General features: G+C 33.6%; 1 long non-coding RNA gene across 1 annotated transcript; it reads right to left on the bottom strand.

Annotated features, from left to right (window-relative positions):
- Nucleotides 1–51,344: 51,344 nt before the first annotated feature.
- On the bottom strand, nucleotides 51,345–63,980 carry LOC127703641 (uncharacterized). The gene is made up of 3 exons (XR_007983009.1): nucleotides 62,894–63,980; nucleotides 56,178–57,119; nucleotides 51,345–53,363 (listed from the first exon to the last, which is right to left on the bottom strand). It is a non-coding gene; the product is annotated as an uncharacterized LOC127703641 (long non-coding RNA).
- Nucleotides 63,981–72,089: the final 8,109 nt, after the last annotated feature.

Genomic DNA, 72,089 nt, shown 5'->3' with positions numbered 1-72,089 from the left:
AGGCCAAGTGCAGTTTGTCTGTAATGTCAGACCCCGATATTGGACATTCCTGGATTGTCCAAACTAGGCCTATGTATGGTGTAGACCTTTTCCGTGAGTTGTTTGGGCATTTTGAATCAGGAAATAAAAGTTCACTGCCTTTGATTGGAATCTAGTGCATATCAAATAATTTCAGAGGTTTTTTCCAAATTAAATTTAGGGCGAGTGACGGGGGTCAGTAATGTAAGACCCCGATATTGGGCATGTGGTGAAGACCTTCGGTGAGTTTTCTTACCTGGGCCTTTGTCCAGGAAACCTTAGGCCTCTCGTTTGCATTTATACCTTGTGGAGATCAAATAAAAGTATGGTCATAAGGATTTGTTTATGAGTTAGATTTAGGTTGGATAAGTCATACCTTGATATTGGACCCATGGTATAGACCTTCTGTGAATTGTCACCCTTGAGCCTTTTGGTCCAGGAAATATAGGGCTATTGGATTGTATTTGAACATTATAGTGCAGATAAAAGCATTGTCGTATTGATTCTTCTTTTACGAATGAAAATATGGTTGATAGGGTCAGTTATGTAATTCCGATATCCTATGTTCTATATATTATATATGGTTAAGGTTTAGACATTCCGTGAAGTATCCTATCTGGGCATCTTGATTAAATAATCAATAAACCACTGCCTTTCATTTGCATCTAAGGTGTAAAAGGTATCCCACTAGAAAATTTGATCTAGAAAACTATAGGCCACTAGCTTTTATTTGTACCTTTTGTGAATAAAAAGCCTTATAGGATCGATTTTTTTAGGGGGGGGGGGGGGTAAAAATTAGGGTAGGTATGGGGTCAGGTATTTCATACCACGGTTTGGAACCAATGCTGTAGACCTTCCTTGAGTTGTCTCGCCTGGGCCTTTTAGTCCAATAAATATTTGGCCTCTGTCTTTCATATGCGCCTAGTGCAAATAAAATTATCGACATAGGAATCTTTTCACAGATTAAATTCAGTCTGTGAAAAAAACTTATCATAGATACCATGATTAGAATTTTGTACGCCAGACCCGCGTTTCGTCTACAAAAGACTCGTTAGTGACGCTCAAAATCAAAAAGTTTAAAATGGTAAATTAAAGTACAAAGTTGAAGAGCTTTGAGGACCAAACAATTCCGAAAGGTTTTGCAAATCCAGCTAATTTATAAGGTAGCCTATTCCTGAGGTAGAAAATCCTTTTTTATAAAAGTTTAAAGTTTGTTAATTTATAATTATGACCATAATTGTCAATGATAATTCATATCAACCTACAGAGGTCAGTAACGTCAGAACTCGATAATAGAAATGTGTTGTTGACCTTCCAAGAGTTGTGTCAAAATGTGCAATTTGACTCAAGAAACCGTAGGTCACTGGTTTGATTTTGTTACTAGTGTGGATAAAAGCATTGGCGTATGGAGTTAGATTTAGAGTAGCTAAGGGGTCTGTTATATCAGACCCCCATATTCAACATATAAGGTAATCCTTGCGTGAGTCCTCATACCGGGACATTTTAGTCTAGGAAACCTGAAGTCATTGCCTTTAGGTGTCAGACCTAAAATTCACTCACTCCAATCTAGAACGTAAAAGTAGCCCATTTCTTGACTAAAAATAGTGCTTTTGATGTCATTGTTTACTTAAACTGACCAAAAAATTTGCAGAAATAATACTGTTGATGAAAGAAAAAAAATATATTGAGCCAAAATTTACTTGTCCATAAGCTTGCATTAAAAATTGGGGATTAATGCGGTCCATAGTACACTTATTCAAGATGTCCTGAAAACCAGGGGTTATTGACAGTAGTAGTTACCTTCGGAACGTTGGTATTTTACTACAAGACTTTAAAGAGAGGCGAAAGGGACATTCAAACTCATAAGTCAAAATAAACTGACAACGCCATGGCTAAAAAAGAAAAAGACAAACAGAAGCAACAGTACACAAAACACAACATAGAAAACTAAAGACTAACCAACAAAACCCCACCAAAAACTGGGGGTGATCTCAGGAGCTCCGGAAGGGTAAGCAGATACTGCTCCATATGTGGCACCCGTCGTGTTGCTCATGTTGGTACCCAGTAATAAGTCTAATTCGGTAGATCATATTCGGGAAAAGGGAGGACGGGATTGTAGTTACGACAATCGGAACATATCCGTTATCGGTTATGATCTGTGAATCGGATATTCCATAACGGTCAACCAACACGTGATGGCGTCTGTAAAATTTACGAAGGAATGACTTCAACTTCACCACTTGGAACTCTTGGTTTAGAAGTTTCCTTATGAGCAGCAACCCTCTATCAAGGAAATCATGACAGGAAATACAAGCCCTGGAATATCGTATCAACTTTTAGATATATACGCCGTATGCAGGCGCTGCTGGATGAGTTGAACATGGGTTGAAAATTAGCATGTAGAAAGGTGATACATGTACAATTCAAGATATAACTGGTTTCCATGAAGTTAATCTTGAGGTAAAATATTGCGAAAGCTGTGAAAATGGAAAAAATTGGTTGAATAGATGGGATTTTGAATTGGCGGTTTGACATTTTTAATTTGCATCATGTGCGGATCAAAATATTGTCGTAAGAATCTTTTTAATTAAGTGATGGTAAGGGGTCAGTAATCTCAGACCCCGATTTGTAGCCTATGATGTGGATCTTCTGTTAGTAAACATATCTTGGCCTTATGGTCGGTAAAACCTTAAGTCTATCTTTCATAGGGTATAGTCAGGATAAAAGCACTGCAGTTGGGATCTTTTTCGAATTAGATTTAGACCATAGGAAGGAGGTAAGTATTATCAGACCTCGATATTGGATCTGTGGTGAGATCTATCGAGGGTTTTTCCCCCTGGGTATTTTGTTCCAGAAAACATTAGGTCAGTATTATATAATTGACAGTGTTGCTGCACAAAAACATAGCACTGGGTTTTAAAATATAAACCCGAAACATTAACCCTTAACCGTTACAAATAATAGTCTAGTTCGAAAGAACAATTGACCTGGCATGAGATTGATAAAAATGAGAAATACAATAAAGACATGGCATTAAAAAATAAAATGGAAAGTGAGGGAGATTGTATTTACACTGATGATCTAAATGAAAACGAATCATTAAGCTATAAAAAGGGAAAAAAAATACCAGAAAATGTGATATTTAAAATCACAGGAATTACAGAATTGGATGTAAAAAGTTTTTTATTCTTAGGAATAGAAGAACTGAAAATTAATACAATCTGGGCTTTCACTAGACTAGAAAAAAAAGAAAATGAATTGATGGGAACCTATGTTAAAAGTAACGGTTTACAAATAAACCCTAAATCATAATAGGCTTATTTTCCCTCCTTGTTGATAAGTAACTAGTATCGGGGTAGGGTATAAACAAATTATTAAATAAACTTTGAAATGATAAAAACAATTGTTTAGAAGGATGATAAAAAGATATACAATAGCGAAATGGCATTAAAAAAAGGAGGATGTTGGATGTTGAAATAGTAAAACAGTTATTGCAAGGAATCAACTGCTTGAAAAAATTAAAAGATTAGAAAAAGCTCATATAATTAAACTGATTCAAACAAAACGGACAAAAAGGAAAGGTAAGGAAAAGACATACAGGGAACTTTAAAGGTGGACCCGGAAACAGAGAATGAAGGGTGTTAGTGGAATGAAAAAGACTGCTTTGTTAAAAAGTGTTGTGGAGAAACCAGTAGAAACAAGGAACAATCGTAAGAGAAGTAGGAAACCCTAGGAAAAAACCTTGGATGGGTTATTTGCCTCAAGGATAATTAAACTCACAGTCTAGATGGATTATGTGATTTTACATTGTATGATTGAAAAGATGGTTGGTGATAAGAAGGAAGAAGAAGAAGCTTAGTAATTATGCATTGCTGGACAAAGTATTCACAAAGGCTACCAACTTTGAAGATATGTTGAAAACGATGTATAAAAACTTTGGAGAGAAATTTGCCAGTTGGACATATGATATAAATGATGAGGCACTGAAAGAGGTGATTAGTATAAAATTTGATATCGGCAAATATAGATTCATTGCCGGATCTCAATACTAGGTCTTACATAATTGGCTGGCAGACAATAAAGCGATCATGGATGGGAAGAACCAGGACGAGCAATGTTTTGGCATCAATACACCACGAATGGTAGACCTTAAAAGAGGGACGAAAGATACCAGAGGGACAGTCAAACTCATAGATCGAAAACAAACTGACAACGCCATGGCCAAAAATAAAACAAACAAACAGACAAATAATAGTACAGATGACACAACATAGAAAACTAAAGACTAAGCAACACGAACCCCACCAAAAACTGGGGTGATCTCAGGTGCTCCGGAAGGGTAAGCAGATCCTGCTCCACATGTGGCACCCGTCGTGTTGCTTATGTTATTACAAATCCGGTAAGTAGTCTAATTCAGTAGGTCACATTCGTGAAAAGGGAAGGGTATTGTAGTTACGACATAAGGAACATATCCGATATCATCTGTGAGACGGTTATTCCATAACGGTCAACCAACTCGTGTTGGCGTCCGTAAAATTTACGAAGGGAACTTCACCATTTGGAACTCTTGGTTTAATAGCTCCCTTGTGAGCAGCAATCCTCTATCAAGGAAATCATGATAGGAAATACAAGCCCGGGAATATCGTATCAATTGGGAGATATATACTCCGTATGCAGGCGCTGCTGGAATGCTGCTACATAGAAATGGAAAGTTCACAATTAGGAAGCTGAAATCATCTCTTTTGTCGTAAAGTTTTGTTTCAACCAACCCTCATTGTCAATTTCTAGATGTAAGTCAAGATATGAGGCAGACTTAACTGTATCTGTAGTATCCTTTATCTCTAGTTCGATGAGATAAATTCGTTCAACAAAGTCACCACATTTTGTATTATTTAGTGAGAGAACATCATCTATATAGCGGAACGTAAAGTTAAAGGATATTGCTAACTTTTTATCTTTCTTCCTAAGAAGTTCCTGTATGAAGTCAGCCTCATAATAATAAAGAAACAAGTCGGCAAGAAGAGGGACACAATTGGTTTCCATTGGAATTCCGACAGTCTGTTGGAAAACACGTCCTTCAAACGTAACAAATATGTTGTCAATCAAGAAATCAAGCATCTTGATAATGTCAGTTTCAGAGAATATTTTGTTTGAATCAGAGTGATTCTATACAAAGTAGGATTTATCCCTCCCCAAGACAAGATACTTGTATCTACGTTCGCCATTCTTTTTAATGAAACTTAGTAATACCAACTCTTTCAATTTGTCTTTTAGTTTAGAATGGGGAATACTTGTGTAAAGTGTAGAAAAGTCAAATGTTTTAATACTATTGCAAGATGAGAAAGTCTTAGATTGTATGTACTCTAAACGATCTTTGGAATTTTTTAGTATCCACATCTGATTCACGCCACCTCTAGAATAGGCAGTTTCACAATAACTTTGGAGTCCAGCTTTGATTGCTGATAAAATAGATGTTAATAATTTAGAAGACCCATCAATATACCGTTGTTTGTAAGGACACTTATGTAGTTTAGGTATCCAATAAAGTGATGGAAGATCCAGTTCTTCATCTTTGGTTGAAATTCCAAAAGAACATAGAACAGACCTATGATTATCCAGGAATTCCTCTTTGGTATGTGTCGTGAGGGTATATGTTGAGTTTCCAAATGAATTGTCAATACCTAATTCATTTATCAAGCAGTTTATGTAATGATATTTACACACAAAAACGATGTTGTTTGGGGCTTTATCTGCGGGGACAACAACATATTTGTCATGGAGGTAGGACATGTGTTTTGCAAGATTTGGTCTTTAAAAATTGACGTAGCGTGGGTATTGATAGACCCATTTAGTTTCTTAAATCGGATTTGTTTCAACGACCTCACAGCCTTAATCCATTCGGAAAGAGTATCTACGTCTTCTTTCTCGCGTTTAGCCCATTGCCTGGCATAATCCTCGACTGAATCCATCAGTATTTTGAAGTTGTATTTCCAATTGATAGATTTAGGCTCACGATATTTCGGACCTTTGGTTAACAAATTTCGCAGGGAAGTGTTATTGACAATGTTGAGGTCTCCGGTAATAACGTGGCCAGCAGGATTATATGTGAATTGGGAACTAGCACAGGTGCAATCAGGAGGTTTAGACTTGGAGTCACGGCCGGGCGAACAAGTACCAGCGATGGGAGATGAGTTAACGTTGAAAGGATTGATTTCCCAGTGAATCTCAAGAACATTACCAAGTTTGAGAAAAACAATCCAAATATATTCATCAACTTGAAGTGTTTAGAAAAGAAAAGGATCTACCCACTGATGATATCGGACACTGCGAAAAGAGAACTGAATGTGGACTTGTTGACGATTGAGAAAGACGGATTGACACATTGCTTTGTGTACTTGTTTTTTTTTTTCGTCGTGCTTTGTTTTTTGCCATGGCATTGACAGTTTGTTTTCGACTTGTGAGTTTAAATGTCTCTTTGGTATCTTTCGCCTCTCTTTTAATCACTTCCAAAGTGACCCTATCCCAGCAAAAAGAGTAAGATAATAACAAGATAACTGTGAATGTAAAGATGCCGGATCAAAGGGCTTAAGAAGATTTTAAAAACCACATAAGAACAATGAAGGTTCCATTATTTCGTAGTGTACGCAGAATTTGACTGCTTTCCTGAGTGTCAATAGCGCAAACTACGTTCCTCTTTTATTGTACTTTCGTTTGTCGACGTCGGTACGTCAATGATGTCGGCTTGGGCAGAAGTCGAAATAAGATGTTATCAAATGGTAAACTTGAACGACTGTATATTTTACATGTCTCCTACCGCCACTGCATTTTGGTGCCGTGACTGTTGGAAATAATGGATTCGAAGTTGAAAGCAGTACGGGCAGGACACAGAGGACAAGTGACACGGTAACTAAAGAAATTCGAGGACATTGAAAGAATTCGGACTTAGACAAAATTCGAAAAAAACTGTCACACACTGATTCCCTGTCTCAAAATGTAAGAGTCGCATCAACGTCTTTAGATCCAAATGCAAACAGTTTTACGCCAACTTACCCGACGAATTCATCGCTTATCAATGACAATGTCATACACAGCAATGGAAATGGAATAAATGTACAACAAACACATTTTGATGATTTCCGCTCCATGCTAAATACCCATCGTGACTTGCAGTCTACAAGTAATTTGTACAACCAAGGCTTTTCTTCGGTATCAAATAGCAGTCAAAACCACAGATTATCGAAACTAGATTTACCGCACTTTGATGGGGACATTTTACAATGGCAAACCTTTTAGGATTCGTATGAATCAACTATCCATTTAAACAGTAATTTGACCGAGATACAGAAATTTAGTTACCAGAAGGCCCGACTCCATGGTCACGTCGCCCAAACAATTGAAGGTTTCGCACTGACAAATGCAAATTACACCACAGCAATCAATTTACTCAAAGAGAGTTTTGGACAGCCCCATAAGATAATTCATACCTACATGATAGCGTTAATGGAAATGCCGATTCCTAACAACAGTTCACAATGCCTGACAAGTTATGGAGACAATCTTGAAGCGTATGTTCGGGGGCTAGAATCAAAAGGCCAGGAACAAGAGATTTACGGAGCCCTGTACATGGAAAACTTCCACCTGAAATTCGCAAAAATATCGCACGAGAACATGGCAGCGACAATATTTCTTTGATTGAATTCCGCAAATCGATTGTAAAAAAAATCAGCATTCTAGAAGTAGGCCAGACTACAGATTACAGAGTTAATAGCATGACAGCTACTTGTTTTTCTGGAGCGAAGTCGAGACAACAATCTCATTATGACCATAAACAGACAAAAATGACAAAAGAGACACATGTTTGCGTATTTTGTGACGGAACACACCATTCTAATGATTCTAATGATTGTATAAAGGTAAAAGACCCCAGCGCCAGAGTTGCCGTAGTAAAACGTAAGAAGCTATGTTTTTATTGCCTTGGATCGCTTCTCGCCAAAGAATGTAATTCACAGAATAAATGCCGAAAATGCAACAAGAAGCATACAATCCTGTGTGAAGGTCGATTTGTAACTGGACAGAAGTCACAGTCAGTAAAGACGGAAGGTCAAAACGGAGAGAAAGCCGTATCAGTTGTAATGCACACGTCATCTAAAGTTAAACTACACTCGAATGTTTTGTTGAAAACCGCAATAGCACCAGTACATTTTGAACACATTTACGCAGAAACAAACATTTTATTTCACGAGGGTGCTCATCGTTCCTTCATAACTGAGAGTTTAGCCAGGAAAGTGAATGTTAACGCCACAGGAAAAGAAACAGTTCAACTTACTGCATTTCGAGATGTGAGTAACAATGTACGTCAACTTGAATCTGCAACCATTGATATACAGACCGATTCTGGAGAGAATATACCAATTCACGCACTGATTGTTCCAACCATATACGTTCCTATGCAGACCAACATGACACGTAACGTGAGAAATCTGCCGTATTTGAGAAGTCTTAAATTTGCGTATCCACTGACTTCACATGAACAGTTTGAAATTTCGTTGCTGATAGGAGCAGACTTTTACTGTAAGATAGTATAGATTAAGGTGATAAGAGGTGATTGACTCACAGCAATTAGCTCCAAAATTGGTTTTTTATTGTAAGGACCAGTTAGCGATAACAGGACTTCATCAATTTTTCCCGTCCTTTTGAACATCATCAAGTCATCATATGGAGGAGAAAAGAATTGAAAACAGTCTTAAATGATTTGAAAACGAACAGTACCAGGCCAAATTGCCATGGAAACATGAACACCTTGACTTTCCATCAAACTTTTATATCGTTAAATCGGGAACAGAGAGCCCAATCAGAAGACTTTGTCGGGAACTAGAGTTACTACACAGATATGGGGATATTATTAAAGAGCAGGAGAAAAGAGGATTCATCGAAAAGGTAAATTAAGACACAATTCCAGTCAAAACTCATCACATTCCACACCATGCTGTAAGAAAGGAATCAGCTACCACACCCATTAGAATAGTATACGATTGAAGCTGCAAACAATCGCAAAACCATGCCAGCTTAAACGACTTACTTAATGATCTAACAAAAATTCTGATGAGATTTCGACTCAACAAAATTGGAGTGAGCACAGATATTGAGAACGCCTTTCTACATGTTGGCCTAGACAACAGTGACAGAGATGTAACACGCTTCATATGGATCTGAATAATCAAACTAGCCAGCTGACTACTTACAGGTTTAAATCTGTATTATATGGCACCAAATGCTCTCCATTTATCTTAAATGCAGCATTACTGAAGCACTTAGATGAATACAAAACGGAAACTGTGTTTACCATGAAGAAGGATTTGTTTGTTGATAACATTTTGTCAAGCCTTAAAAATGAGATGAAAGCTCTTAAATACTTCCGTGAAGCAAGATCGTTAATGTCAGAAGCTGGGTTTAATCTTCGCTCATGGACATCAAGTAGTAACCATCTCCCGAAAACTTGCACAAGCTGAAAATGTACTGGACAAAGACACCAAAACGAAAATACTTGGACTACGTTGGGATACAACAACAGACAAACTAGTCCGGAAGTAAAATTGAACCAGGAAATAGGGAATATCACAAAGCGGGAGATTCTTAGCCAGTCTTCAGGGATTTACGATCCGTTAAGTCCTATTACTGTGTGAGCCAAACTACTAATGCAAGATTTATGGAGACAGAAAATGGACTGGGACAAACCTCTACCGTGGGAACTACAACATCTATGGATAAAACTTGCTAAATATTTAAAGATCACAACAACTGCAGAACTGAGACACTATTTCACAAGCTCGTCAGTCAACATGGACCACAATGAACTACATGTTTTCGTCGATGCAAGTATGGGCGCATATTGAGCAGTAGTATATATTAGTGATGAAAGTAATTTAGCAGTAGTAATGGCGAAGAATCGCGTAGCACCACTAAAAAAGTTGACTCTTCCACAACTAGAACTAATGGAAGCACTTATCGGCGCTCGCCTCGCTAGCCACATCAGGACTACCCTACCTAGCAACAAAGTGGTATTTTGGTCGACAGCCAAATTGTTCTACACTGGTTGAATACGTCGAGACAGTTAAAACGATTCGTTCAGAAAAGAATTGATGAGATAAAAAATTTGACTGCACAGGATGAATGGAGATATTGTCCAACTAAAGAGAATCCAGCAGACTTACTGACTCAAGGACTGACTGCGGAACAGTTTTTATAGAACACACTCTTGTTTAACGGACCCGAATGGCTAACAGATGAGAAAAAATGGCCGACATGGAACTCACAAGTAGTACCGTATAATTATCCTTCGTAGAAAACGACAACAAGGACAACACACCAACAGAAGAAAGGAACAGTCTAAAGGAAACAGGAATTGATATTATTATGAACATTACTCGGTATAGCACCTTATACAAAACGATCCGAGTGACCGCCTTTATTCTGAGATTTGTAGACAACTGTAAAATTCCAAAATCACAGAGAAAAACCGACCAGCTGCTTGATACTAGTGAATTACAACAACTTGAAGTCACAGACCAGCAAAAGATTGTCACTCGTGAAACAGTTAAGACTATTTTTTGATTTAAATGGAACTATTCGTTGCGGTGGGAGGATTCACAACGAACCACTGACAGAGACTGCTAGATTCCCTTATTTATTACCTATAGATCCCCCACTTACTCAATTGGTTGTACTGGATGTACATGAAACATTGAAACATTCTGGAGTACTAGCTACAGTAACTCAGATAAGACAAACATATTGGGATCCATGTATTCGCCAGTACGCGAAGAAGGTTCTACACAATGTATAACTTCCCGAAAAGTTAGCGGGAAACCACACAGATTGACAGAAGCATCAGTACGAGCGAATGAAAGAATTCACAAGTGGATACACGGACAATAATTTGTTAAATTCAGTGAAATCTAATATTGACTGTTTAAAGTTAATTTCACTTTCTGCAGTAACCATGGACATGTTTTGAGAATTATTTGATTTAAAGTCATTAATTGGTAACTGGAAAACATTTTTTTTTTAAATAATTTATTTCTTTGCGTGCCCGGATAATGTCGCGAAAATAGCGCGAACTACGTTCCTCTTTTATTGTACTTTCGTTTGTCGACGTCGGTACGTCGTCTTGGGCGGAAGTCAAAATAAGATGTTATTAACCCATTGTATGCCAGAGGGCCGATTTTGGGCCAATTGTACATACTACGTTCAGTGCCAGAGGGCCGATTTTAGGCCGATGTTATTTTAGCGACGTTACCAACGCCGTCATCAATACAGAATTGTGACGTCGATCTCCCGCCACCTAAGAGCGCACTTGCCACTTCCACTTGGCGTTGCATTTCAAAAATAGCGTATGGCTAATTTTTGGTTCAGATACTATATTATTATACACATTCCCCATTTCCATTCAATTTCCTATTCTTTAGAAACACTTTTGTCTATCGATAGTACATTTGTTTCTTTTACTTGCATGATTTTATTTACGACTCAAATGTTTTGTACAGCTTTGCAATAAGTTTGGTGTTTGGATTTTTTTTCTTTTGCACATAGTGCAGACAGATTCTGTTTTTGTTTTGGATTTTTGTGTGGGTGGGTGGGGGGTAAGTCATTAGCATATACATGGCGAATAAATAGATAGAGTTCACAATTTTAGATATATTCATTATTCTTCCACACATACATGATTATGTTTGCATTTTTTATGAAGTCCATTTCCACATCTAACACAAACAGTTCTCGTTCTCTTTCTCCCATTCCACCCGTTTCTGTCTGAACAACCGCTACAATCTTTTTCCTTTCCGTCGGGGACCTTACGGAGTCGTATGCGCGCATTATTTAGTTCACGATTAGGGAGTCTTCGCTGACGTGATAAAAGATGCTCTTGTGCGAGATCCTCAATTATACTTTGCAGAAATGATAACCTCGAGAGACGTGGTGCATCACTATTTTGTTTATAAAGTATATAAGCATTTGTTACCATTCTTTGTAGTAGATTGAATACAATTTTTTCCCATACTTTCATAGTTTTTCTATCATCGACATATGCGCTGACAAGCTGATCAGCTAGATCTACTCCTCCCATTTTTGTGTTGTAATATTCAATCATTTTTGGTTTCCCGTTATTATTAAGTTCGGCTCTACATGCAGTGGATAACAGACGGACAGGTTTCCTACGCCTAGCTTCCTTATACGCACATAGCAATAACTGTCCTTGTCTTAAAAACTTAGCTTCGTTTTCATCTATTGTCGGGTTTTTTATAGAGCTTGGCATGGCACGATTTTTACGTAAAGTTCCAGTCAAAAATGTCCCTTTCCGCAGTAGTTCTTTTGCTAAATCAAGTGACGTGAAAAAGCTGTCTGTGACAACGAGGTAGTATTTATTAAAAAAATTGCACGAGTCTAAAAGTGAATTTACTACGTAACTTCCCTGTAACATTCCGGCAGGGGTTGGGTCATAACGCTTTCCTTTATACACATTAAGATGAACAATGTATCCCGTTATTGATTCAGCAAGCACCCATAATTTAACACCGAATTTCGCTGCCTTTGATGGTATATATTGAATCATTACTGACCTGCCCCGTGTCCCTATTAAACTTTCGTCTATGCTTAAGGATTGATTTGGTGTATAATATCGTTTAGATTTGGCATTAAACAAATCAACGAAGCATTGAAATTTTCCGGTCGGGGAATACTGTGGATCATCACGGTTAGGAATCATATCATTGTTAGTTATATGAAAAAACTTCAAAATCAATTGGAACCGGTTCCTTGAAAACATGTCTCTAAACCATTTTGTTGATTGGCTATCAAACTTTGTATTCCAATATTCGGTTATAACCGGTTTCTTAATGATACCCATATTGAGAATAACCACTAAAAACGCTTTCAGATCACTCAATGTTAAAACCCCAACTTTGAACCAGTCATGCAGGCGCGAGAATCGTTGAATTCTGTCTTTACTAGCAATATAGTCTGCTGCATACCTGCAAAGAAATAGGTTTTATAAGTTTTCCATCGAAAGTTACTTTTTCTCCATTGAAACTGTTTGTTTTTTAGAAGCAAGCGGTCATAATTTTCTCACGAAAATGTACCCTTTCTCCACGAAAAAAGGAGCTAGCGCTAAGATTACTTTTTATTGTTTTGCTGAGAAATAAGGCAACACATCATGAAAAAAGATGAAAAGGCACAATGTTTTTTTCTTGTAAAGATTATAACCGCGTGAATGAGGGTGTGCCGATCATAGATCCGCCAATGGTGATGTAAATGATGTAGTGTCTCTTCGTACATGCATGTGTGTAAAATGAGCGTCTAGGGGCTCATTGTCTTAACCCGGGGGGGGGGGGGGTGTTACTGACTATCCTTTCGGGTATAACTGTGCCGACAGCACTTGCCAAATCATACCCTGTTCTAACCAGAAAACATTGAAAAACATACCCTGTTCTAAACAGAAATATTGAAAAACATACCCTGTTCTAGACACGCTCAGAAAATGTATACCTGTTCTAGACACGCTCAGAAAATGTATACCTTGTTCTCGATAGAGACCTATATGTTCTAGACTAGTTCAGAAATTTATACCCTGTCACCAAACAATTCATTAATGTAAGATCCTGTTCTAGACAAATACTTTGTCTAAAAAAGACCCTGTTCTCACCAGATGGGCATGAAAAAGCGACCCTGTTCTAACCAGCAGGACATGAAAAAGGGACCCTGTTCTAACCAGCAGGGCATGCAAAAGCGACCCTGTTTTGCGGCACACTCGTACCACAAAAAATATAGGTAGTACCCCCCCGGGGTCTTAACTTCCGACTTATTTATAAAATGCCAAATAACTTTTTTAAAGCAAATAAGCAGCTCAAATGTTCGACTTATGTCCGGTTTTAAAATGTTAAAAATGTGTTTATCAATTCCTTGGTGATGTATACATAAAGCATGGATCGATAAAATATGTACATGATAGTACCTGTTGGTTTCTGTTACTATTTGTCTTAAGAAATCCATTGTCATAAACAGGAAAAAATAAGATATAGGTCTTGAATTCCTTGGAGGAGCGTCTTGAAGTCCAACATTCTCGGCAAAGTTCTGTTGCATTTCATCTATTTCTGGTGGTAGATTCTAAACCATGGACGTTGGTTCGGCACATTTTCATCTTCGCTACTCTCCGATTCTGTGATCTCTTGAGCTAGATCAACATCTGAATCCGTTTCACTTTCAATATCGGAATCTTCGGAAATGTCTGACATTTTGGAAGCGCAATGCCAATAGTTCCAAAAAATGACGTCATGTTTTTAATTGTGACGTCACTTAAATGTAGAAAAAATCAAGCACTTTTCGAAAAATTAGGAAAAAAAGGTTATATTAGGCAACAACCATTTTCTTATCTGGGGGGGGGGGGGCTGGGATTTTCATTGTGTTTCAGAACCTTCCTCCGATAATTTTTTTTTCTTATGAGAAGGAAAGCAACATTTTTTTTCCTATCATGTGAAATAGAACTACATGAAGCAGGTGACAGCATAAAAATTTGTTCACGCTACAATGCAAAATCTAATTATTTTTCGGTCTGCAGCTAGGCCATCAACATATTTTTTTTCAAAAAAAATGGTGCAATTTGGTAATTGGACTAGAACTCCGCCGGCCAAAATAATAATTTGGAACTCAGATTTTAAGAGGCGGTTCTTCACCCTACCGTGATTTTCCCATTTCATTTTATTTTTGTATACATCTAATTATCAAATACGTTCAATATAATATTGGATCTTGGATCACGGATGTTTCTAAAATGCGGAAATCATAGTAATTAAAACATGCAGTTGAAATTACTTCTAGAATCAGATAAAATCAATCACTTAGCTTCAGAAGCAAAAATGTTCAAATTAAATTTGTTTTTGAAATAATAGTCAGTTCTTTGAATTAAATACATGTATCTGTAAACAAAATCGTTTTTACTGGCAATATTGGCTTCCACTAATATCTAGAGCCGGCAAAATAGCATATATCTTTTTTTGGCGACGCCAGAAAAATAGCCTCTGCCTTATAAAAACTCAAATTATGACAGAGTCACAGAGTGTGATCATTAATGGGCTTATAAGTACCCGTTTTTATCTACGTGTAGGTACAAATATTTATTTTATTCCTAATAAAATATACATTTTATATTCTCTTACATTGTGTAACATTCCAAACACAAGATTTACCATTATCGCTTCATGACATGAAATTATTTTATTACTCTGAATCTTGGTTTGCATCCGTCCGTCCGTCCAAATTATGTATCCACATCTCCTCAGTAAGTAACAATTTTAGTTTTATTCCGGGGGGGGGGGGGGGGGGGGGGGGGGGTATGTTTGAGGTCAAATGCAGGACGGGGTTTCTTAGTGAAAATATCAAGGATGAGCAATTGGTTAAAATAAAAAAGCCGGAACACAAAAGGGGCACAAAATTAAAGATTATTTTAATTCAGAAAAAAAAAATTGCGCGCACCAGCGTGCCGAAAGACAATGCCACGATCGAAATTTTGCCTAAAAAATAATCAGTATCCATAATTTGATTCAAATTCCTCATCTTGAAAATTAAATGATTGCTTTTATAGAGACAAACAAGATTGCATCTCTTTAGGGAAGGAAGCTGGACTTTTTGTTGTTAATATTCTGAGTTGTTAGTTTTTGTAAATATATTATGAAATATCAAGAAACTCTTGTCTATTTTCTAAGACCTCGGCGTTTTATAGTCTTAAGTGTTTCTGGCGAAAATAATATTTTGCACCGGGTGGACCTCTGAACAAAGTTTTCTTTGCTTGATAATATTTGACATAGTATGAAACGGGTGGCAAAAGGGTTTCGTAATGTGTATGGTGGCCGTGCCGTGAATTGGGCTTTTCAAAATATCTGACGTTTGCATTTTATGAATCAATACATTTTTCGGAAGGTAGTATAGTTTTCCCCTCATTATCCTACTACATGTTCTGCATAATTTGCATTGCATCACAATTTCAAATATAGCTAGACTTGGTGTTTTTTTTTTATTGATTGTATGTTTATAATATATCGTGTTATTTTGATTTATGTTTCTGAGGGTATAATGATTTGTTATTGAATAAACATTATATATATATAGATATTAATTTTGACAAGTAACAATATTGTATTATTCCGGATATATCGGAATTGCCATATCATATGCTGTAGAAATGGAAACCATCATTCATTTCTCAATAGAACTTTCTTCTATTGTTGACGTCACAAAGCCTCCTTTACCTTCGCAACGACTTCCAAAACAAGCCGTGGCACTGAACGCAGAATTTTGAAATTTTGCCGTGGCAGCGAAAGGGTTAAATGGGTCACTTGAACGGCTGTATATTTTATATGTCTTCATCGCCACTACACTGAAGACGTCAAGTCAAAAAATTGTGAGGGATCGAAGAGAAATCAAGCCAAAGACTTTGTAAAATAGATCAATGAACAGAAAGAGATCTCAGCCGCAGAAATCATGAGTCACTGGTGCCGAATGAATGACGGCAAACCAGACATCAAACCCTACCAGAAGCACACACCGCCCGGAATTTGCTATATCATTAAGTGCTATGACGACAGGGTGTTAACTAGAGAACCACTTTGTTATACACATTGTACAATGCAGTGGCCAAGATCTTTGTGAATAAACTTGAATAAGATTTTTGAGCGCTGTACCAGTAAGATAAATATCAAAAATCCAATGATATATCGAAGGAGAATAAACAACGGGTCTAGAGTATAAGTGCTAAAGTTCATTTAGAGGTAATGTCTCCCTCTACCTCTGGTACTATGGCCAACAAGGAGAATATCTAAGTTTGGACAATCGGCAATAGTTATTGGACTACTAGTATGTGACACACCAGGTACCCCTCACACTAATGTGACAAGTTCGTACGGGTGTAGGTATAAGTGCTATTGGCCATTTTAGAGGCAATATCTACCTTTATCTCTGGTACAATGGGCAACGTGGAGAATATCTTAGATTGGCCAGCCGGCTCGTTAAAGATTCCAAGAACTTTCTTATTGACCTTAGTCTAAACTTTAGATTTATGGTCAGTCGGGTAATTGGAGATCTCGTACCACTGAGCACATGTTTATATATGTATTTGTAAATGTCTGTGGTCTGAATATTGCAAACGAGACTTAGTATTGTGTGTGAAGCAGATCGTGGCTCGCGTTCCGTATTTGTTTTTTAGGTAGTCTTATTCATAATCAGTCATAAGTGTTTTAGCAGGTCCAAAATCTCCAGACGTAAGGAGATTGGTTTGTCAAATACCAGCTTGGTTCGTGTCCTGTGGATTACAGGCAATAAATCATTAAATATAGTCCGTTTCTTGAATTTGGGGATGATTGCTAGTTTTAAAGCTTTTGTGTTGTTACGGATACCAACACGGCTCCGGATATTTTCAATGCTTTTGCAAACACTTTGAATTCATCATCCTATTGAATTCTTTTTTAAATGTTGTCATATGTTCTGCTTGGAGTTTCGTTTTCTTGTCAATGTAAGGTTTCAACCGTGGGCTTTGGTTAAACATGATAACTTTATGTAGATTCTTAAGTTTCAACCCCGTGGCCAGATATCTCTTTAAGTGCCATGATGCACCACATATGTTGTCTTGTTCTGAAGATTAGCTACTGGTTCTTGATTTGACTCCGTTCATTTACAAAGCTTGTGGAGCCAGTGGACAATCATTAGGTAACCCTTCTTTTTCTATCATATCTCCATCGATTTCCTTAACAGGAAACGTGATGTCACAATCAATTACTTTTTACTTTCTGGGAACACCATTGATTAATCAAGGCAGTCTGTTGCGTGATATATATTCTTTGCGAAAACATTAATCCATCGAACACAAAAGATTGTACGTTTATCCAAACCTCAGCCGAGGTATGTAGTTTTCGACAAATTAAAGGCCAGTAAAATTTGGTGACCATTCTTTGTGTAAATCTCATACATGTGGTCTTAGTAAATTAAAGGGTGTGTCTAATTTTTCCAGCTTATATTTTGCAATCCGAGTTTTACCGCAGTCTAGTATCATTAAAAAAACCCTTCTACTGCAAGTAACGCAATACACATTTATCATTGAGGCTGGCTAGGTAGTCACGTATTCATGTTTACTGGGTAGTCGTGTCTACTGTAATTCGTTTGATATAGCAAGCCCTAAGTTGGAATTCATCCGGATCAAGGGAAAATTTCTCTGAACACTTTCTGTACACTATGATTGGTACTTTCATTTATCTCATATGGTTTTTAAAATCTTGGTAGGTTCCTTGATCCGGCACCGTTATATTCGCAGTAATCTTTTTTTATTACAGTATTCTCTTTGCTAGGTAAGGGTCTGCTCACTTTGTGATTAACAGAGGCGAAAGATGCCAAAAAGGATATTTTTAAAGGGTAAGCAAATCCTGCTGCACATGTGACACCCGTCGTGTTACTCCTATAAAATATGTTCATTGACTATATCAAAATGAAAAAATGATTTATGAGCTTGTTGAAAGCATGTTCTCTATGGGCAAAAAAAACCCAAATACCTCGACAGGGTGATTGTTCAATTGAAACATACGACTGAATCTGAGCGATCACGTAAAACCGACGATGACAAAAAAGTGGTTAACCTCATCAAAGTCCTTTTTCCCATACTAGGTACAAACGAAAGTTGGGGAACTAAGGTTTGCTTGAGAAAGAACATCCAGGGTGTAGTATCTTTTTTTTTTAATAGGTTCAAAGTTGGGGTCCGACCCCCTACCCCACCCTAACTTTAAAAGTTAATAAAAAATTTCCTACGGCAATACTTTTTTCCACACTAGGTGCAAATGAAAGTTGGGACCCTTAGGCATGCTTGACTAAAAAATCCAGGTGGGGTATAGCACGGATTTTTTTTTAAATTGGTCCAAAGTTGGGGTCCGACCCCCTACCCCACCCTAACTTTAAAAGTTAATAAAAAATTTCCTACGGCAATACTTTTTTCCACACTAGGTGCAAATGAAAGTTGGGACCCTTAGGCATGCTTGACTAAAAAATCCAGGTGGGGTATAGCACGGATTTTTTTAAAAATTGGTCCAAAGTTGGGGTCCGACCCCCTACCCCACCCTAACTTTAAAAGTTAATAAAAAATTTCCTACGGCAATACTTTTTTCCACACTAGGTGCAAATGAAAGTTGGGACCCTTAGGCATGCTTGACTAAAAAATCCAGGTGGGGTATAGCACGGATTTTTTTTTAAATTGGTCCAAAGTTGGGGTCCGACCCCCTACCCCACCCTAACTTTAAAAGTTAATAAAAAAATTCCTACGGCAATACTTTTTTCCACACTAGGTGCAAATGAAAGTTGGGACCCTTAGGCATGCTTGACTAAAAAATCCAGGTGGGGTATAGCACGGATTTTTTTTTAAATTGGTCCAAAGTTGGGGTCCGACCCCCTACCCCACCCTAACTTTAAAAGTTAATAAAAAAATTCCTACAGCAATACTTTTTTCCACACTAGGTGCAAATGAAAGTTGGGACCCTTAGGCATGCTTGACTAAAAAATCCAGGTGGGGTATAGCACGGATTTTTTTTTAAATTGGTCCAAAGTTGGGGTCCGACCCCCTACCCCACCCTAACTTTAAAAGTTAATAAAAAAATTTCCTACGGCAATACTTTTTTCCACACTAGGTGCAAATGAAAGTTGGGACCCTTAGGCATGCTTGACTAAAAAATCCAGGTGGGGGTATAGCACGGATTTTTTTTAAAATTGGTCCAAAGTTGGGGTCCGACCCCCTACCCCACCCTAACTTTAAAAGTTAATAAAAAATTTCCTACGGCAATACTTTTTTCCACACTAGGTGCAAATGAAAGTTGGGACCCTTAGGCATGCTTGACTAAAAAATCCAGGTGGGGTATAGCACGGATTTTTTTAAAAATTGGTCCAAAGTTGGGGTCCGACCCCCTACCCCACCCTAACTTTAAAAGTTAATAAAAAATTTCCTACGGCAATACTTTTTTCCACACTAGGTGCAAATGAAAGTTGGGACCCTTAGGCATGCTTGACTAAAAAATCCAGGTGGGGTATAGCACGGATTTTTTTTTTAAATTGGTCCAAAGTTGGGGTCCGACCCCCTACCCCACCCTAACTTTAAAAGTTAATAAAAAATTTCCTACGGCAATACTTTTTTCCACACTAGGTGCAAATGAAAGTTGGGACCCTTAGGCATGCTTGACTAAAAAATCCAGGTGGGGGTATAGCACGGATTTTTTTAAAAATTGGTCCAAAGTTGGGGTCCGACCCCCTACCCCACCCTAACTTTAAAAGTTAATAAAAAATTTCCTACGGCAATACTTTTTTCCACACTAGGTGCAAATGAAAGTTGGGACCCTTAGGCATGCTTGACTAAAAAATCCAGGTGGGGTATAGCACGGATTTTTTTAAAAATTGGTCCAAAGTTGGGGTCCGACCCCCTACCCCACCCTAACTTTAAAAGTTAATAAAAAATTTCCTACGGCAATACTTTTTTCCACACTAGGTGCAAATGAAAGTTGGGACCCTTAGGCATGCTTGACTAAAAAATCCAGGTGGGGTATAGCACGGATTTTTTTTTAAATTGGTCCAAAGTTGGGGTCCGACCCCCTACCCCACCCTAACTTTAAAAGTTAATAAAAAATTTCCTACGGCAATACTTTTTTCCACACTAGGTGCAAATGAAAGTTGGGACCCTTAGGCATGCTTGACTAAAAAATCCAGGTGGGGTATAGCACGGATTTTTTTAAAAATTGGTCCAAAGTTGGGGTCCGACCCCCTACCCCACCCTAACTTTAAAAGTTAATAAAAAATTTCCTACGGCAATACTTTTTTCCACACTAGGTGCAAATGAAAGTTGGGACCCTTAGGCATGCTTGACTAAAAAATCCAGGTGGGGTATAGCACGGATTTTTTTTTAAATTGGTCCAAAGTTGGGGTCCGACCCCCTACCCCACCCTAACTTTAAAAGTTAATAAAAAAATTCCTACGGCAATACTTTTTTCCACACTAGGTGCAAATGAAAGTTGGGACCCTTAGGCATGCTTGACTAAAAAATCCAGGTGGGGTATAGCACGGATTTTTTTTTAAATTGGTCCAAAGTTGGGGTCCGACCCCCTACCCCACCCTAACTTTAAAAGTTAATAAAAAAATTCCTACGGCAATACTTTTTTCCACACTAGGTGCAAATGAAAGTTGGGACCCTTAGGCATGCTTGACTAAAAAATCCAGGTGGGGTATAGCACGGATTTTTTTTTAAATTGGTCCAAAGTTGGGGTCCGACCCCCTACCCCACCCTAACTTTAAAAGTTAATAAAAAAATTTCCTACGGCAATACTTTTTTCCACACTAGGTGCAAATGAAAGTTGGGACCCTTAGGCATGCTTGACTAAAAAATCCAGGTGGGGGTATAGCACGGATTTTTTTTAAAATTGGTCCAAAGTTGGGGTCCGACCCCCTACCCCACCCTAACTTTAAAAGTTAATAAAAAATTTCCTACGGCAATACTTTTTTCCACACTAGGTGCAAATGAAAGTTGGGACCCTTAGGCATGCTTGACTAAAAAATCCAGGTGGGGTATAGCACGGATTTTTTTAAAAATTGGTCCAAAGTTGGGGTCCGACCCCCTACCCCACCCTAACTTTAAAAGTTAATAAAAAATTTCCTACGGCAATACTTTTTTCCACACTAGGTGCAAATGAAAGTTGGGACCCTTAGGCATGCTTGACTAAAAAATCCAGGTGGGGTATAGCACGGATTTTTTTTTTAAATTGGTCCAAAGTTGGGGTCCGACCCCCTACCCCACCCTAACTTTAAAAGTTAATAAAAAATTTCCTACGGCAATACTTTTTTCCACACTAGGTGCAAATGAAAGTTGGGACCCTTAGGCATGCTTGACTAAAAAATCCAGGTGGGGTATAGCACGGATTTTTTTTTTAAATTGGTCCAAAGTTGGGGTCCGACCCCCTACCCCACCCTAACTTTAAAAGTTAATAAAAAATTTCCTACGGCAATACTTTTTTCCACACTAGGTGCAAATGAAAGTTGGGACCCTTAGGCATGCTTGACTAAAAAATCCAGGTGGGGGTATAGCACGGATTTTTTTAAAAATTGGTCCAAAGTTGGGGTCCGACCCCCTACCCCACCCTAACTTTAAAAGTTAATAAAAAATTTCCTACGGCAATACTTTTTTCCACACTAGGTGCAAATGAAAGTTGGGACCCTTAGGCATGCTTGACTAAAAAATCCAGGTGGGGTATAGCACGGATTTTTTTAAAAATTGGTCCAAAGTTGGGGTCCGACCCCCTACCCCACCCTAACTTTAAAAGTTAATAAAAAATTTCCTACGGCAATACTTTTTTCCACACTAGGTGCAAATGAAAGTTGGGACCCTTAGGCATGCTTGACTAAAAAATCCAGGTGGGGTATAGCACGGATTTTTTTAAAAATTGGTCCAAAGTTGGGGTCCGACCCCCTACCCCACCCTAACTTTAAAAGTTAATAAAAAATTTCCTACGGCAATACTTTTTTCCACACTAGGTGCAAATGAAAGTTGGGACCCTTAGGCATGCTTGACTAAAAAATCCAGGTGGGGTATACGCGGATTTTTTTTAATATTGGTAAATTAGCTAATTAGTACTATCCCTGCACACCATACTTTGATTACTAAAAATAAACCCTGCGTGCCATCAAAACTGCGCGAAACCCATTGCTATAGTAAGAGAATGATTCGCTAAAACAGATTGGGCTAACATGAAAGTATTAAAGTACGAACGCAACTATGAATTCTTGATGGGTAGAAATATTGTTACTTTTTAGGAACTATTTTACAGGATGCCGAGAATATGGAAAGCTATTTCACACGATATCGAACAAAAATTTTCTGATGGAAAAGTAAGAAAATTTGGCCAATATTTAAATAATTTCATTTTGTCAGTGTTGAAGTCTTAAAGCGTGCAGCACGATGTTGAAAGCACATAATACTGTTTTTAAAATATTGAACAGGAAATGAAATTTCAAAATTCATTGAATTATGTTTTCGACTGCTAAATTCAAGTTAAAACATGTATTGTTGTGGTTATATAAAACAAAAACGTTTTAGTAAGTTTGAATCTTATGCAACTTTTGGGTTTATAGACATATCTGAAAACTGGCTGCTAGCGGAGTGGCTGCTAGCGAGTGGCTGCTAGCTTGAGTCAAAACACAACATAGAAAACTAAAGACTGAGTAACACGAACCCCACCAATACTGCATAGTAAGCTACATGCATAAAAGGCCTAAATAACATGAATAGGATAAATGAAAATATATTTCGAAATAAAAGCATGTGTAGTAATGGATGCAAATAAATAGTTTATCCAGAAAAAATCCTACTACCTCCAACGTTATGGCTTATGCGTTTTATTCACGAAATTGTCAACTAACTTTTACATACTTCATTCAATTAATTTACATTAAACAAGACATCAAAATAAAATAAAATAACAGGCCGATTTGGTATAAGGGCAAAAGGACCCAGGGCGAACAGGTTCTAGTGCGAACGGACCAGGAATCCCCTCCCACCACCTACCCAGAATAGCAAATGGTCGTGCCCCCTCTGCATAGATATATTAATAGTAGGGATGTCAACGAGTACTCGAGTATCGCTCGGTAGTACCGAGTATCAAATACCAAAATGATACTCGACTAATCGGTTTCTGTTGTTGCCTTCTTAAAGAAAACATTTTTTTATTAAGAGCTCCTCCCGGGAAATAAAATATTAATCAAAATTAATCAAAATTAAAATACGCTTCGAATGTTTGCTTTTAATTGTCATTTAAAATTCCCTCGATAATATTTCTAAATATGAACAAATTTGTTGCACCCTGTCAACCCTCAGAGAATTGTTATAGGCATCCGTAAGTTGAATGTGTTTTTTACGGTTCACAAATACTGTTGTTTGAGTAAAAAATTTTCTATAGATGTTTGTTAATTAATTGATTAGATTATTGCCAGTTTACATAATTAGTACATGTAGCAAATGAGCTATAATTAATTATGGTATAAAATTCCTGGGACTATTATCTAGTCCTAAGTAATAATTTTAAGGGTTTTACATCCATAAGACAACGACCCACACCACGTAAAATGGGTATGCTTTTGTGTTTCCATTTTGTTGATGTTTTCCGCGCAAATACTCGAGTATCGCTCGGTAAATTCAACTGTCAACCAGAAATTAAGAATTTCGAGCCCCTAAAAATGACACACGCCTTTGCCTGAATCTAAGACTACTAGTCTCAGCCTGAGTTAAGATTTAAAAGAGACACCCCCACCCCCCCCCCCCCCCCTTTTCAAAAAAGAAACAAAACACAACACATAACAATAACGAAAGGAAAATTATGAAAAAAAGATAGCTTATCTATAAACATGTTCATAAAAGACTCAACGGCCGGTAACAATATTCACGAAATAAATATGGATACACGAAGTACTATGTCAAAGATATATATGGTTTATCATCTTTATGTAGGCCTAAAGCTGTTATTTTACCAAGCTCGGCCTTTTTTGGTATAACGTTGATATGGATTCAACATATCGCATGACTTCCTTGACATTAAGATAAACAAAATTGCTACAAAGAAAAGAAGAATCAACTTTTAATTACAACATATTTAGTTGACATTTTCGGCGCCGGAAATTGACAACGTTGATCTATGTACTGTCACAAATTCGGATGAGGTCGACTCCGCCAATTCTGCTTTAAAAAATCACTAGCACTTCAAACTTATTGATGTCTTAAAATACATTTGTTATGTTTCAATAATTTTTAGTTGATAATTATTTTCGAGAGAAGAATAGCTATCGTGTACTTAAGGAACAAGATTATGGGAGGACCACGCCCCCATAGTGGGGACATACAAAATAAAGATGACAGTTCTCCATTTCTACTCGATAGAAATGCCTATTTTTTTCATAACATATACATTATGTACCAAAGATTATTATATGAAAGTATAAAAAAAATCGAGGCGGAGATCTTTTAGAAACATCTAATAATTATAGCAGACCAATAGACGTAATAGAAAAATAGACGAAAATGGCGCCTTCTTCAATTTCGAAAAAAATCTATAATTTTACAATTTATGGACATATATTATTATTTTTAAAGGGGTTAAATATCTAAGGATTCATCTTTTCATGACAGTTGAATGAATATTTACGTTAAAAACAGAAACTCTTCCAATTTCTAAATCTACCGACCTTGCTAGGAAAAACCTATAAAAAATTGAGACCCCTACATTAAAATGGGTACAAATTGTTGACTTGGCTTGAACACCTCTGTTCTTTACGAATTTCGATGCCAAAAACTAGCGAGAATAGGATGTAAAAACTTTTAGAAAATCGAAGGATATGTATTTTTTTGTACCCGTTTTTAATATCGCTATTTAATTCTACAGTGCATAAAATCAAAATCCGAAATTCTATGTTCAGATATAAAAAAAATAAGATTTCCTTTTATTTTAATGTTCGAAAATGAAAATAATATGTAAACTCATATATTTTTCTCTTATAGATATGCTTACAATCAACAGTATTTACCGTCGGTACTTTGCCGTAAGCGAATGAAAAAAAATTACAAAAGCGCGCCATTTTTCAGTTGACGTCGACCGACGCAAAATAGTCCAATTTTCGGCGTAGGACTACTGAGCGAAGCCGAATCACATTTTGGCCAAAAAGGCACATCCGGTTGTCCTACTGATAGGTCTTCAATGTAACGTAATAATTACATGACGTCACATATTGAATGACGTCATATTTTGACATTTGACGTCACAGACGTCCAGCTCCCGTATTTTGTAGCACACAAAATATATTAAATTATCGGCAGCAAGAGGGATAAGTGTATTTAGCTATGTTGAAAGACTTTCATAATGACAAATGATGAGAAAACGAAGAATTCCGTCGCTTCTTTGGGGGTAAAATGGGTGTAATTTGGATAAAATGACATTTTTTGAAAACATGGAAAGTGGTTGAGTCAATGTGGAATTCCTCCGAAGCAGTCGATCAGGAGTGCGGAGGAATTTCAGACTTTGAAATAATGCAACTGTGATAAAAAAGAATGTAAATTTATACAGTGGACAGATGCGGGTTTCAATTTTGGCGCTTACATTTCTATTTTTGTTGAGAGGGAAAATCCCAAACTGGGTTAATTTTTCATTAAGTGTGAACTGGGGTAATTAATTCGGATTAATTATACCGGGTTCGACCCGGAGCAGATTTCATAGTGTGAACACGGTATATAGATTTCATCATAAAGTAACACAACGCAAATTATTAGTGACTTATTCGTTAAACCTTTTTGTTGTCTTTAACCACTGTTATACGATTTGGCTATCGGACCATAATGTAATATATGAACATTTTATTTGACGATGGCATGGCAAACGGGACCCTCAACTTCCAAGCAAGGACCGAAGCTCATAAACTCGGCAATCAAAAAAATTAAACGCAGGACTTGAGGAAAGTTCGGAGAGCCGACAACCTTGCTTCGGAAGTTGCGGGATCTTATTACTGCGGCCATTAACCCTCTGAGTCCCAAACGGAAATATATATAAGAGAGAGGCGAAAGATACCAGAAGGATATTCAAACTCATAAGTCGAAAATAAACTGACAACGCCATGGCTAAAAAAGAAAAAGACAAACAATAGTTCACAAAACACAACATAGAAAACTAAAGACTGAGTAACACGAACCCCACCAAAAATTGGGGGTGATCTAAGGTGCTCCGGAAGGGTAAGCAGATCCTGCTCGACATGTGGCACCCGTCGTGTTGCTAATGTTAGTACAAACCCGGTAATAAGTCTAATTCGGTAGGTCACATTCGGGAAAAGGGGACGGGATTATAGTAACGACATTAGGAACATATCCGCTATCATCTGTGAAACGGATATTCTATAACGGTTAACCAACTGGTGATGGCGTCCGTAAAACTTACGAAGGGATGATTTCAACTTCACCACTTGGAACTCTTGGTTTAATAGCTTCCTTGTGAGCAGCAACCCATTTATCAAGGAAATCATGATAGGAAATAAAAGCCCAGTAATATCGTATCAACTGGGAGATATAAACTCCGTATGCAGGCGCTGCTGGAATGTTGCTAATAGAAATGGAAAATTCACAATTCGGAAGCTGAAATCATCTCTTTTGTCGTAAAGTTTTGTTTTCAACCAACTTTCATTGTCAATTTCTAGATGTAAGTCAAGATATGAGGCAGACTTAACTGTATCTGTTGTATCCTGTATCTCAAGTTCGATGGGATAGATACGTTCAACATAGTCACCAAATTTTGAATTATTTAGTGAGAGAACATCATCTATATAGCGGAAAGTAAAGTTAAAGGATATATATGTCCTACAAATGCCGGGTCCCAAGAGGACACATATGTCCATTTCACATTGTTATGAAATATAATCGAGAAGAACTCTGTAACAGGTCAGGATCACTAGATTTCCTCACGTCAGTATATATTTGCATTGTAACTTCCCAAATAGAAGATGAACAGGGCCTTCAAAAACTGACCAATCGACTCAATGAACTACAATGCCTTATGGGCTACTACGAGTTTACTACCACTTAAAAACACGTGGAATTAGTGGGAAAACTGTCAACTTACATAGTGTCTGGGACTCTCATAATAAATATTTTTGTTCAGCCAATGTATTAGATAGAGAAAATTATATGGCTTTTTCCGACAATATCACACCTGTATCAACCCGAGACGCCAATATAATCCCAATTGCATTGCTCGAGGGATTATATTGCTTGAGGGTTGATACAGTGTGTGATATTGAAAAAGCCATATCATATACACTTTATTTATATAAACAAGTCTAAATTGAAAACAACGTTCAAACCTATGATTGCGTTGGATAAAAACCGCATTTTTATACGTGTGCATGCAAAACAAATTTCTTGGTAGAGGGGTCTAAATACAGCACAAACAACATTTTCCAAAAGACCAAAAAAGTGAAAAAGTATATTTTAACAAAACGCATTTGACTAACAGTTCGAACAACGGATGTTCTTAAACTCTGCTGACTGCCATTGGCGATTGCTAAATAAACGGATCACCAGATGTAACAAAATGGATCTTACTATTAATTTAATACCAAATAGAAAACAATAAACTTGCGGAAAAGATGGTATACCGCAAACAAAAGGTGCAAAAATTAGAACACCATATCCGGATTTCGACAATTAATGTCTCTTCAGTGGTGTTAGGAATCGAAACGGTATTTGGAAGGCCATATAATTTACCTCAATTTAGGATAGACTCTTGAATTTTGAAGAGTCGAAATAGGATGAACGGATCATATAAACCCGAAGGCAAATATAATACAAACCCAAACGAAAAAATACGAACAAGTCTAAATTGAAAACAACTTTCAAACCTATGAATGCGTTGGATAAAAACCGCAATTTTTATACGTGTGCATGCAAAACAAATTTCTATGTAGAGGGGTCTAAATACAGCACAAACAACATTTTCCAAAAGACCAAAAAAGTGAAAAAGTATATTTAAACAAAAGCATTTGACTAGCAGGTTAAACAACGGATGTTCTTAAACCCTGCTGACTGCCATTGGCGATTGCCAAATAAACGGATCACCAGATGTAACAAAATGGATCTTAACTATTAATTTAATACCAAATAGAACACAATAAACTTGCGGAAAAGATGGTATACCGCAAACAAAAGGTGCAAAAATTAGTACACCATATCCGGATTTTAACAATTAATGTCTCTTCAGTGATGTTAGGAATCGAAACGGTATTTGGAAGGCCATATAATTTACCTCAATTTAGGATAGACTCTTGAATTTTGAAGAGTCGAAATAGGATGAACGGATCATATCAATCCGAAGGCAAATATAATGCAAGCCCAAACGAAAAAAAAACAAACAACGTGTGCATGCAAAACAAATTTCTTGGTAGAGGGGTCTAAATACAGCACAAACAACATTTTCCGAAAACCAAAGAAAATGAAAAAGTATATTTTAACAAAACGCATTTGACTAACAGTTCGAACAACGGATGTTCTTAAACTCTGCTGACTGCCATTGGCGATTGCCAAATAAACGGATCACCAGATGTAACAAAATGGATCTTACTATTGATTTAATACCAAATAGAAAACAATAAACTTGCGGAAAAGATGGTATACCGCAAACAAAAGGTGCAAAAATTAGTACACCATATCCGGATTTCGACAATTAATGTCTCTTCAGTGGTGTTAGGAATCGAAACGGTATTTGGAAGGCCATATAATTTACCTCAATTTAGGATAGACTCTTGAATTTTGAAGAGTCGAAATAGGATGAACGGATCATATAAATCCGAAGGCAAATATAATACAAGCCCAAACGAAAAAAAACCAAACAACGTGTGCATGCAAAACAAATTTCTTGGTAGAGGGGTCTAAATACAGCACAAACAACATTTTCCAAAAGACCAAAAAAGTGAAAAAGTATATTTAAACAAAAGCATTTGACTAGCAGGTTAAACAACGGATGTTCTTAAACCCTGCTGACTGCCATTGGCGATTGCCAAATAAACGGATCACCAGATGTAACAAAATGGATCTTAACTATTAATTTAATACCAAATAGAACACAATAAACTTGCGGAAAAGATGGTATACCGCAAACAAAAGGTGCAAAAATTAGTACACCATATCCGGATTTTAACAATTAATGTCTCTTCAGTGATGTTAGGAATCGAAACGGTATTTGGAAGGCCATATAATTTACTTCAATTTAGGATAGACTCTTGAATTTTGAAGAGTCGAAATAGGATGAACGGATCATATCAATCCGAAGGCAAATATAATGCAAGCCCAAACGAAAAAAAAAAAACAAACAACGTGTGCATGCAAAACAAATTTCTTGGTAGAGGGGTCTAAATACAGCACAAACAACATTTTCCGAAAACCAAAGAAAATGAAAAAGTATATTTTAACAAAACGCATTTGACTAACAGTTCGAACAACGGATGTTCTTAAACTCTGCTGACTGCCATTGGCGATTGCCAAATAAACGGATCACCAGATGTAACAAAATGGATCTTACTATTAATTTAATACCAAATAGAAAACAATAAACTTGCGGAAAAGATGGTATTCCGCAAACAAAAGGTGCAAAAATTAGTACACCATATCCGGATTTCGACAATTAATGTCTCTTCAGTGGTGTTAGGAATCGAAACGGTATTTGGAAGGCCATATAATTTACCTCAATTTAGGATAGACTCTTGAATTTTGAAGAGTCGAAATAGGATGAACGGATCATATCAATCCGAAGGCAAATATAATGCAAGCCCAAACGAAAAAAAAAACAAACAACGTGTGCATGCAAAACAAATTTCTTGGTAGAGGGGTCTAAATACAGCACAAACAACATTTTCCGAAAACCAAAAAAAAAATGAAAAAGTATATTTTAACAAAACGCATTTGACTAGCAGGTCGAACAACGGATGTTCTTAAACCCTGCCGACTGCAATTGGCGATTGTCAAATAAACAGATCACCAGATGTAACAAAATGGATCTTAACTATTAATTTAATACCAAACAGAACACAATAAACTTGCAGAAAAGATGGTATACCGCAAACAAAAGGTGCAAAAATAAGTACACCATATCCGGATTTCGACAATTATAGTCTCTTCAGTGATTTTAGGAATCAAAACGGTATTTGGAAGGCCATATAATTTACCTTAATTTAGGATAGACTCTTGAATTTTGAAGAGTCGTAATTGGATGAACGGATCATATAAACCCGAAGGCAAATATAATACAAGCCCAAAAGAAAAAAAAAAAAAAAAAAAGTTTGCATGCAAAACAAATTTCTTGGTAGAGGGGTCTAAATACAGCACAAAAAACATTTTCCAAAAGACAAAAAAGTGAAAAAGTATATTTTAACCAAAAGCATTTGACTAGCAGGTAGAACAACGGATGTTCTTAAACCATGCTGACTGCCATTGGCGATTGCCAAATAAAATGATCCCCAGATGTAACGAAATGGATCTTAACTATTGATTTAATACCAAACAGAAAACAATAAACTTGCGGAAAAGATGGTATACCGCAAACAAGAGGTGCAAAAATTAGTACACCATACCCGGATTTCGACAATTAATGTCTCTTCAGTGGTGTTAGGAATCGAAACGGTATTTGGAAGGCCATATAATTTACCTCAATTTAGGATAGACTCTTGAATATTGAAAAGTCGTAATTGGATGAACGGATCATATAAACCCGAAGGCAAATATAATACAAGCCCAAACGAAAAAATACAAACACGTCTAAATTAGAAACAACGTTCAAACCTATGATTTCTTTGGAAGAAAACCGCAATTTTTATACGTGTGCATGCAAAACAAATTTTTATGTAGAGGGGTCTAAATACAGCACAGACAACATTATCCAAAAGACCAAAAAAGTGAAAAAGTATATTTTAACAAAAGCATTTGTCTAGCAGGTCAAACAACGGATGTTCTTAAACCATGCTGACTGCCATTGGTGATTGCCAAATAAATGGATCACCAGATGTAACAAAATGGATCTTAACTATTAATTTAATACCAAACAGAACACAATAAACTTGCGAAAAAGATGGTATACCGCAAACAAAAGGTGCAAAAATTAGTACACCATATCCAGATTTCGACAATTAATGTCTCTTCAGTTATGTTAGGAATCGAAACGGTATTTGGAAGGCCATATAATTTACCTCAATTTAGGATAGACTCTTGAATTTTGAAGAGTCGAAATAGGATGAACGGATCATATAAATCCGAAGGCAAATATAATACAAGCCCAAACGAAAAAAAACCAAACAACGTGTGCATGCAAAACAAATTTCTTGGTAGAGGGGTCTAAATACAGCACAATCAACATTTGCCAAAAACCAAAAAAGTGAAAAAGTATATTTTAACAAAAAGCATTTGACTAGCAGGTCGAACAACGGATGTTCTTAAACCCTGCTGACTGCCATTGGCGATTGCCAAATAAACGGATCACTAGATGTGACAAAATAGATCTTAACTATTAATTTAATATCAAACAGAAAACAATAAACTTGCGGAAAAGATAGTATACCGCAAACAAAAAGTGCAAAAATTAGTACACCATATCCGGATTTCGACAATTAATGTCTCTTCAGTGATGTTAGGAATCGAAACGGTTTTTGGAAGGCCATAGAATTTACCTCAATTTAGGATAGACTTTTGAATTTTGAAGAGTCGAAATAGGATAAACGGATCATATTCACCCGAATGCAAATATAATACAAGCCCAAACGAAAAAATACAAACAACGTGTGAAACGAAAAAATACAAACAACGTGTGCATGCAAAACTAATTTCTTGGTAGAGGGGTCTAAATACAGCACAAACAACATTTTCCAAAAGACCAAAAAAGTGAAAAAGTATATTTTAACAACACGCATTTGACTAGCAGGTCGAACAACGGATGTTCTTAAACCCTGCTGACTGCCATTGGCGATTGCCAAATAAACGGATCACCAGATGTAACAAAATGGATCTTAACTATTAATTTAATACCAAACAGAAAACAATAAACTTTCGGAAAAGGTGGTATATCGCAAACAAAAGGTTCAAAAATTATTACACCATATCCGGATTTCGACAATTAATGTCTCTTCAGTGATGTTAGGAATCGAAACGGTATTTGGAAGGCCATATAATTTACCTCAATTTAGGATAGACTCTTGAATTTCGAAGAGTCGAAATAGGATGAACGGATCATATAAACCCGAAGGCAAATATAATACAAGCCCAAACGAAAAAATACAAACACGTCTAAATTAGAAACAACGTTCAAACCTATGATTTCTTTGGAAGAAAACCACAATTTTTATACGTGTGCATGCAAAACAAATTTTTATGTAGAGGGGTCTAAATACAGCACAGACAACATTATCCAAAAGACCAAAAAAGTGAAAAAGTATATTTTAACAAAAGCATTTGTCTAGCAGGTCAAACAACGGATGTTCTTAAACCATGCTGACTGCCATTGGTGATTGCCAAATAAATGGATCACCAGATGTAACAAAATGGATCTTAACTATTAATTTAATACCAAACAGAACACAATAAACTTGCGAAAAAGATGGTATACCGCAAACAAAAGGTGCAAAAATAAGTACACCATATCCAGATTTCGACAATTAATGTCTCTTCAGTTATGTTAGGAATCGAAACGGTATTTGGAAGGCCATATAATTTACCTCAATTTAGGATAGACTCTTGAATTTTGAAGAGTCGAAATAGGATGAACGGATCATATAAATCCGAAGGCAAATATAATACAAGCCCAAACGAAAAAAAAAACAAACAACGTGTGCATGCAAAACAAATTTCTTGGTAGAGGGGTCTAAATACAGCACAATCAACATTTTCCAAAAACCAAAAAAGTGAAAAAGTATATTTTAACAAAAGGCATTTGACTAGCAGGTCGAACAACGGATGTTCTTAAACCCTGCTGACTGCCATTGGCGATTGCCAAATAAACGGATCACCAGATGTAACAAAATGGATCTTAACTATTAATTTAATACCAAACAGAAAACAATAAACTTTCGGAAAAGGTGGTATATCGCAAACAAAAGGTTCAAAAATTATTACACCATATCCGGATTTCGACAATTAATGTCTCTTCAGTGATGTTAGGAATCGAAACGGTATTTGGAAGGCCATATAATTTACCTCAATTTAGGATAGACTCTTGAATTTTGAAGAGTCGAAATAGGATGAACGGATCATATAAACCCGAAGGCAAATATAATACAAGCCCAAACGAAAAAATACAAACAAGTCTAAATTGAAAACCATGTTCAAACCTATGTTTGCGTTGGATAAAAACCGCAATTTTTATACGTATGCATGCAAAACAAATTTCTTGGTACATGGGTCTAAATACAGCACAAACAACATTTTCCAAAAGACCAAAAAAGTGAAAAAGTATATTTCAACAAAACGCATATGACTAGCAGGTCAAACAATGGATGTTCTTATCAATTATCAATTTCCCCACCTTAGTAGCAATGTACCAACTTCACCTGCATATGGGATATACATTTCCCAACTTATTCGGTATGCAAGAGCTTGCAGCTCCTACTCAGACTTTGTAAAACGTCACCAGTGTCTGAGCAAAAAGTTGATGAACCAGGGGTATGTCAAAGAACGTCTCTTCCTTTTTCTAAAATAGTTCATCGGTAGGTACCAAGACCTTGTTGATAGATATTCCGTATCAACTTCACAAATAATACATGATGGTCTTAAGTATAGATTCTGCGTACTGACGCTGTTTATCATCTTAATAAAGTGTTAAAGTGTTCTTTTAGTTGTCTTTATTAATATTACTTTTACTGTTTGGTCTGTTTTTGGTGATATACATTTGACGTGGCTCTGTACTTATGCATCCCATCATTGTGTTGTTTGTATTATTTTTCATTTTTACTTGTGCTTTTTCCGTGTGACTTTTTATGTTTCTTTGATACATATGACATGTCTCTGTACTTTAAACATCCCTCCATTTTGTTATTGTTCTATTATAATTTTTGCATACTTTGAACGACAAAATTATTTTATATCTCTACCTGTGTTACGTTTACATTCTGACGTCAAACACGCGATTCTACGCCAGAGTTAATGTTAAAATTACGATTCGGTCCCAGTGCTTAAAATCCCTCGATCCTTTATGGGTTGGTTTGGTATACATAAATAAAATACAAAAATAAGTAAGCAATGAACGAGGTTGTTAAATGTGATATATGCTTTTTTGTGCTTCTTTGTTAAATATTTGTTTGTTTTTGTTGTGCATAAGATTGTGACACGGTGTTGATTGCTGTACCCCTATTTTGACATTTTTACCTATTATGTCTGTTTGTTTTATTCACGCATCGTTGTCAATATAATGCAATTTGATGCGACTGTCATACAAGTGAGAGGTTTAGCGCTATAAAACCAGGTTCAATCCATCATTTTCTCCATAAGAAAATGCCTGTACCAAGTCAGGAATATGAAATCTGTTGTCCATTCGTTTAATGTGTTTGTGCTTTTGATTTTGCCATTTGATTAGAGACTTTCCGTTTTGAATTTTCCTCGGAGTTCAGTATTTTTGTGATTTAACTTTTTTTCTTAAACCCTGCTGACTGCCATTGGCGATTGCCAAATAAACGGATCACCAGATGTAACAAAATGGATCTTAACTATTAATTTAATACCAAACAGAAAACAATAAACTTGCGGAAAAGATGGTATACCGCAGACAAAAGGTGCAAAAATTAGTACACCATATCCGGATTTCGAAAATTAATGTCTCTTCAGTGGTGTTAGGAATCGAAACGGTATTTGGAAGGCCATATAATTTACCTCAATTTAGGATAGACTCTTGAAATTTGAAGAGTCAAAATAGGATGAACGGACCATATAAACCCGAAGGCAAATATAATTCAAGCCCAAACGAAAAAATACAAACAAGTCTAAATTGAAAACAACGTTCAAACCTATGATTGCGTTGGATAAAAACTGCAATTTTGATACTTGTGCATGCATAACAAATTTCTTGGTAGAGGGGTCTAAATACAGCACAAACAACATTTTCCAAAAGACCAAAAAAGTGAAAAGGTATATTCTAACAAAACGCATTTCACTACCAGGTCGAACAACGGATGTTCTTAAACCCTGCTGACTGCCATTGGCGATTGCCAAATAAACGGATCACCAGATGTAACAAAATGGATCTTAACTATTAATTTAATACCAAACAGAAAACAATAAACTTGCGGAAAAGGTGGTATACCGCAAACAAAAGGTGCAAAAATTAGTACACCATATCCGGATTTCGACAATTAATGTCTCTTCAGTGATGTTAGGAATCGAAACGGTATTTGGAAGGCCATATAATTTACCTCAATTTAGGATAGACTCTTGAATTTTGAAGAGTCGAAATAGGATGAACGGATCATATAAACCCGAAGGCAAATATAATACAAGCCCAAACGAAAAAATACAAACAAGTCTAAATTGAAAACAACGTTCAAACCTATGATTACGTTGGATAAAAACCGCAATTTTTATACGTGTGCATGCAAAACAAATTTCTTGATAGAGGGGTCTAAAAACAGTACAAACAACATTTTCCAAAAGACCAAAAAAGTGAAAAAGTATATTTTAACAAAACGCATTTGACTAGCAGGTCGAACAACGGATGTTCTTAAACCCTGCTGACTGCCATTGGCGATTGTCAAATAAACGGATCACCAGATGTAACAAAATGGATCTTAACTATTAATTTAATACCAAACAGAAAACAATAAACAATGACACAAGCACATCATATAAAGATGTTTGCAGATAATATAAGGACAAATGCACATCATATAAGGATATTTGCACATCATATAAGTATATTTGCACATCATATAAGTATATTTGCACATCATATAAGTATATTTGCACATCATATAAGTATATTTGCACATCAAATATAAGGATGTTTGTACATCATATAAAGTATATTTGCACATCATAAAAGTATATTTGCACATCATATAATGTCAACTGGACACCATATAAAGGTGTTTGTACATCATATAATGACAAGTGCACATCATATGAAGTAATTCTGGGCATAATAAGACAGTTTTGGCGTTCCATAGATATCAGTTACGGTTGCAAACATGAAAGGCTTTATCAAACCCTAATCTGTAATGTATGACGTCACATCATCAATAGTCACGGTTACAAAAGCTTTATCAACCAAATATGCATACGTCACGTCTCGTGAAAATTATCTAAGCCGAGATTAGTTGTATTTGAGGTACACATATATATAGATATAAGAAGATATATATAAATAAAGTGCACTTACATTTGCGCGTAAAAATTATTACATTTGCGAGCAGTTTTTTTTTAATTTCGATTGCTCACATTTTTTGTTTAATACAGCTTCAACTAGACAGCTACCCGCAACATAAAAGGATCTTTGCACAAACATCCAGAGGTCTTTGGGACTTTAATTTCGCTTATACAAAGCTCCAGACTCAAGGAACCGAACTGTTAAAAGGGCTAAGGTACCGACCGTTCATCTTTCTTCTTTTATTGAAAAGGGGGGGGGGGGGGGGACTGTATACAGTTGAAATGGTTAGCAATACACAATCTATAACAATGCCCAAATAGTTAGCCCTAGCTTTTTCATATTGATTTTGGATCTTATGACTTTTAACACATTTTATACAAGTCAAAAATAATGTTTTGTAAATATTTGTCCCTCCAAGCATACCAAAATTGTGAACCCTTGAAATAATTTTTAGTTTCTCGATAACGGTTTAGTTCGGGGAGATTAAGTTTGCAACGGTGGATTTTTATTTTTTGCGTTGATCTTGAAAACTACAATAGCTTTTAAAAAGGGGGGTGTAATGAAAACAGTCTGAATATGCTCTATATGAAAGGTCCCATTTGAGCATTTTGCGCTCTTATGGGTTTTATTGTTTTGTTGCCTATTATCTTGATAACTTATTCATAAGGAAACCTTTTTTTTTTAATTTGTAATCTCTGTCCTACCTTTTTATTTTTCACTCTATTCGGTCCTGCCTTTTTTTTTTTTTAGTTTATTCTGACTTTTTTTACATAAATTGTCATCCTGCATTTCTTTTTGCAAAGTTGCTCATCTTGACTTTTTTTTTTTACTCAAAACTCCTGTCCTGCCCCCCCCCCCCCCCCCCCCCATAAAAATCAAATGGTAGCTCCCTTAAACATTACTGAAATTATAAATTAACTACCGAGGGACTGCTAATTTCTTTCATCGGGGGACCTTGGAGGAAACATTGGAATTACTCTTATTTTAAAAAAAATTCAAGACATCCCCCCCCCCCCTTTTCCAAAGACACCCCACACGCACATACATTTCTCAATACTTCTGTCCGTTATAACAAAAAATGAATACAATTTCTTTTTCTATTATAAGTATAAAATATTGCATCAGTAGTGCGACTTCAAAAAACTTTATTTGGATATGCCGGTTACGGTCTCATTGATATTTACCACACCTTCATTCAATTTTAGCTTCAGATGAAAAATACTGTCCTGGAAGAACATGTTGAAACTTAGGATTTCTATCTTAAAAATTGTGGCGATCGGAGCAAGGCGAAAAAAAATTAACATCTTTCGAGCCAAAACATTATATTTTGTTTACAGTAGGGGAAAGTGTATTATAAGTTTTTTTTTACTATATGGAAAGGAGTGTAATCAGTATGAACACACCATTCAAGCTTGATACAGCTGTGAATTTAGATTGTGATTAAATATTTGACACAGCATAGGTTTCTGACACAGAACGAATGTGGTTCCTGACACAGAACGAATGTGGTTCAAGATCTTAAAAATTTGAAATTGGACATTTACCTATTATGGTCCAATATCAAAATTCTAAATACACAGTTAGATTCGGCATATTCAAGTACATAAAGAATTCAATTTTTGATGAAATGAAAAAAAAGTTTTATTTTGGACCCTTTGGACCCCGATTTGGACCAACTTGAAAACTGGGCCCAAAATAAAATAAAAAAAATACATTTTACTTTTATAAATTGTAACTTGGATGGAGAGTTGTCTCATTGGCACTCATACCACATCTTCCTATATCTATGTTCAGATTCAGCATATCAAAGAACCCCAAGAATTATTTTTTTGTTAAAATCAAACTTAGTTTAACTTTGGACTCTTTGGACCTCAATGTGGACTAATTTGAAAACCGAGCCCAAAATCAAAAATTTAAATACACGGTTAGATTCAGCATATCAAAGAACCCATAGAATTCAATTTTTGTTGAAATCAAACAAAGTTTAATGTTTGACCCTTTAGATCTGAATGTAGACCAATTTGATAACGGGGCACAAAATCCAAAATCTAAATACACATGGTTAGATTTAACATATGTAAGAACATATGTAAGAACCCCAAGACTTTGAATTAAACACCATTGAAATTGGTCAAGAAATAAGCAATTTATACAAAGTATTAGAAAAGTATTGTTTTTGCCCCTTTTTGGTCCCTAATTCCTAAACAGTTAGGGTCATAACCCCCAAAATCAATCTTTCCTTTTTTGGTATGGAACCTTGTGGTACAATTTCATAGAGATCCATATACTACTTATACACAAGTTATTGTCCTGAAACAAGAAAAATGCTTGTTTTTGGACTCTTATTCCTAAACAGTTAAGACAATAACTCCAAAAATCAATCCCAAACTTTTTTTTTGGTATGGAACCTTGTAGAACAATTTTGAAAGAGATCCATACACTTATACGCAAGTTATTGTCTGGAAACCAAATGTCTTCGGACGACGACGACGACATCGCCATACCATTATACGGCCGCAAATGTTTGCGTTCGTATAAAAAATTGGATACCCTTTCCATTTTTCTCCTATCCCCTTTTTTAGGTTACAAATGACCGGTGCCTTACAGGAGTTATTACCCTTCCAATGTCCGATTTTTGTCCATTTTTTCTTCTTTTATACTACTAGTAATATCTTGAGAAAAGTTATATATAAAGAGAAACTTGAACTGCTATTTTAAATGATCAGCAATGCAAAATTTACAAAAATTGAACACACTTGAAATTTGTGTATCAACTTCTTATAGAAGAAACTAACTCTAAATAGGAAAGACAGAAAGACATTTTCAATGGAAACAACCTTATGAAGTCTTCTCCATAATACAATACAACCCCATGTCCTATGGTAAAGATCGTGTCCGCTCTATATCTTGAGATCACTTATGATTTTAAAGTTTATACTTGACATGTATATAAACCAACACCAGGGGGTGTGTCATAATTTATGTACAACTTTCTAGGTCAAAGGTCAAGGTCAAAAACTTTGGTTTTAGTTGACAACCCAATGTCCTATGGTAAAGATCGTGTCCGCTCTATATCTTGAGAACCGTTATGATTTCAAAGTTTATACTTGACATACTAGTATTTATAAACCAACATCAGAGGGTGTGTCATAATTTATGTACAACTTCCTAGGTCAAAGGTCAAGGTCAAAAACTTTGGTTTCAGTTGACAACCCCATGTCCAATGATAAAGATACAAATTTTTTTACCACACATTATTCACAGCGGGGCCCACAGAGATGGCTCCCATCTCAATGATGTCTGGTTTGATCTCTTTCCACAAGTCATTCAAGTAGAATATTATCAACATTTAATGTCGGGTTTGTCCACAATTTGGAATATATACAAATGTATAATATAGATATACTGTTGAGTCTGTTCCCAGATGCCTGAGATGGACTTCAATTTATACTATTTATTGAAAATAAGCAGATCCATCCTTTAGAAAAGTTGTTCCTATGGTAATGCCCCCCCTTTTATAAGTTAAAAAGGCTACATCTTTTTTTCCTTTTTTTTAAACAGCAATCTTTCTTTTTTTTTTTTTTTTTTTGGGGGGGGGGGGGGGTCCCAACCTGTTAATTAGTTGAATTGTAAATCTGGCCATTACTTTTCTCAATACTTTTCATGTCGGGACTGTTTTTCTCATTTTTGAAGGCTCTATGGTTGCCTATAATTGCTTTTTCATTTGAACCTCTGTGGATAGTTGTCTCATTGGCAATCATACCACATATCTAATTTTTATATGAATCCATTCTTTTGAAAAGTTGTTCCGAATGTAATGAATCCACTCCCCCTTTACAATTAAAAAAGGCTACATCTTTACATTTTCCTTTTTCCTTTTTAACAACTTTTTATTGGGGGGGGGGGGGGGGGGGGGGGGCAGGGCGGTATTCCCAACAGGTTGTTTAGTTGTAAATCAGGCCATTACTTTTCTCAATTGAATTGTTGCATTCTTTACATGTTTGGACTGTTTTCCTCATATTTTTTGGATATGAGCGTCACTGATGAGTCTTTTGTAGACGAAACGTGCGTCTGGCATAAATTTTATATTTAATCCTGGTATCTATGATGAGTTTATTTTAAGGCTGTATGGTTGACTTTAATTGCTTTGATATTTGAGCCTCTGTGGATAGTTGTCTCATTGGCAATCATACCACATATTCTGATTTTTTTTATGGATTGCAGACCTGAAAAAGATGTTCAAAGTTGAATATGCTGCAAACTTCAAACAACCTTCTACAACTGATTTAACATGAAACTATATATTTGATCTCATTCCAGTCCTTATACCACTACAAAATCAACAGAACAAATGCAAATAATAATGAAGTCTTGAAAGGTTTTTTAATAAATCTTGAATCTTATCAATATGAAGTTTAAAACTGTATCGCAATAGAAACATGTTGGGCTCTTTTACAGCCAAATAAACATTCTGGGGTTTTCCCAATTTTGAAGGTGGTATGGTTGCCTATAATTTCTTACATCCATTGTATTTGAATTTAAGGGAATAGTTGTTATTTATATAAACAAATCCCACGTCAATATATTACATGTACAACAATCAGACATCAACCCAACAAACTGGATGTAACTGAAAGACATCTAGAGCAATTATTACATGTATTTGCAAGATTTAAAATATTTTGTTTAAAATTTTTAGAGTTTAAGGTTCCACCTACCATTTTAGAAAACTGTGATTTCATTGCGGCTAGTCTATTAGAGGGGTATTTCATTGGTTGTAGATTTGCAATCTTATTTTATTATGATGTAAGATTTGAACATCGACTTTAGGATTGAAGGTTGAATAAAGGCCGGAGTCAATTTTAGTCTTATATATGTATAAATATATTATTGATTCAGTGGTGATGGTAAATAGACACTGACAAAGTCTAATAACATTTTATAGTTTTGAATGTTTCTTCAACTGTTAACTAAGATTAGGTGGAGGTATGTTCTTATTTCTGACAGAGGGGCACTCAACCTATATCAATTTGTGCATGAAGTGAATATTACTTGCTAGATACCGATTGATTGTATATACTGAAAATATGATAAAAAAAATTCATGTCTTTTTCAGGACTTTGATCCAACCATGTGGTATGGAATGTTTGTGAGATGTGGTTATGGCGGATGGATGTTCATGAAGGACCTGTAGTACAAAGTATTTCACTGGATTGAGCTCTTTGTCTAAGTGTATTATTAAAGTGCTTTGCTTTGAGTTCAGTTCATTGTTATGCATTTCATTCTTTGTGAAATAAAGATTTGACATACAACTCTTATCTGCACAAGCAATTGTCAAAGTAGTATCCATTCTGTGTACAATGTAAGTAGTAATGGGGAGATTAAAGCATTTTATTTAAATTTGAACAAAACATTTTTTGTCCAGAAGCCAAATTGAAAAAAAGCACAAATTTACCAAACAATGCTACTCGTGCTACTAGCAATATGATGCTCTGTGGTTTTGTTACACTTTTTTATACATCTGTACTGCCTTCTGACGACTCAGTGCTGAGTGTAAATGGTCATTCAGTATGTTAACATAAAAAAAGAACAAAATTCATAAGGCCTATCTGGCCTAATTGATTTCTAACATTATATTTCATTGTTCAACATTTATCATTCATTCGTTTATTTCTTAATTTGTGTGAATTAACTGTAAATGTTTTACTGCACTTTCATACCACAATACTGCCTTACTGTACTGGTATCACTTATATTTGTATCCATATATATAAAAATAAATTGAAAACAAGAATATTTTGTAACACCTTTTTCATTTTGAATACTATAATTTTTTAGATATTTAGACATATTAAGTAGATGTTCATATCCACTAGAAATTTTGTCAGATGACTTCTGTAGCAGTTATGAGTCCGAAGTATGCTCACAAAGTTAAGATTGATATTATTTTCAAACTGGTCAAAACTTTTTTTTGCTTTCACCAGGCTTTGGAGAAGATATTTTCGAAGAATTAATAAGAAAAAAATAACACAGAAATTTACTTTCTAGCTCATCTAGCCCCAAGCATCATGTCAGACATTGTCATTACTTAAAACCATTAAATGTCTTCTAATCTGAGAAACAATTTCGACATTTAAACGAACTTTTTTACTTATGATACTGGGAAGATCCACCTCAAAGTAACATAAATAGAACCATACAAATAGTACGCAAATACATGTTCTCAGATACTATCTCCCATATAAAAAAAATCACATCATGATAATTGAACCTAATATGTGTTCCTCTCCTAACTACAAAATGTATCCAAAATCAAAGATGTGGAACATATTCTATCATAATAATTTGGTAGGCAATGCAGTAAGTGTCTCTTCCATGACAGTCTTGAACATAAAAAACTAAATATTAAATAAACAATACTCCTTATGCTCAGGTTGGCTGTCATTGTGCAACACAGTTAATAATATGGAACCCTATGGGAAAAACCAGAGAACTCCCTTTGTCAGAAAACACTGTCAAACATCCAAACATACTATCCACACTGATCTGTGTCCACACTTGTACAATATAAATAAATACAATAATAATATAATGAGCATACATGTAAAGCATACAGTTTATAGAATATAATACGAGCTATAGGTAAACAAGAAGAGAGAGAGAGAAAAAAAATTAACGAAGTATTGAAAAGTCATATAATTCTGTGATGATGACGTGGGTGTTGATGATGATGTCGATGATGATGATGTTCCGTGTCAGTATCAATAACGCTTTATGAAGGTACAAGAAATCTGTTTGTCCTTTTGGTGAAATTTTGAACATGTTTGAAAATTCGGATATTTTGTTCGTTCGAAAGTTCCAAGTTTCCGCAAATTAATAGTTTTGTATCAAAACAAAGTTTTCGGAAAGCCAATTAAGATTATTGAGTAGGGTTTTTCTACATGAAGTGTATTTTGGACAAACGAAGAAGTAATGATGAACATCCTCAATATCTGACCCACATTAGCAAGAAGGATCATTTATAATGTCAGCTCGAAAATTGTCATAGTTTAAGAATGAAGCGGAGCATCGCAATTGCATTAAAATAATATTCAATTTCCTCGGGCCGTACAAATAAAACGTTTCAACTTTACTTAGGAGACTATCACATTTCAGTTCTTTCTTAAATTAGATATAGAGTCGACGCTGCGAATCTTTGGATCAAGTTTATTCCACTCACGTATTGTGGAGGGAAAAAACGATTCAGTAGTAAAGGAAAGTCTACAAAATGGAACAATAATATCATGACCATTTCGCAACGGATAGTTGGTTGTACTTTGTATACATGGAGGTACAAGATTACATAGGTACTCTGGTGCATGTTTTTGGTTCATATTATAAAACATCTGTAATTTTCTTCTTCTTCTTCTTTCAAAAAGAGATTCCCAGCCAACCTCAGAGTATAAGGTTTCAGTTTTAGACCGGTTACAATTCTTGTGGCCTCTTATTGCAAATTTTATCCCACACTTCCATGTCATATTCAAAAATGGGTCGAATAAAAACTAGGTACAGTTTATTCTAAATTGTTTCGAGATAGTCGGTATTTAAGTTTACGTAAAACATTCAAGTGTTTATTTACACTTGTAATTATATTTTCAATATGATTGTTCCATTTTGCGTCACTACTGAAATTATCTCCCCGGTGCTTATGAGATGTACTTAAAGGGATATTTTTACCATTTAAGAAAGTACATCTCATAAAGGGATATTTTTACCGTTTAAGGAACCGACCGTGCAAGACCCTCATGGGTAGTCAAGGTCGTTAACCCCCCTCCCTAGTCGTCGTCATTTAAGGAAACGCTGAGGTCTGGAATCTCAATATTTGAGAAAATCATAATTTCGGTTTTATCAGGGTTAAATGACATAAGCTATTTAGTAGACCAAACATCCAGCTCTTTCAGGTCGGATCGATAACATATCTAATCTGTTCTCCATCGTTACCAGAATAACTGAATGATGTGTCATCAGCAAATAGCCGATACAGTGATGTAAGCTTATCAGCAATATCATTAATATATAAGACAAAGAGAAGAGGGCCCAGAACTGATCCCTGAGGAACACCAGCTAAAACATTACTGAAGGAAGAAGACGAATCATGCAATACTACTCTCGGTTTTCTATCATGTAGATAATTTTCAACCAAATGTAATAAGCTTCCGTAAATACACATATTCTTTTAGTTTAAATATAAGGCCTCTGTGCCAAACTTTGTCAAAAGCTGTATGAAAGTCGCAGAAAACAAAACAATTTATTTCTCAATATTTTTTTTACATATCTCCTTTCATCTATACCGAGGGTTCCGAGGTGGCGGAATGGTCTAAGTAGTCGAACAACTGTATCACTAGCCTGTCCACACTTAAGTTGTGAGTTCGAATCCCGAACGTGGCAGGTACGCTCGACTCCAATCTTAAATTGACTAGAATTGTCAGTTTTCCTACCGAAGGTCGGTGGTTCTCTCTGAGCACTCCGGCTTCCTCCACCAATAAAAACTGACCGCCACGAAATAGCACGATAGTGCTGAAAGTGGCGTTAAACACAAACCATTACAAAATTTTATAACTATTGTTTTGAACTACTTTTAAAAATGACTGTGATTTAATTGGTATAGGAAATGAATTAAGTAAGATAAAGCGGCAATTCAAAAAGAGGGAACAATCGTATCGGTATAGCTGTCATTTGCAAAAAAAAATTGTTTTATCATATTTTCGCCATAGCAGGGAAATTCTTCAACTAGCTCCTGTATTAATGGATCTAAAATGTTCCAAGGAAATGTTTGAAACGTTGACTTTTATTAAATTGCACTGTCTCATTTTTTCTATAAATTGCACTTTCGGAAGCTGATACCAGGCTAGAGCTGGTAGATCAGAAACAATAGACTTCAAAAAAAAAGCAGAATGTCCTCTGGTAGATCAATTATTTGAAACCCAGGTTCTTAGTTCACAGTCGAGGACCCATAATTTAATAACTTTAACCGTAACTATGTTCATTATTGTAGACTCATCCATTAAATCTAAACTTTGCAATTCATATTTTGACAACTTTCCAACAATATCAGATGTGATTTTTTCATCTTTAAAACGAGGTACCAACGTGACAAGGTTTATCTCTTTTAAAATCTCATCCATTTTACAAACAATAGTTACAGATTTGAGCCGTAATTCCGGAGAAGCAGATTGGAATCAGTTATGACGTAGACAGTAATCGTGCTAATCGTGATCATGTTTATTGACCATAACAACGATGAAAGCACATCATATAAGTACGTTTTGACATCATGATATAATGAAGTAATCCGAACCACATCATATAATGTTACATGCACATAATATAATGACACAAGCACATCATATAAAGATGTTTGCACATAATATAAGGAAAAATGCATATCATATAAGGATATTTGCACATCATATAAGGATATTTGCACATCATATAAGTACATTTGCACATCATATAAGTATATTTGCACATCATATAAGTACATTTGCACATCATATAGGTATATTTGGACATCATATAAGTACATTTGCACATCATATAAGTACATTTGCACATCATATAAGTATGTTTGCACATCATATAAGGATGTTTGCACATCATATAAGTATATTTGCACAACATATAATGTCAACTGGACACCATATAAAGGTGTTTGCACATCATATAATGACAAGTGCACATCATGTAAAGGTAAACGCACATCATATATTGAAAATGGGCATAATAAGACAGTTTTGGCGTTCCATAGATATCGATATCATCACAGATGGCTGATACAGCACGATTGTCATCAATTGTATAACACATACAATTTACCCGTATTTACTACTAAGTATATAATAAATGTAAATATTGTTTATTGGCTACAAGATTCGACTCTCTCTCTCTCTCATAATAAAATTGAGAATGGAAATGGGGAATATGTCAAAGAGACAACAACCCGACCAAAGAGCAGAAAACAGCCGAAGGCCACAATGGGACTTCAACACAGCGAAAAAATCCCGCATGCGGAGGCGGGCTTCAGCTGGCCCCTAAATAAAAATGTGTACTAGTTCAGTGAAAATGGACGTCATACTAAACTCCAAAACATAAATGAACCAAAATTAAAAAACATACAAGACTAACAAAGGCCAGAGGCTCCTGACTTGGGACAGGCGCAAAAATGCGGCGGGGTAAAACATGTTTTGTGAGATCTCAACCCCCTATGTACCTCTAGCCAATGTAGAATAAACAAACACACAGCAATACGCACAGTAAAACTCAGTTTAAAAGAAGTCCGAGTCCGATGTCAGAATAGGTAACAAAAGAAACTAAGCAACATGACATAAATAAACAAAGGACTACTAGCCAGCTCCAGACTTCAATTAAACTGATTGAAAGATTACGTCTTCATCATATGAAAATCAAGCACAATCCCTCCCGTTAGGGGTTTAGTATCATACCATCATAAAATATTTGAGAACATAACCCGTATCATGCCAACAACTGGTTTTAGAACAAATGTGATTATTTCCGATGCAAAGATCCTATGAGTGAATCAATATTAATACCAAAATATGCCATCCTCAATGACCTGACAACAGTATCGTAACTATATCCCTTCGGAATAAGTCTTTTTAAAGGGTTGGTTAGGTTTTGAGGTGAATGCCGACATTTTTGTGCTTTGTAAAGAATATTACCATAAAAGATTGGATGTGAAATACTTGAACGTATAAGATGTCTGCATGTTGATTTATATTTACGAATAATGTCCTTGTACCGATAATAAAATTTAGTAAATGTTTTGACTAGTTTGTGATATCGAAAACCCTGGTGTAATAATTTTTCAGTAATACAGAGATTTCTTTCGTTAAAATCAAATACGTTGTTACATACACGAGCGAATCGAACAAGTTGAGATATATAAACACCATAAGATGCATGCATGGTGACAAGGGAACGTCACCATCTAAAAATGGATAATTAACAATAGGAAATGAAAAATCAACTCTTTTAACATAAATGTTGGTACTAAGCTTCCTGTTAAAGATATAGATATCAAGATCCAGGAAAGAGCAGTGTTCCTTGTTAGAATTAGCTTTATTTAAGGGCATACGATACAGTTTTGATCCCATAATGAAAATTTGATGAAAATTTGCAAATAGGCTATTTTTTACCTGATTAAATCAAATATGTAATAAAATATATACCTTCATGTGCTACTTTTTGAGTAAATTGAGTTCGAAATTTCAGATATTTGCTCAAAATTCGGATTTGTGGACGTATTTTTCCTTCCGACAGAAATGCATAACTTTTTTGTTTTAAAAGATAAACACAAGCTGTTTTTTGTTAAATTATTTGTAATTTCTGTTTTATATAAGTATCCTATAAATTTATGAAATCTTTTGTTTAGAAATAACTCAAATTTATCAAATGTTCATTAATGTAGAAAAAAAACGTCATTTTTTGCTGTATATTTATCAAATTTAAAAAAAATGCATTATTGACTTTTTCATGAAAATTGGTACAAATAATCTTCATACGTAATCAAACCGAATGTCATTTTAAAAAAGAGGGGTCCATGAACTCGTTTTCAAGTTAAATCAGTTTGAATGATGAAAATCAGTCGAAAAATACATCTTTTCCCGATATGTAACAGTTTGACGTCGCCAAAATAACATTTTACGTTAGCAACGTCATTACCTCCCCTGTAACTGTATCGTATGCCCTTAACGTCAGTTCAGCAGGATAAATCTCTTTTGTGTACATACTGAAGTCGTCATTATTGAGAGCCAATATATCATCCAAATATCTAAAAGTGTTATTAAATTTTTGTATCAGGTGTTGTTTCGATGGGTCTTAAATAAAAATGGATAGCATTATAAATGATTTTTTCTAAGATTGGCAATTTCCGAGCCGAGTCCGTTAAAAATATCAAAAATTCCAATATCTTCAATTGAAGAAAAGGGACTTTGCAAAGACGAAAATAAAACGAAACTACAGCTTCTTGCAATGATTGAAGAAAATATTGCTTCATCATCATCAGAACAAAGGGAACAGTTTGAGATAGTAAACAAATCCTAAACAATCTGAAATATGCCAAAAAATCAATTCTCATAGATTAACATTGTCTGACAAGAATTAAGAAATGTCTTGAACAGTTTCAATTAATCATGATAGTTGATATAAGTTTTATACATGTACTGTACCAGGCTGTCAAATTATGAATATATATATTCTACCACTGCATCGAGTGTGATACGATATTTATCCACTCGAGACAGTTAAATTTTCAAATTTAAAACGCGAGGCTCGCCGAGCGTTTTAAATATTTAAAATTTAACTGTCGAGAGTGGATAAATATCGTATTACACGAGATTTGGTGGTGGAATCTGTTTCTCTAATGATTTTCAAACAATACGCAGGCAAATTTATTCCTTCTTTTCGAATGATCTTCAAAAAGATGTGTTCTCTCTATGTGACGTCTTCAGGCATGGTCGCCTTTTTTCATGCCGTCACAATAGGAAATTCAGAAGAAAGCAAGAAAATTCGACGTCATAATCGGATTTTAACCAATGAAGAACTGAGATCAAACGAACCACACGTTGATTAAAATTTTTTTATACAATGGGTGCAGAAAAGGATAAATTGACGAAGAATTAGAAAAATATAAATATTACACAGAATTCTATAGTAAATATTTCTTTTCAAGATAATGGAAAACAGAAATATCTGAAAGGTATTTGTGTTTGTTTCTTAGAGACAAAGTAATAAAAGGGGACGAAGTCCGTATAATTATTTTTTAACTCCAGAATATGTTGAAAAAGATACGGAAACGTTCCCGATGTTTGTCCTGTTGTTAGGGATTTTAGTTGTGACGTCATGTTCAATGTAAGGTAGCAATAAACAGTTAGGAAAAAATGTTAAAATTTTCCCTCATAAATTTCACCATCCCCTTTTCATTGCCTTCTTGCAATATTAAGCTTACTGTTTGTGTCATATATGTGCATATGTATGTAATCAGAATCTTCCATAGATTTCATATCCAGTATATAAAATGGTTAAATATAATTTCTTTTTGGTGTATCCATGGCAACAATCTGCATTCTTTTGATATAAAATATAGCAAAAAGGGGGGAAAAGATGTCACATATTTTCCCAAAATTTGACCAAAAGTAGAATTTCAATCACTTCAAGTAATACCTTATCTGAAACTGTTTACATATATCTTTCAATAAATCCAATGAAAATCATATGTCTTTCGTCTCATTTTTTTGTAAAATTGCGTCAAAAACTTCGTGTAGAAAAAAAGTGTTTGTAAACATTACATTAATTTCTGGACCGATGACCGGTCTAGCTATGAAAATACGGAGAGTCAAACAGAAAATAGCCAATAAAACATGTAAAAAATAATCTTGATGTTCTTTGAAGGCTAAATTAGTACTCAGCTGTCTAAAAATGAATTTTATTACACAATAACTTTCATATTTGAAAAATCCACCGGGGCCAAAATGCGAAACCAAACTCCTAACTGTGTATTGCTACCTTAATAGTAAATATTTTTTTCAAATTCTCCCTTTTAACTAATTTTCTGTGTTCTGCTAGCTAAAACCAGTAAAATGGCCTTTTATTTTTGAAAATTGGTTGAGTAATGAATATTTTATGAAGGTTAGCAGTTGACACTGAAACGCGACAAAAACTGATTTAAAGAAAGGTGCCAAGTCAAAGTGTAAAATCTTTTTTCTACCTCAATTTTTGGCAAAATCTTAAAAACTATACCTCTTTTGTCAGTTTTTTAATGTTGAAAATCTTTATAAGACCTCTGATGATGCAAAATTGTACAAAATTTAACAATTTCAAGCATGAAAATGTTAATCTTTATGTTTAATGTATACCAAAGACTTGATTAAAAAACTTGGTAATGGGGAATCAATTTCTTACAGCTGAATCAACTATACATTTAATATTTGTCAAAATGTAACATGAAATCTTGATAAAAATAATAATTTGATATATTCGCAAGAAAAAATACAAAATATTCAATACTTAGGCTACTACATACTGCACAATCCTTCAGAAGCAAGGGTTAAGCAAATACAGTACACTTATAAGCCTTGTGTCAAAATGTCTAATTTTGGTTGCTAAGGACTGTAAACAATAAAATTGACATATATTGTCATTCTTAAACACTTAATCCTCTCAGAAGTTGACTTAGAATCTAAATATATATAGATTTGTGGTATGAAAAGTCTTAAATTATACAATTCTGAGCTTGGTAAGTATGCCATAAGGTAGCAATAAACAGTTAGGAAAAAATGTTAAAATTTTCCCACATAAATTTTCCCATCCCCTTTTCATTGCCTTCTTGCAATATTAAGCTTACTGTTTGTGTCATATATGTGCATATGTATGTAATCAGAATCTTCCATAGATTTCATATCCAGTATATAAAATGGTTAAATATAATTTCTTTTTGGTGTATCCATGGCAACAATCTGCATTCTTTTGATATAAAATATAGCAAAAAGGGGGGAAAAGATGTCACATATTTTCCCAAAATTTGACCAAAAGTAGAATTTCAATCACTTCAAGTAATACCTTATCTGAAACTGTTTACATATATCTTTCAATAAATCCAATGAAAATCATATGTCTTTCGTCTCATTTTTTTGTAAAATTGCGTCAAAAACTTCGTGTAGAAAAAAAGTGTTTGTAAACATTACATTAATTTCTGGACCGATGACCGGTCTAGCTATGAAAATACGGAGAGTCAAACAGAAAATAGCCAATAAAACATGTAAAAAATAATCTTGATGTTCTTATAAACCACCTTTGAAGGCTAAATTAGTACTCAGCTGTCTAAAAATGAATTTTATTACACAATAACTTTCATATTTGAAAAATCCACCGGGGCCAAAATGCGAAACCAAACTCCTAACTGTGTATTGCTACCTTAATAGTAAATATTTTTTTCAAATTCTCCCTTTTAACTAATTTTCTGTGTTCTGCTAGCTAAAACCAGTAAAATGGCCTTTTATTTTTGAAAATTGGTTGAGTAATGAATATTTTATGAAGGTTAGCAGTTGACACTGAAACGCGACAAAAACTGATTTAAAGAAAGGTGCCAAGTCAAAGTGTAAAATCTTTTTTCTACCTCAATTTTTGGCAAAATCTTAAAAACTATACCTCTTTTGTCAGTTTTTTAATGTTGAAAATCTTTATAAGACCTCTGATGATGCAAAATTGTACAAAATTTAACAATTTCAAGCATGAAAATGTTAATCTTTATGTTTAATGTATACCAAAGACTTGATTAAAAAACTTGGTAATGGGGAATCAATTTCTTACAGCTGAATCAACTATACATTTAATATTTGTCAAAATGTAACATGAAATCTTGATAAAAATAATAATTTGATATATTCGCAAGAAAAAATACAAAATATTCAATACTTAGGCTACTACATACTGCACAATCCTTCAGAAGCAAGGGTTAAGCAAATACAGTACACTTATAAGCCTTGTGTCAAAATGTCTAATTTTGGTTGCTAAGGACTGTAAACAATAAAATTGACATATATTGTCATTCTTAAACACTTAATCCTCTCAGAAGTTGACTTAGAATCTAAATATATATAGATTTGTGGTATGAAAAGTCTTAAATTATACAATTCTGAGCTTGGTAAGTATGCCATAAGGTAGCAATAAACAGTTAGGAAAAAATGTTAAAATTTTCCCTCATAAATTTTCCCATCCCCTTTTCATTGCCTTCTTGCAATATTAAGCTTACTGTTTGTGTCATATATGTGCATATGTATGTAATCAGAATCTTCCATAGATTTCATATCCAGTATATAAAATGGTTAAATATAATTTCTTTTTGGTGTATCCATGGCAACAATCTGCATTCTTTTGATATAAAATATAGCAAAAAGGGGGGAAAAGATGTCACATATTTTCCCAAAATTTGACCAAAAGTAGAATTTCAATCACTTCAAGTAATACCTTATCTGAAACTGTTTACATATATCTTTCAATTAATCCAATGAAAATCATATGTCTTTCGTCTCATTTTTTTGTAAAATTGCGTCAAAAACTTCGTGTAGAAAAAAAGTGTTTGTAAACATTACATTAATTTCTGGACCGATGACCGGTCTAGCTATGAAAATACGGAGAGTCAAACAGAAAATAGCCAATAAAACATGTAAAAAATAATCTTGATGTTCTTATAAACCACCTTTGAAGGCTAAATTAGTACTCAGCTGTCTAAAAATGAATTTTATTACACAATAACTTTCATATTTGAAAAATCCACCGGGGCCAAAATGCGAAACCAAACTCCTAACTGTGTATTGCTACCTTAATAGTAAATATTTTTTTCAAATTAACCCTTTTAACTAATTTTCTGTGTTCTGCTAGCTAAAACCAGTAAAATGGCCTTTTATTTTTGAAAATTGGTTGAGTAATGAATATTTTATGAAGGTTAGCAGTTGACACTGAAACGCGACAAAAACTGATTTAAAGAAAGGTGCCAAGTCAAAGTGTAAAATCTTTTTTCTACCTCAATTTTTGGCAAAATCTTAAAAACTATACCTCTTTTGTCAGTTTTTTAATGTTGAAAATCTTTATAAGACCTCTGATGATGCAAAATTGTACAAAATTTAACAATTTCAAGCATGAAAATGTTAATCTTTATGTTTAATGTATACCAAAGACTTGATTAAAAAACTTGGTAATGGGGAATCAATTTCTTACAGCTGAATCAACTATACATTTAATATTTGTCAAAATGTAACATGAAATCTTGATAAAAATAATAATTTGATATATTCGCAAGAAAAAATACAAAATATTCAATACTTAGGCTACTACATACTGCACAATCCTTCAGAAGCAAGGGTTAAGCAAATACAGTACACTTATAAGCCTTGTGTCAAAATGTCTAATTTTGGTTGCTAAGGACTGTAAACAATAAAATTGACATATATTGTCATTCTTAAACACTTAATCCTCTCAGAAGTTGACTTAGAATCTAAATATATATAGATTTGTGGTATGAAAAGTCTTAAATTATACAATTCTGAGCTTGGTAAGTATGCCATAAGGTAGCAATAAACAGTTAGGAAAAAATGTTAAAATTTTCCCTCATAAATTTTCCCATCCCCTTTTCATTGCCTTCTTGCAATATTAAGCTTACTGTTTGTGTCATATATGTGCATATGTATGTAATCAGAATCTTCCATAGATTTCATATCCAGTATATAAAATGGTTAAATATAATTTCTTTTTGGTGTATCCATGGCAACAATCTGCATTCTTTTGATATAAAATATAGCAAAAAGGGGGGAAAAGATGTCACATATTTTCCCAAAATTTGACCAAAAGTAGAATTTCAATCACTTCAAGTAATACCTTATCTGAAACTGTTTACATATATCTTTCAATAAATCCAATGAAAATCATATGTCTTTCGTCTCATTTTTTTGTAAAATTGCGTCAAAAACTTCGTGTAGAAAAAAAGTGTTTGTAAACATTACATTAATTTCTGGACCGATGACCGGTCTAGCTATGAAAATACGGAGAGTCAAACAGAAAATAGCCAATAAAACATGTAAAAAATAATCTTGATGTTCTTATAAACCACCTTTGAAGGCTAAATTAGTACTCAGCTGTCTAAAAATGAATTTTATTACACAATAACTTTCATATTTGAAAAATCCACCGGGGCCAAAATGCGAAACCAAACTCCTAACTGTGTATTGCTACCTTAATAGTAAATATTTTTTTCAAATTCTCCCTTTTAACTAATTTTCTGTGTTCTGCTAGCTAAAACCAGTAAAATGGCCTTTTATTTTTGAAAATTGGTTGAGTAATGAATATTTTATGAAGGTTAGCAGTTGACACTGAAACGCGACAAAAACTGATTTAAAGAAAGGTGCCAAGTCAAAGTGTAAAATCTTTTTTCTACCTCAATTTTTGGCAAAATCTTAAAAACTATACCTCTTTTGTCAGTTTTTTAATGTTGAAAATCTTTATAAGACCTCTGATGATGCAAAATTGTACAAAATTTAACAATTTCAAGCATGAAAATGTTAATCTTTATGTTTAATGTATACCAAAGACTTGATTAAAAAACTTGGTAATGGGGAATCAATTTCTTACAGCTGAATCAACTATACATTTAATATTTGTCAAAATGTAACATGAAATCTTGATAAAAATAATAATTTGATATATTCGCAAGAAAAAATACAAAATATTCAATACTTAGGCTACTACATACTGCACAATCCTTCAGAAGCAAGGGTTAAGCAAATACAGTACACTTATAAGCCTTGTGTCAAAATGTCTAATTTTGGTTGCTAAGGACTGTAAACAATAAAATTGACATATATTGTCATTCTTAAACACTTAATCCTCTCAGAAGTTGACTTAGAATCTAAATATATATAGATTTGTGGTATGAAAAGTCTTAAATTATACAATTCTGAGCTTGGTAAGTATGCCATAAGGTAGCAATAAACAGTTAGGAAAAAATGTTAAAATTTTCCCTCATAAATTTTCCCATCCCCTTTTCATTGCCTTCTTGCAATATTAAGCTTACTGTTTGTGTCATATATGTGCATATGTATGTAATCAGAATCTTCCATAGATTTCATATCCAGTATATAAAATGGTTAAATATAATTTCTTTTTGGTGTATCCATGGCAACAATCTGCATTCTTTTGATATAAAATATAGCAAAAAGGGGGGAAAAGATGTCACATATTTTCCCAAAATTTGACTAAAAGTAGAATTTCAATCACTTCAAGTAATACCTTATCTGAAACTGTTTACATATATCTTTCAATAAATCCAATGAAAATCATATGTCTTTCGTCTCATTTTTTTGTAAAATTGCGTCAAAAACTTCGTGTAGAAAAAAAGTGTTTGTAAACATTACATTAATTTCTGGACCGATGACCGGTCTAGCTATGAAAATACGGAGAGTCAAACAGAAAATAGCCAATAAAACATGTAAAAAATAATCTTGATGTTCTTATAAACCACCTTTGAAGGCTAAATTAGTACTCAGCTGTCTAAAAATGAATTTTATTACACAATAACTTTCATATTTGAAAAGTCCACCGGGGCCAAAATGCGAAACCAAACTCCTAACTGTGTATTGCTACCTTAATAGTAAATATTTTTTTCAAATTCTCCCTTTTAACTAATTTTCTGTGTTCTGCTAGCTAAAACCAGTAAAATGGCCTTTTATTTTTGAAAATTGGTTGAGTAATGAATATTTTATGAAGGTTAGCAGTTGACACTGAAACGCGACAAAAACTGATTTAAAGAAAGGTGCCAAGTCAAAGTGTAAAATCTTTTTTCTACCTCAATTTTTGGCAAAATCTTAAAAACTATACCTCTTTTGTCAGTTTTTTAATGTTGAAAATCTTTATAAGACCTCTGATGATGCAAAATTGTACAAAATTTAACAATTTCAAGCATGAAAATGTTAATCTTTATGTTTAATGTATACCAAAGACTTGATTAAAAAACTTGGTAATGGGGAATCAATTTCTTACAGCTGAATCAACTATACATTTAATATTTGTCAAAATGTAACATGAAATCTTGATAAAAATAATAATTTGATATATTCGCAAGAAAAAATACAAAATATTCAATACTTAGGCTACTACATACTGCACAATCCTTCAGAAGCAAGGGTTAAGCAAATACAGTACACTTATAAGCCTTGTGTCAAAATGTCTAATTTTGGTTGCTAAGGACTGTAAACAATAAAATTGACATATATTGTCATTCTTAAACACTTAATCCTCTCAGAAGTTGACTTAGAATCTAAATATATATAGATTTGTGGTATGAAAAGTCTTAAATTATACAATTCTGAGCTTGGTAAGTATGCCTTAATAGTAAATATTTTTTTCAAATTCTCCCTTTTAACTAATTTTCTGTGTTCTGCTAGCTAAAACCAGTAAAATGGCCTTTTATTTTTGAAAATTGGTTGAGTAATGAATATTTTATGAAGGTTAGCAGTTGACACTGAAACGCGACAAAAACTGATTTAAAGAAAGGTGCCAAGTCAAAGTGTAAAATCTTTTTTCTACCTCAATTTTTAGGCAAAATCTTAAAAACTATACCTCTTTTGTCAGTTTTTTAATGTTGAAAATCTTTATAAGACCTCTGATGATGCAAAATTGTACAAAATTTAACAATTTCAAGCATGAAAATGTTAATCTTTATGTTTAATGTATACCAAAGACTTGATTAAAAAACTTGGTAATGGGGAATCAATTTCTTACAGCTGAATCAACTATACATTTAATATTTGTCAAAATGTAACATGAAATCTTGATAAAAATAATAATTTGATATATTCGCAAGAAAAAATACAAAATATTCAATACTTAGGCTACTACATACTGCACAATCCTTCAGAAGCAAGGGTTAAGCAAATACAGTACACTTATAAGCCTTGTGTCAAAATGTCTAATTTTGGTTGCTAAGGACTGTAAACAATAAAATTGACATATATTGTCATTCTTAAACACTTAATCCTCTCAGAAGTTGACTTAGAATCTAAATATATATAGATTTGTGGTATGAAAAGTCTTAAATTATACAATTCTGAGCTTGGTAAGTATGCCATAATAGTAAATATTTTTTTCAAATTCTCCCTTTTAACTAATTTTCTGTGTTCTGCTAGCTAAAACCAGTAAAATGGCCTTTTATTTCTGAAAATTGGTTGAGTAATGAATATTTTATGAAGGTTAGCAGTTGACACTGAAACGCGACAAAAACTGATTTAAAGAAAGGTGCCAAGTCAAAGTGTAAAATCTTTTTTCTACCTCAATTTTTGGCAAAATCTTAAAAACTATACCTCTTTTGTCAGTTTTTTAATGTTGAAAATCTTTATAAGACCTCTGATGATGCAAAATTGTACAAAATTTAACAATTTCAAGCATGAAAATGTTAATCTTTATGTTTAATGTATACCAAAGACTTGATTAAAAAACTTGGTAATGGGGAATCAATTTCTTACAGCTGAATCAACTATACATTTAATATTTGTCAAAATGTAACATGAAATCTTGATAAAAATAATAATTTGATATATTCGCAAGAAAAATACAAAATATTCAATACTTAGGCTACTACATACTGCACAATCCTTCAGAAGCAAGGGTTAAGCAAATACAGTACACTTATAAGCCTTGTGTCAAAATGTCTAATTTTGGTTGCTAAGGACTGTAAACAATAAAATTGACATATATTGTCATTCTTAAACACTTAATCCTCTCAGAAGTTGACTTAGAATCTAAATATATATAGATTTGTGGTATGAAAAGTCTTAAATTATACAATTCTGAGCTTGGTAAGTATGCCTTAATAGTAAATATTTTTTTCAAATTCTCCCTTTTAACTAATTTTCTGTGTTCTGCTAGCTAAAACCAGTAAAATGGCCTTTTATTTTTGAAAATTGGTTGAGTAATGAATATTTTATGAAGGTTAGCAGTTGACACTGAAACGCGACAAAAACTGATTTAAAGAAAGGTGCCAAGTCAAAGTGTAAAATCTTTTTTCTACCTCAATTTTTGGCAAAATCTTAAAAACTATACCTCTTTTGTCAGTTTTTTAATGTTGAAAATCTTTATAAGACCTCTGATGATGCAAAATTGTACAAAATTTAACAATTTCAAGCATGAAAATATTAATCTTTATGTTTAATGTATACCAAAGACTTGATTAAAAAACTTGGTAATGGGGAATCAATTTCTTACAGCTGAATCAACTATACATTTAATATTTGTCAAAATGTAACATGAAATCTTGATAAAAATAATAATTTGATATATTCGCAAGAAAAAATACAAAATATTCAATACTTAGGCTACTACATACTGCACAATCCTTCAGAAGCAAGGGTTAAGCAAATACAGTACACTTATAAGCCTTGTGTCAAAATGTCTAATTTTGGTTGCTAAGGACTGTAAATAATAAAATTGACATATATTGTCATTCTTAAACACTTAATCCTCTCAGAAGTTGACTTAGAATCTAAATATATATAGATTTGTGGTATGAAAAGTCTTAAATTATACAATTCTGAGCTTGGTAAGTATGCCATAAGGTAGCAATAAACAGTTAGGAAAAAATGTTAAAATTTTCCCTCATAAATTTTCCCATCCCCTTTTCATTGCCTTCTTGCAATATTAAGCTTACTGTTTGTGTCATATATGTGCATATGTATGTAATCAGAATCTTCCATAGATTTCATATCCAGTATATAAAATGGTTAAATATAATTTCTTTTTGGTGTATCCATGGCAACAATCTGCATTCTTTTGATATAAAATATAGCAAAAAGGGGGGAAAAGATGTCACATATTTTCCCAAAATTTGACCAAAAGTAGAATTTCAATCACTTCAAGTAATACCTTATCTGAAACTGTTTACATATATCTTTCAATAAATCCAATGAAAATCATATGTCTTTCGTCTCATTTTTTTGTAAAATTGCGTCAAAAACTTCGTGTAGAAAAAAAGTGTTTGTAAACATTACATTAATTTCTGGACCGATGACCGGTCTAGCTATGAAAATACGGAGAGTCAAACAGAAAATAGCCAATAAAACATGTAAAAAATAATCTTGATGTTCTTATAAACCACCTTTGAAGGCTAAATTAGTACTCAGCTGTCTAAAAATGAATTTTATTACACAATAACTTTCATATTTGAAAAATCCACCGGGGCCAAAATGCGAAACCAAACTCCTAACTGTGTATTGCTACCTTAATAGTAAATATTTTTTTCAAATTCTCCCTTTTAACTAATTTTCTGTGTTCTGCTAGCTAAAACCAGTAAAATGGCCTTTTATTTTTGAAAATTGGTTGAGTAATGAATATTTTATGAAGGTTAGCAGTTGACACTGAAACGCGACAAAAACTGATTTAAAGAAAGGTGCCAAGTCAAAGTGTAAAATCTTTTTTCTACCTCAATTTTTGGCAAAATCTTAAAAACTATACCTCTTTTGTCAGTTTTTTAATGTTGAAAATCTTTATAAGACCTCTGATGATGCAAAATTGTACAAAATTTAACAATTTCAAGCATGAAAATGTTAATCTTTATGTTTAATGTATACCAAAGACTTGATTAAAAAACTTGGTAATGGGGAATCAATTTCTTACAGCTGAATCAACTATACATTTAATATTTGTCAAAATGTAACATGAAATCTTGATAAAAATAATAATTTGATATATTCGCAAGAAAAAATACAAAATATTCAATACTTAGGCTACTACATACTGCACAATCCTTCAGAAGCAAGGGTTAAGCAAATACAGTACACTTATAAGCCTTGTGTCAAAATGTCTAATTTTGGTTGCTAAGGACTGTAAACAATAAAATTGACATATATTGTCATTCTTAAACACTTAATCCTCTCAGAAGTTGACTTAGAATCTAAATATATATAGATTTGTGGTATGAAAAGTCTTAAATTATACAATTCTGAGCTTGGTAAGTATGCCTTAATAGTAAATATTTTTTTCAAATTCTCCCTTTTAACTAATTTTCTGTGTTCTGCTAGCTAAAACCAGTAAAATGGCCTTTTATTTTTGAAAATTGGTTGAGTAATGAATATTTTATGAAGGTTAGCAGTTGACACTGAAACGCGACAAAAACTGATTTAAAGAAAGGTGCCAAGTCAAAGTGTAAAATCTTTTTTCTACCTCAATTTTTGGCAAAATCTTAAAAACTATACCTCTTTTGTCAGTTTTTTAATGTTGAAAATCTTTATAAGACCTCTGATGATGCAAAATTGTACAAAATTTAACAATTTCAAGCATGAAAATGTTAATCTTTATGTTTAATGTATACCAAAGACTTGATTAAAAAACTTGGTAATGGGGAATCAATTTCTTACAGCTGAATCAACTATACATTTAATATTTGTCAAAATGTAACATGAAATCTTGATAAAAATAATAATTTGATATATTCGCAAGAAAAAATACAAAATATTCAATACTTAGGCTACTACATACTGCACAATCCTTCAGAAGCAAGGGTTAAGCAAATACAGTACACTTATAAGCCTTGTGTCAAAATGTCTAATTTTGGTTGCTAAGGACTGTAAACAATAAAATTGACATATATTGTCATTCTTAAACACTTAATCCTCTCAGAAGTTGACTTAGAATCTAAATATATATAGATTTGTGGTATGAAAAGTCTTAAATTATACAATTCTGAGCTTGGTAAGTATGCCATAAGGTAGCAATAAACAGTTAGGAAAAAATGTTAAAATTTTCCCTCATAAATTTTCCCATCCCCTTTTCATTGCCTTCTTGCAATATTAAGCTTACTGTTTGTGTCATATATGTGCATATGTATGTAATCAGAATCTTCCATAGATTTCATATCCAGTATATAAAATGGTTAAATATAATTTCTTTTTGGTGTATCCATGGCAACAATCTGCATTCTTTTGATATAAAATATAGCAAAAAGGGGGGAAAAGATGTCACATATTTTCCCAAAATTTGACCAAAAGTAGAATTTCAATCACTTCAAGTAATACCTTATCTGAAACTGTTTACATATATCTTTCAATAAATCCAATGAAAATCATATGTCTTTCGTCTCATTTTTTTGTAAAATTGCGTCAAAAACTTCGTGTAGAAAAAAAGTGTTTGTAAACATTACATTAATTTCTGGACCGATGACCGGTCTAGCTATGAAAATACGGAGAGTCAAACAGAAAATAGCCAATAAAACATGTAAAAAATAATCTTGATGTTCTTATAAACCACCTTTGAAGGCTAAATTAGTACTCAGCTGTCTAAAAATGAATTTTATTACACAATAACTTTCATATTTGAAAAATCCACCGGGGCCAAAATGCGAAACCAAACTCCTAACTGTGTATTGCTACCTTAATAGTAAATATTTTTTTCAAATTCTCCCTTTTAACTAATTTTCTGTGTTCTGCTAGCTAAAACCAGTAAAATGGCCTTTTATTTTTGAAAATTGGTTGAGTAATGAATATTTTATGAAGGTTAGCAGTTGACACTGAAACGCGACAAAAACTGATTTAAAGAAAGGTGCCAAGTCAAAGTGTAAAATCTTTTTTCTACCTCAATTTTTGGCAAAATCTTAAAAACTATACCTCTTTTGTCAGTTTTTTAATGTTGAAAATCTTTATAAGACCTCTGATGATGCAAAATTGTACAAAATTTAACAATTTCAAGCATGAAAATGTTAATCTTTATGTTTAATGTATACCAAAGACTTGATTAAAAAACTTGGTAATGGGGAATCAATTTCTTACAGCTGAATCAACTATACATTTAATATTTGTCAAAATGTAACATGAAATCTTGATAAAAATAATAATTTGATATATTCGCAAGAAAAAATACAAAATATTCAATACTTAGGCTACTACATACTGCACAATCCTTCAGAAGCAAGGGTTAAGCAAATACAGTACACTTATAAGCCTTGTGTCAAAATGTCTAATTTTGGTTGCTAAGGACTGTAAACAATAAAATTGACATATATTGTCATTCTTAAACACTTAATCCTCTCAGAAGTTGACTTAGAATCTAAATATATATAGATTTGTGGTATGAAAAGTCTTAAATTATACAATTCTGAGCTTGGTAAGTATGCCATAATAGTAAATATTTTTTTCAAATTCTCCCTTTTAACTAATTTTCTGTGTTCTGCTAGCTAAAACCAGTAAAATGGCCTTTTATTTTTGAAAATTGGTTGAGTAATGAATATTTTATGAAGGTTAGCAGTTGACACTGAAACGCGACAAAAAATGATTTAAAGAAAGGTGCCAAGTCAAAGTGTAAAATCTTTTTTCTACCTCAATTTTTGGCAAAATCTTAAAAACTATACCTCTTTTGTCAGTTTTTTAATGTTGAAAATCTTTATAAGACCTCTGATGATGCAAAATTGTACAAAATTTAACAATTTCAAGCATGAAAATGTTAATCTTTATGTTTAATGTATACCAAAGACTTGATTAAAAAACTTGGTAATGGGGAATCAATTTCTTACAGCTGAATCAACTATACATTTAATATTTGTCAAAATGTAACATGAAATCTTGATAAAAATAATAATTTGATATATTCGCAAGAAAAAATACAAAATATTCAATACTTAGGCTACTACATACTGCACAATCCTTCAGAAGCAAGGGTTAAGCAAATACAGTACACTTATAAGCCTTGTGTCAAAATGTCTAATTTTGGTTGCTAAGGACTGTAAACAATAAAATTGACATATATTGTCATTCTTAAACACTTAATCCTCTCAGAAGTTGACTTAGAATCTAAATATATATAGATTTGTGGTATGAAAAGTCTTAAATTATACAATTCTGAGCTTGGTAAGTATGCCATAAGGTAGCAATAAACAGTTAGGAAAAAATGTTAAAATTTTCCCTCATAAATTTTCCCATCCCCTTTTCATTGCCTTCTTGCAATATTAAGCTTACTGTTTGTGTCATATATGTGCATATGTATGTAATCAGAATCTTCCATAGATTTCATATCCAGTATATAAAATGGTTAAATATAATTTCTTTTTGGTGTATCCATGGCAACAATCTGCATTCTTTTGATATAAAATATAGCAAAAAGGGGGGAAAAGATGTCACATATTTTCCCAAAATTTGACCAAAAGTAGAATTTCAATCACTTCAAGTAATACCTTATCTGAAACTGTTTACATATATCTTTCAATAAATCCAATGAAAATCATATGTCTTTCGTCTCATTTTTTTGTAAAATTGCGTCAAAAACTTCGTGTAGAAAAAAAGTGTTTGTAAACATTACATTAATTTCTGGACCGATGACCGGTCTAGCTATGAAAATACGGAGAGTCAAACAGAAAATAGCCAATAAAACATGTAAAAAATAATCTTGATGTTCTTATAAACCACCTTTGAAGGCTAAATTAGTACTTAGCTGTCTAAAAATGAATTTTATTACACAATAACTTTCATATTTGAAAAATCCACCGGGGCCAAAATGCGAAACCAAACTCCTAACTGTGTATTGCTACCTTAATAGTAAATATTTTTTTCAAATTCTCCCTTTTAACTAATTTTCTGTGTTCTGCTAGCTAAAACCAGTAAAATGGCCTTTTATTTTTGAAAATTGGTTGAGTAATGAATATTTTATGAAGGTTAGCAGTTGACACTGAAACGCGACAAAAACTGATTTAAAGAAAGGTGCCAAGTCAAAGTGTAAAATCTTTTTTCTACCTCAATTTTTGGCAAAATCTTAAAAACTATACCTCTTTTGTCAGTTTTTTAATGTTGAAAATCTTTATAAGACCTCTGATGATGCAAAATTGTACAAAATTTAACAATTTCAAGCATGAAAATGTTAATCTTTATGTTTAATGTATACCAAAGACTTGATTAAAAAACTTGGTAATGGGGAATCAATTTCTTACAGCTGAATCAACTATACATTTAATATTTGTCAAAATGTAACATGAAATCTTGATAAAAATAATAATTTGATATATTCGCAAGAAAAAATACAAAATATTCAATACTTAGGCTACTACATACTGCACAATCCTTCAGAAGCAAGGGTTAAGCAAATACAGTACACTTATAAGCCTTGTGTCAAAATGTCTAATTTTGGTTGCTAAGGACTGTAAACAATAAAATTGACATATATTGTCATTCTTAAACACTTAATCCTCTCAGAAGTTGACTTAGAATCTAAATATATATAGATTTGTGGTATGAAAAGTCTTAAATTATACAATTCTGAGCTTGGTAAGTATGCCATAAGGTAGCAATAAACAGTTAGGAAAAAATGTTAAAATTTTCCCTCATAAATTTTCCCATCCCCTTTTCATTGCCTTCTTGCAATATTAAGCTTACTGTTTGTGTCATATATGTGCATATGTATGTAATCAGAATCTTCCATAGATTTCATATCCAGTATATAAAATGGTTAAATATAATTTCTTTTTGGTGTATCCATGGCAACAATCTGCATTCTTTTGATATAAAATATAGCAAAAAGGGGGGAAAAGATGTCACATATTTTCCCAAAATTTGACCAAAAGTAGAATTTCAATCACTTCAAGTAATACCTTATCTGAAACTGTTTACATATATCTTTCAATAAATCCAATGAAAATCATATGTCTTTCGTCTCATTTTTTTGTAAAATTGCGTCAAAAACTTCGTGTAGAAAAAAAGTGTTTGTAAACATTACATTAATTTCTGGACCGATGACCGGTCTAGCTATGAAAATACGGAGAGTCAAACAGAAAATAGCCAATAAAACATGTAAAAAATAATCTTGATGTTCTTATAAACCACCTTTGAAGGCTAAATTAGTACTTAGCTGTCTAAAAATGAATTTTATTACACAATAACTTTCATATTTGAAAAATCCACCGGGGCCAAAATGCGAAACCAAACTCCTAACTGTGTATTGCTACCTTAATAGTAAATATTTTTTTCAAATTCTCCCTTTTAACTAATTTTCTGTGTTCTGCTAGCTAAAACCAGTAAAATGGCCTTTTATTTTTGAAAATTGGTTGAGTAATGAATATTTTATGAAGGTTAGCAGTTGACACTGAAACGCGACAAAAACTGATTTAAAGAAAGGTGCCAAGTCAAAGTGTAAAATCTTTTTTCTACCTCAATTTTTGGCAAAATCTTAAAAACTATACCTCTTTTGTCAGTTTTTTAATGTTGAAAATCTTTATAAGACCTCTGATGATGCAAAATTGTACAAAATTTAACAATTTCAAGCATGAAAATGTTAATCTTTATGTTTAATGTATACCAAAGACTTGATTAAAAAACTTGGTAATGGGGAATCAATTTCTTACAGCTGAATCAACTATACATTTAATATTTGTCAAAATGTAACATGAAATCTTGATAAAAATAATAATTTGATATATTCGCAAGAAAAAATACAAAATATTCAATACTTAGGCTACTACATACTGCACAATCCTTCAGAAGCAAGGGTTAAGCAAATACAGTACACTTATAAGCCTTGTGTCAAAATGTCTAATTTTGGTTGCTAAGGACTGTAAACAATAAAATTGACATATATTGTCATTCTTAAACACTTAATCCTCTCAGAAGTTGACTTAGAATCTAAATATATATAGATTTGTGGTATGAAAAGTCTTAAATTATACAATTCTGAGCTTGGTAAGTATGCCATAAGGTAGCAATAAACAGTTAGGAAAAAATGTTAAAATTTTCCCTCATAAATTTTCCCATCCCCTTTTCATTGCCTTCTTGCAATATTAAGCTTACTGTTTGTGTCATATATGTGCATATGTATGTAATCAGAATCTTCCATAGATTTCATATCCAGTATATAAAATGGTTAAATATAATTTCTTTTTGGTGTATCCATGGCAACAATCTGCATTCTTTTGATATAAAATATAGCAAAAAGGGGGGAAAAGATGTCACATATTTTCCCAAAATTTGACCAAAAGTAGAATTTCAATCACTTCAAGTAATACCTTATCTGAAACTGTTTACATATATCTTTCAATAAATCCAATGAAAATCATATGTCTTTCGTCTCATTTTTTTGTAAAATTGCGTCAAAAACTTCGTGTAGAAAAAAAGTGTTTGTAAACATTACATTAATTTCTGGACCGATGACCGGTCTAGCTATGAAAATACGGAGAGTCAAACAGAAAATAGCCAATAAAACATGTAAAAAATAATCTTGATGTTCTTATAAACCACCTTTGAAGGCTAAATTAGTACTTAGCTGTCTAAAAATGAATTTTATTACACAATAACTTTCATATTTGAAAAATCCACCGGGGCCAAAATGCGAAACCAAACTCCTAACTGTGTATTGCTACCTTAATAGTAAATATTTTTTTCAAATTCTCCCTTTTAACTAATTTTCTGTGTTCTGCTAGCTAAAACCAGTAAAATGGCCTTTTATTTTTGAAAATTGGTTGAGTAATGAATATTTTATGAAGGTTAGCAGTTGACACTGAAACGCGACAAAAACTGATTTAAAGAAAGGTGCCAAGTCAAAGTGTAAAATCTTTTTTCTACCTCAATTTTTGGCAAAATCTTAAAAACTATACCTCTTTTGTCAGTTTTTTAATGTTGAAAATCTTTATAAGACCTCTGATGATGCAAAATTGTACAAAATTTAACAATTTCAAGCATGAAAATGTTAATCTTTATGTTTAATGTATACCAAAGACTTGATTAAAAAACTTGGTAATGGGGAATCAATTTCTTACAGCTGAATCAACTATACATTTAATATTTGTCAAAATGTAACATGAAATCTTGATAAAAATAATAATTTGATATATTCGCAAGAAAAAATACAAAATATTCAATACTTAGGCTACTACATACTGCACAATCCTTCAGAAGCAAGGGTTAAGCAAATACAGTACACTTATAAGCCTTGTGTCAAAATGTCTAATTTTGGTTGCTAAGGACTGTAAACAATAAAATTGACATATATTGTCATTCTTAAACACTTAATCCTCTCAGAAGTTGACTTAGAATCTAAATATATATAGATTTGTGGTATGAAAAGTCTTAAATTATACAATTCTGAGCTTGGTAAGTATGCCATAAGGTAGCAATAAACAGTTAGGAAAAAATGTTAAAATTTTCCCTCATAAATTTTCCCATCCCCTTTTCATTGCCTTCTTGCAATATTAAGCTTACTGTTTGTGTCATATATGTGCATATGTATGTAATCAGAATCTTCCATAGATTTCATATCCAGTATATAAAATGGTTAAATATAATTTCTTTTTGGTGTATCCATGGCAACAATCTGCATTCTTTTGATATAAAATATAGCAAAAAGGGGGGAAAAGATGTCACATATTTTCCCAAAATTTGACCAAAAGTAGAATTTCAATCACTTCAAGTAATACCTTATCTGAAACTGTTTACATATATCTTTCAATAAATCCAATGAAAATCATATGTCTTTCGTCTCATTTTTTTGTAAAATTGCGTCAAAAACTTCGTGTAGAAAAAAAGTGTTTGTAAACATTACATTAATTTCTGGACCGATGACCGGTCTAGCTATGAAAATACGGAGAGTCAAACAGAAAATAGCCAATAAAACATGTAAAAAATAATCTTGATGTTCTTATAAACCACCTTTGAAGGCTAAATTAGTACTTAGCTGTCTAAAAATGAATTTTATTACACAATAACTTTCATATTTGAAAAATCCACCGGGGCCAAAATGCGAAACCAAACTCCTAACTGTGTATTGCTACCTTAATAGTAAATATTTTTTTCAAATTCTCCCTTTTAACTAATTTTCTGTGTTCTGCTAGCTAAAACCAGTAAAATGGCCTTTTATTTTTGAAAATTGGTTGAGTAATGAATATTTTATGAAGGTTAGCAGTTGACACTGAAACGCGACAAAAACTGATTTAAAGAAAGGTGCCAAGTCAAAGTGTAAAATCTTTTTTCTACCTCAATTTTTGGCAAAATCTTAAAAACTATACCTCTTTTGTCAGTTTTTTAATGTTGAAAATCTTTATAAGACCTCTGATGATGCAAAATTGTACAAAATTTAACAATTTCAAGCATGAAAATGTTAATCTTTATGTTTAATGTATACCAAAGACTTGATTAAAAAACTTGGTAATGGGGAATCAATTTCTTACAGCTGAATCAACTATACATTTAATATTTGTCAAAATGTAACATGAAATCTTGATAAAAATAATAATTTGATATATTCGCAAGAAAAAATACAAAATATTCAATACTTAGGCTACTACATACTGCACAATCCTTCAGAAGCAAGGGTTAAGCAAATACAGTACACTTATAAGCCTTGTGTCAAAATGTCTAATTTTGGTTGCTAAGGACTGTAAACAATAAAATTGACATATATTGTCATTCTTAAACACTTAATCCTCTCAGAAGTTGACTTAGAATCTAAATATATATAGATTTGTGGTATGAAAAGTCTTAAATTATACAATTCTGAGCTTGGTAAGTATGCCATAAGGTAGCAATAAACAGTTAGGAAAAAATGTTAAAATTTTCCCTCATAAATTTTCCCATCCCCTTTTCATTGCCTTCTTGCAATATTAAGCTTACTGTTTGTGTCATATATGTGCATATGTATGTAATCAGAATCTTCCATAGATTTCATATCCAGTATATAAAATGGTTAAATATAATTTCTTTTTGGTGTATCCATGGCAACAATCTGCATTCTTTTGATATAAAATATAGCAAAAAGGGGGGAAAAGATGTCACATATTTTCCCAAAATTTGACCAAAAGTAGAATTTCAATCACTTCAAGTAATACCTTATCTGAAACTGTTTACATATATCTTTCAATAAATCCAATGAAAATCATATGTCTTTCGTCTCATTTTTTTGTAAAATTGCGTCAAAAACTTCGTGTAGAAAAAAAGTGTTTGTAAACATTACATTAATTTCTGGACCGATGACCGGTCTAGCTATGAAAATACGGAGAGTCAAACAGAAAATAGCCAATAAAACATGTAAAAAATAATCTTGATGTTCTTATAAACCACCTTTGAAGGCTAAATTAGTACTTAGCTGTCTAAAAATGAATTTTATTACACAATAACTTTCATATTTGAAAAATCCACCGGGGCCAAAATGCGAAACCAAACTCCTAACTGTGTATTGCTACCTTAATAGTAAATATTTTTTTCAAATTCTCCCTTTTAACTAATTTTCTGTGTTCTGCTAGCTAAAACCAGTAAAATGGCCTTTTATTTTTGAAAATTGGTTGAGTAATGAATATTTTATGAAGGTTAGCAGTTGACACTGAAACGCGACAAAAACTGATTTAAAGAAAGGTGCCAAGTCAAAGTGTAAAATCTTTTTTCTACCTCAATTTTTGGCAAAATCTTAAAAACTATACCTCTTTTGTCAGTTTTTTAATGTTGAAAATCTTTATAAGACCTCTGATGATGCAAAATTGTACAAAATTTAACAATTTCAAGCATGAAAATGTTAATCTTTATGTTTAATGTATACCAAAGACTTGATTAAAAAACTTGGTAATGGGGAATCAATTTCTTACAGCTGAATCAACTATACATTTAATATTTGTCAAAATGTAACATGAAATCTTGATAAAAATAATAATTTGATATATTCGCAAGAAAAAATACAAAATATTCAATACTTAGGCTACTACATACTGCACAATCCTTCAGAAGCAAGGGTTAAGCAAATACAGTACACTTATAAGCCTTGTGTCAAAATGTCTAATTTTGGTTGCTAAGGACTGTAAACAATAAAATTGACATATATTGTCATTCTTAAACACTTAATCCTCTCAGAAGTTGACTTAGAATCTAAATATATATAGATTTGTGGTATGAAAAGTCTTAAATTATACAATTCTGAGCTTGGTAAGTATGCCATAAGGTAGCAATAAACAGTTAGGAAAAAATGTTAAAATTTTCCCTCATAAATTTTCCCATCCCCTTTTCATTGCCTTCTTGCAATATTAAGCTTACTGTTTGTGTCATATATGTGCATATGTATGTAATCAGAATCTTCCATAGATTTCATATCCAGTATATAAAATGGTTAAATATAATTTCTTTTTGGTGTATCCATGGCAACAATCTGCATTCTTTTGATATAAAATATAGCAAAAAGGGGGGAAAAGATGTCACATATTTTCCCAAAATTTGACCAAAAGTAGAATTTCAATCACTTCAAGTAATACCTTATCTGAAACTGTTTACATATATCTTTCAATAAATCCAATGAAAATCATATGTCTTTCGTCTCATTTTTTTGTAAAATTGCGTCAAAAACTTCGTGTAGAAAAAAAGTGTTTGTAAACATTACATTAATTTCTGGACCGATGACCGGTCTAGCTATGAAAATACGGAGAGTCAAACAGAAAATAGCCAATAAAACATGTAAAAAATAATCTTGATGTTCTTATAAACCACCTTTGAAGGCTAAATTAGTACTTAGCTGTCTAAAAATGAATTTTATTACACAATAACTTTCATATTTGAAAAATCCACCGGGGCCAAAATGCGAAACCAAACTCCTAACTGTGTATTGCTACCTTAATAGTAAATATTTTTTTCAAATTCTCCCTTTTAACTAATTTTCTGTGTTCTGCTAGCTAAAACCAGTAAAATGGCCTTTTATTTTTGAAAATTGGTTGAGTAATGAATATTTTATGAAGGTTAGCAGTTGACACTGAAACGCGACAAAAACTGATTTAAAGAAAGGTGCCAAGTCAAAGTGTAAAATCTTTTTTCTACCTCAATTTTTGGCAAAATCTTAAAAACTATACCTCTTTTGTCAGTTTTTTAATGTTGAAAATCTTTATAAGACCTCTGATGATGCAAAATTGTACAAAATTTAACAATTTCAAGCATGAAAATGTTAATCTTTATGTTTAATGTATACCAAAGACTTGATTAAAAAACTTGGTAATGGGGAATCAATTTCTTACAGCTGAATCAACTATACATTTAATATTTGTCAAAATGTAACATGAAATCTTGATAAAAATAATAATTTGATATATTCGCAAGAAAAAATACAAAATATTCAATACTTAGGCTACTACATACTGCACAATCCTTCAGAAGCAAGGGTTAAGCAAATACAGTACACTTATAAGCCTTGTGTCAAAATGTCTAATTTTGGTTGCTAAGGACTGTAAACAATAAAATTGACATATATTGTCATTCTTAAACACTTAATCCTCTCAGAAGTTGACTTAGAATCTAAATATATATAGATTTGTGGTATGAAAAGTCTTAAATTATACAATTCTGAGCTTGGTAAGTATGCCATAAGGTAGCAATAAACAGTTAGGAAAAAATGTTAAAATTTTCCCTCATAAATTTTCCCATCCCCTTTTCATTGCCTTCTTGCAATATTAAGCTTACTGTTTGTGTCATATATGTGCATATGTATGTAATCAGAATCTTCCATAGATTTCATATCCAGTATATAAAATGGTTAAATATAATTTCTTTTTGGTGTATCCATGGCAACAATCTGCAT

Source organism: Mytilus californianus, unplaced genomic scaffold, assembly GCF_021869535.1.
Source record: "Mytilus californianus isolate M0D057914Y unplaced genomic scaffold, xbMytCali1.0.p SCAF_1, whole genome shotgun sequence".
Lineage (NCBI taxonomy): Eukaryota > Metazoa > Mollusca > Bivalvia > Mytilida > Mytilidae > Mytilus > Mytilus californianus.
This window is presented reverse-complemented; position numbering and strand designations above follow the sequence as displayed.